General features: G+C 43.6%; 3 protein-coding genes and 1 long non-coding RNA gene across 4 annotated transcripts in view; all 4 read right to left on the bottom strand.

The window, feature by feature from the left end:
* Positions 1-18,961: 18,961 nt before the first annotated feature.
* On the bottom strand, positions 18,962-28,209 carry LOC134944244 (uncharacterized). Its single transcript, XM_063932827.1, has 6 exons — positions 28,118-28,209; positions 27,812-27,869; positions 26,666-26,830; positions 26,195-26,394; positions 23,306-23,409; positions 18,962-21,132 (listed from the first exon to the last, which is right to left on the bottom strand). Exons 1-6 carry the CDS (start codon positions 28,207-28,209, stop codon positions 20,981-20,983), a joined length of 771 nt encoding a protein of 256 aa, XP_063788897.1. The 3' UTR covers positions 18,962-20,980.
* Positions 28,210-28,535: 326 nt separating this feature from the next.
* Positions 28,536-56,140, bottom strand: LOC134944245 (uncharacterized). Its single transcript, XM_063932828.1, has 16 exons — positions 56,075-56,140; positions 54,929-55,128; positions 51,109-51,215; positions 50,664-50,782; positions 49,378-49,539; positions 49,006-49,214; positions 43,192-43,295; positions 42,083-42,198; positions 41,362-41,529; positions 41,048-41,256; positions 34,949-35,052; positions 34,701-34,819; positions 31,107-31,265; positions 30,753-30,961; positions 30,515-30,609; positions 28,536-28,762 (listed from the first exon to the last, which is right to left on the bottom strand). The coding sequence occupies exons 1-16, from the start codon at positions 56,138-56,140 to the stop codon at positions 28,536-28,538; spliced, it is 2,373 nt and encodes a 790-aa protein (XP_063788898.1).
* Positions 56,141-56,345: 205 nt separating this feature from the next.
* On the bottom strand, positions 56,346-58,761 carry LOC134943825 (uncharacterized). The gene is made up of 3 exons (XR_010181777.1): positions 58,664-58,761; positions 56,852-56,970; positions 56,346-56,468 (listed from the first exon to the last, which is right to left on the bottom strand). It is a non-coding gene; the product is annotated as an uncharacterized LOC134943825 (long non-coding RNA).
* Positions 58,762-70,178: 11,417 nt separating this feature from the next.
* Positions 70,179-72,089, bottom strand: part of LOC134944246 (uncharacterized) — an 8,756-nt gene continuing 6,845 nt past the window's right edge. Inside the window, exon 6 of the mRNA XM_063932829.1 lies at positions 70,179-70,302. Within this exon, the coding sequence (XP_063788899.1) occupies positions 70,179-70,302 (124 nt within the window). The remainder of the gene's footprint in view (positions 70,303-72,089) is intronic.

The raw sequence follows: 72,089 nt of genomic DNA on the forward strand, positions 1-72,089 counted from the left end.
TCTAGTGGTACTGCCGTATAAGTCCAGTGATACTGCCATATAAATCCAGTCTAGTGGTACTGCCGTATAAGTCCAGTCATACTACTGTATATGTCCAATGGTACCCCCGTATAAGTCCAGTGATACTGCCGTATAAATCCAATCCAGTCATACTGCCGTATATGTCCAGTGGTACTGCGGAATAAGTCCAGTGGTACTGCCATATAAATCCAATCCAGTGATATTTCCGTATATGTCCAGTGGTACTGCCGTATATGTCCAGTGGTACTGCCGTATAAGTCCAGTGATACTGCGATATATATCCAGTGGTACTGCCATATATATGTCCAGTGGTATTGCCATATAAGTCCAGTGGTATTGCTGTATATGTCCCAGTGGTACTGCCGTATAAGTCCAGTGGTACTGCCATGTAAATCCAGTCCAGTGGTACTGCCGTATAAATCCAGTTCAGTGGTACTGCCGTATAAGTCCAGTCCAGTGGTACTGCCGTATAAGTCCAGTGATAATGCCATATAAATCCAGTCCAGTGGTACTGCCGTATAAGTCCAGTGATACTGCCATATAAATCCAGTCTAGTGGTACTGCCGTATAAGTCCAGTCATACTACTGTATATGTCCATTGGTACCCCCGTATAACTCCAGTGATTCTGCCGTATAAATCCAATCCGGTCATACTGCCGTATATGTCCAGTGGTACTGCCGTATATGTCCAGTGGTACTGCGGAATAAGTCCAGTGGTACTGCCATATAAATCCAGTTCAGTGGTACTGCCGTAAAAATCCAGTCCAGTGGTACTGCCATATAAGTCCAGTGATACTGCCATATATGTCCAGTGGAACTGCCGTATATGTCCAGTGGTACTGCCGTATAAGTCCAGTGATACTGCCGTATAAATCCAATCCAGTAATACTGCCGTATATGTCCAGTTGTACTGCCATATATATGTCCAGTGGTACTGCCGTATAAGTCCAGTGATACTGCCGTATATGTCTAGTGGTACTGCCATACATGTCCAGTGGTACTGCCGTATATGTCCAGTGGTACTGCTGTATATGTCCAGTGGTACTGTCATATAAGTCCAGTGGTACTCCGTATAAATCCAGTCCAGTGGTACTGCTGTATAAGTCCAGTCCAGTGGTACTGCCGTATAAGTCCAGTCCAGTGGTACTGCGGTATAAGTCCAGTGGTACTGCTGTATAAGTCCAGTCCAGTGGTGCAGTCATTTTGTTATATTACTCCAGAAAAATAATAGAGAACAAAAATTTGGAGGATAAAATAGGGAAAGATCAAGAACCACTTTCTCCTACTGCTGCCGCTGCTGTTGTTTCTGCTGGGAGTCGATCGTAATCCCAGAGGGAAAGTCAAAAGACCACTTGTATTACTTCAACTAAGCAAATGACTGTCCAACAGTCCTTTGCGAGGAAGATTAAATATGACAGCAGTCATCCTGTTGCAAAGCGGAAAACTGAGGCCTTGACAGCTATGTTAGTGTTAGACGTGCGTCTGGTATCCGCCATTAGTGCAATGGGACTGCAGTGCCACTCCTAGATGGGCCAGGTGTTTGTGCCGCACATTTGTGTCGCTTAGCTTAGTCACACAGCTACCTCATTGCACCTCTTTTACTTCTTTGCATCATGTGCTGTTTGGGGACTAGTTTTTTTTAAGTGCCATCCTGTCTGCCACTGCAGTGCCACTCTTAGATTGGCCAGGTGTTTGTGCCGCACACTTGTGTCGCTTATCTTAGTCATACAGCTACCTCGGTGCAACTTTTGGGCCTAAAAACAATATTGTGAGGTGTGAGTTGTTCAGAATAGACTGGAAATGAATGTTATTGAGGTTAATAATACCGTAAGATCAAAATTATCCCCAAATTCTGTGATTTTAGCAATTTTTATGGGGGGGGTTCAAAAATCATCCAGATCCAAAACCAAAACCCGAAAGGGTGGTTTTGACACAACCTATCCAGATCCAAAACATGAGTGGGGATCAAGTTCCAAAACCAAAACACAAAACACGAAATGTTCCCGCCGCACATCTCTAGTATATTAGTATAGCCTCTCACATCAGTTACACAGAAATACAAATTCCTTCATATACCGTAATGTACTGATGTAAGATGATGATGATGATGATGATGGTGATGATAAATACAGTGTATGCACACAGCTTTGAGGAATTTGTCACTACTAAATACAATTGAAATAAGAGTGGGATTCTTTGTAGAGGTTTTTCTTCATTGGACAGTTACTGTGTAGGCCATTTCAAAATGAGATGATTTTACTATATTAAAGTTTTTATGTAACATACACTTTAGAATTATACCTCTATAGATTCCTACCCTCCTGTCTGTGGGGGATGTCATACAGTAGATGGAAATAATAAATTAAATAAGATTACATTTCTATGAAATACTGGGTTGTGAGCTGTCATGAAATTGATGTTGTCTCTCGATAAATGAGTATAGCTTCATTAGACCTGGGCAGTGTTGGACTGGGGCTTGAAGGGCCCACGGGGAAATGCAGTGATAGGTAGTGGTGTGCACCGGAAATTTTTCGGGTTTTGTGTTTTGGTTTTGTATTCGGTTCCGCGGCCGTGTTTTGGATTCGGACGCGTTTTGGCAAAACCTCCCTGAAAATTTTTTGTCGGATTCGGGTGTGTTTTGGATTCGGGTGTTTTTTTACAAAAAACCCTCAAAAACAGCTTAAATCATAGAATTTGGGGGTCATTTTGATCCCATAGTATTATTAACCTCAATAACCATAATTTCCACTCATTTTCAGTCTATTCTGAACACCTCACACCTCACAATATTATTTATAGTCCTAAAATTTGCACCGAGGTCGCTGGATGACTAAGCTAAGCGACCCAAGTGGCCGACACAAACACCTGGCCCATCTAGGAGTGGCACTGCAGTGTCAGACAGGATGGCACTTCAAAAAAATAGTCCCCAAACAGCACATGATGCAAAGAAAAAAAGAGGCGCAATGAGGTAACTATGTGACTAAGCTAAGCGACCCAAGTGGCCGACACAAACACCTGGCCCATCTAGGAGTGGCACTGCAGTGTCAGACAGGATGGCACTTCAAAAAAATAGTCCCCAAACAGCACATGATGCAAAGAAAAAAAGAGGCGCAATGAGGTAGCTGTGTGACTAAGCTAAGCGACCCAAGTGGCCGACACAAACACCTGGCCCATCTAGGAGTGGCACTGCAGTGTCAGACAGGATGGCAGATTTAAAAATAGTCCCCAAACAGCACATGATGCAAAGAAAAAAAGAGGTGCACCAAGGTCGCTGGATGGCTAAGCTAAGCGACACAAGTGGCCGACACAAACACCTGGCCCATCTAGGAGTGGCACTGCAGTGTCAGGCAGGATGGCACTTCAAAAAAATAGTCCCCAAACAGCACATGAAGCAAAGAAAAAAAGAGGCGCAATGAGGTAGCTGTGTGACTAAGCTAAGCGACCCAAGTGGCCGACACAAACACCTGGCCCAACTAGGAGTGGCACTGCAGTGTCAGGCAGGATGGCAGATTTAAAAAATAGTCCCCAAACAGCGCATGATGCAAAGAAAAAAAGAGGTGCACCAAGGTCGCTGGATGGCTAAGCTAAGCGACACAAGTGGCCGACACAAACACCTGGCCCATTTAGGAGTGGCACTGCAGTGTCAGGCAGGATGGCACTTCAAAAAAATAGTCCCCAAACAGCACACGAAGCAAAGAAAAAAAGAGGCGCATTGAGGTAGCTGTGTGACTAAGCTAAGCGACACAAGTGGCCGACACAAACACCTGGCCCATCTAGGAGTGGCACTGCAGTTTTCTAGCGAGAGGATGAGTGCTTCCATCCTCATGTGAAGCTGAACCACTAGCCATGAACATAGGCCAGGGCCTCAGTCGTTCCTTGCCACTCCGTGTAGTAAATGGCACATTGGCAAGCGTACGCTTCTCCTCAGACTTTTTTAATTTTGATTTTTGGGTCATTTTACTGAACTTTTGTGTTTTGGATTTTACATGCTCTCTACTATGACATTGGGCATCGGCCTTGGCAGACGACGTTGATGGCATTTCATCGTCTCGGCCATGACTAGTGGCAGCAGCTTCAGCACGAGGTGGAAGTGGATCTTGATCTTTCCCTATTTTACCCTCCACATTTTTGTTCTCCATTTTTTAATGTGTGGAATTATATGCCAGTATCAATAGCAATGGCCTACTACTATATATACTGCGCACAACTGAAATGCACCACAGGTATGGATGGATAGTATACTTGACGACACAGAGGTAGGTAGAGCAGTGGCCTACTGTACCGTACTGCTATATATTATATACTGGTGGTCAGCAAACTGTGCAAAACTTAAATGCACCACAGGTATGGATGGATAGTATACTTGACGACACAGAGGTAGGTAGAGCAGTGGCCTACTGTACCGTACTGCTATATATTATATATACTGGTGGTCAGCAAACTGTGCAAAACTGAAATGCACCACAGGTATGGATGGATAGTATACTTAACGACACAGAGGTAGGTAGAGCAGTGGCCTACTGTACCGTACTGCTATATATTATATACTGGTGGTCAGCAAACTGTGCAAAACTGAAATGCACCACAGGTATGGATGGATAGTATACTTGACAACACAGAGGTAGGTAGAGCAGTGGCCTACTGTACCGTACTGCTATATATTATATACTGGTGGTCAGCAAACTGTGCAAAACTGAAATGCACCACAGGTATGGATGTATAGTATACTTGACGACACAGAGGTATGTAGAGCAGTGGCCTACTGTACCGTACTGCTATATATTATATACTGGTGGTCAGCAAACTGTGCAAAACTGAAATGCACCACAGGTATGGATGTATAGTATACTTGACGACACAGAGGTATGTAGAGCAGTGGCCTACTGTACCGTACTGCTATATATTATATACTGGTGGTCAGCAAACTGTGCAAAACTGAAATGCACCACAGGTATGGATGGATAGTATACTTGACGACACAGAGGTAGGTAGAGCAGTGGCCTTCTGTACCGTACTCCTATATATTATATACTGGTGGTCAGCAAAATTATGCACTGTACTCCTACTATATACTACAATGCAGCACAGATATGGAGCGTTTTTCAGGCAGAGAACGTATAATACTGGTGGTCACTGGTCAGCAAAACTCTGCACTGTACTCCTCCTATATAATACTAGTGGTCCCCAGTCCCCACAATAAAGCAGTGTGAGCACAGATGCATACCTCCCAACTTTTGGCTTGCCGATAGCGGGGATCCGAAAAGGGGGCGTGGCCTCGCTCGGGTGGGCGTGGCCTCGCCAAACAGCCCGTTTTTTTTCCTTTTGGTGGCGTCCCAGCGCTCCCCCAGCAGCTGGGCAGCCCCCGCTCCCCTCCTAGCTCTGAATACATGCTGTGCGTGTGCGTATTCAGTGATCACCGAGCAGAGCAGCGCAGCGGGTGATCAAAGCCTCCCCCCAACTGCCCCCCCACCCGCGGGACACTGCTGCCCGCGGGTGGGACAGCGGGACAGGGTCCGAATAGCGGGACTGTCCCGCTGAAAGCGGGACAGTTACGAGGTATGCAGATATATGCAGCACACTGAGCACAGATATGGAGCGTTTTTCAGGCAGATAACGTATACTGGTGTTCACTGGTCAGCAAAACTCTGCACTGTACTCCTCCTATATAATACTGCTGGTCCCCAGTCCCCACAATAAAGCAGTGTGAGCACAGATATATGCAGCACACTGAGCACAGATATGGAGCGTTTTTCAGGCAGACAACGTATAATACTGGTGGTCACTGGTCAGCAAAACTCTGCACTTTACTCCTCCTATATAATATATTGGTGGTCCCCAGTCCCCACAATAAAGCAGTGTGAGCACAGATATATGCAGCACACTGAGCACAGATATGGAGCGTTTTTCAGGCAGAGAACGTATACTGGTGGTCACTGGTCAGCAAAACTCTGCACTGTACTCCTCCTATAATACTGCTGGTCACCAGAATAAAAATATGCAGCCCCCTGAAACAAAGTGAGAGGACGCCAGCCACGTCCTCTCACTATCATTTCCAATGCACGAGTGAAAAATGGCGGCGACGCGCGGCTCCTTATATAGAATCCGAATCTCGCGAGAATCCGACAGCGGGATGATGACGTTCGGGCGCGCTCGGGTTAACCGAGCCATACGGGAGAATCCGAGTATGCCTCGGACCCGTGTAAAATGGGTGAAGTTCGGGGGGGTTCGGATTCCGAGGAACCAAACCCGCTCATCTCTAGTGATAGGGGCCCAATTTTAGGGGTGTGTCGAGTTTCCAGAGGTGGTGTGGCCAGCCAACACAGAGGCTTGGTTAACCATTAGAGAGTGCATGGTCTGGGTCCTTTAATAAATATGTAAATTGCTAGTGCATATATGATATGGACCAGATTAATAACAAGAATGCACTGTAATCCTGTGCAGTATAAAATAACATACAGAGGTAGGGGTGAGCACCCAGGCAGTGGGGCTCACTAGGGGTTTTCCCTGTATCCCAGTGGGCAAGTTCACTTCTGGACATGGGTATGACTTTGGCGTGGACCTTTCTAAAATGAAGTGTTGGCAGGTGTGGTCAAAACAAATTACAGATGGAGCCCTCCTCATCTATCCCTTTAATAGGATTAATTGAGCCAGGCCAGTCGGACTTAATCCCCTGCTGCATAGTTCTCTCTGTATTGTATTGCATATGAGAACAGTAGATGAAAGGATTATGCTAATAAGCCTTGGTGCACCTAGGCGCAGCAGAGAAGCTCCATCTGTAGGTTAAAATGAATAATTGTAACTGCCAATAAATAATTCTAACAATTACAATGAAAGACTACTGCAAATCTTTTGGTTAATGTCTTCCAGAAATTAATTTATTGATGTATCTAGATTTGTAACATATTTAATTATCACAGGTATTTGCTATATCTAAAGGAGATATATCTGGGCTTTGCTAAAGTTTGCGGTTTTCATTAGAAATCTGCTGTCAGCATAGTTCTCTTTGGTGACAGTAATCTGGAGCTATTTAACAAGTTCTGAAAGTTAAGCTTGTCTCAGTTACCTAATGCCATCTTGCGCATTTTTTTTAAATATTGTTGAAAGGATTGCCACCGGCAGTGTGTATAGGACGGGTGCTCCACTGCACATAGGAGCAAGGGGTTCCTCCAGGGCCTGGAGTCCAGGCACCAATAACGCCTCTGCACATATAGCTTTCAGACATTGAAATATAACTGAATTCATTTTGTGGTCTGTATTGCCATAAACATAACTGGAGTTAAGTGAGACACAGACGCAGGGCTGCAACTGGCGGTGGTGGTGGGGTGTGTGGCCTAAGGGGTTACGTGCTCTATGCGCCAGATTTAAGGGGGCGCCAAAATTGGCATAACCTCTGCCCAGCTCCCTCTGCCAACTGCTCCCCTCCCCTGCCTGCCTGGATCGCCTCCCGTAGCTGTCTGGCATCAGCAGGGTCTGGCATCTGCATCAGTGACACAATGGGGGATATTCAATTGTTTGAAAAGTCAGTTGGGTGTCTGTTTTTTCCTATCTAATAGACAGGAAAAAACAGACACCAACCCGACTTTTCAAAAAATTGAATATCCCCCAATGTGTGGTAAGTATATTTTTAGTTTCATTTGCCATTCCAAACCTTCTCTCTCTCTCTCTCTCTCTCTCTCTCTCTCCTCTCTCACATCTCTCTCTTTCTCCCCCTGACCCCTCTCTCACATCTCTCTCTATACACTCTCTCCTATCTCTTTCCCTCCCTGCATCTCCTCTCTCTTTCTCCCCTTTCTCTCTCTCCTCTCTCCCATTTCTTTCCCTCTCTCTCCTTTCTCTCTCCTCTCTCTCCCTAACCCCTCTCTCTATCATCTTTCCCATCTGTCTCTGCCTCTCCTCTCTCTCTCTCTGTTCTGCACTTGAGCCAAAGGGCACTACTACTGTGTGGTGCAACATGTGTAAGTGCTACTACAGTGTGATATAATGTGCTACAGTGTAAAGGGCATTACTACTGTGTGGCATATTGTGAATAAGGGGCACTTTTGTGTGGCATAACGTGTATAAGGGGTACTACTGTGTGGTGCAACATGTATAAGTGGTACTGCTGTGTGATATAATGTGCTACAGTATAAAGGGCATTACTACTGTGTGGCATATTGTGAATAAGAGGCACTATTGTGTGGTATAATGTGTATAAGGGGTACTACTGTGTGGTGCAACATGTATAAGGGGTACTACTGTGAGACATAATGTGCTAGAAAGGGCATTACTACTGTGTGGCATATTGTAAATAAGAGGCACTATTGTGTGGAATAACATGTATAAAGGGTAGTACTGTGTGGTGTAGTGTGAATAAGAGACACTTCTGTATGGTGTAAAATTAATAAGGGGTACTACTGTGCAGTGTAATGTGAATAAGGTTGCACTACTGTGTGGCGTAATTTGATTTTGCATTGCCCCGGGTACCAAACATCCTAGTTTCAGCCCTGGTGTAGCTTGTAGTGTATTGATTAACTGGATGTATATACTGTTTATAAGAATTGTCTATATACTGGTCACAGTGCAAACCTTGACCCAGCACAGTTTGGCCCTCGAATAAGCGGGAGTTAAATGGGAAATGTAGTAGTATTCATTCCTTTATAAAACAAGTATGTGTTAGCAAAGTTAAGGTGGTGGTGGTGGTGGGGGTGCGTGAATGAAATTTGCACAGCTGTTGGCAGAGGTACAAAGCTCTGGGCATAGCAATCTCTGAGCTTGGCTTTATCTTCACCATACTGCTCTGTGTTTTTAATTCCATGCTCCAGAAATGACAATCTATCTGGCTGGGACATGAGTCAGTTCTTTCTGGTCTGTGGTTGGGGCAGGTGTAGAAAATTCTGAATGTTTGCATTAGGACTAATAAATACACTTTTACATTGATTCCACAAAAAATAATATATTACGCGCACACTCTTTCCGGCAAGCATTTGCGATCACACTGAAGCAGGGAATCTTGGTAAAGTACAAGTACAATGGGGCTAATTCAGACCTGAACTGCGCATGTGCCTCAGTGCGCATGTGCATGTCAGAGATATGATCGGCATCTCAGCCCAGCGATCGCCTCTGCCTGATTGACAGGCAGAGGCATTCGCTGGGCAGGAGGGGGCAGGCTGGCGGCGTTCGGACGCTGTTTTGGGGGCGTGGTCAGGGCAATGCAGGCGTGCTGGGACCGGGCGGGAGGCATACACAGCCACTGTAACCCAGGACGCAGCGAAAAGTCACCTACCAGCACAGCAGGTAGGGACTTACTTGCCGGGCTGCAATAGCATCGCCGCCGTGCGATGCTATCGCAGCCGTGCAGCGCGGGGAGGGCCAGACATGTGGGACGGACTAGCCCTGTGCTGGGCATCCCCCCCGGCATGTCAGGGTGGCTGATCATAGCTGTGCAAAATTTAGCACAGCTACGATCAGGTCTGAATTAGCCCCAATGTTTGTAAGTGAAACAAAAAGCAAGCAACTGGGCAAAACTATGTTGCACAGCAGGTGGGGCAGATGTAATACATGCAGAGAGATTTAGATCTGGGTGGAGTGTGTTCAAACTGAAATCTAAATTGCATTGTAAAAATAAAGTGGTCCAGTATTTGTGGGCAACGTGTAAAAGCAGACAGTATTTACCCTGCACAGAAAAAATATAACCCACCCAAATCTAAATCTCTGCACATGTTACATCTGCCCCACCTGCTGTGCAACATAGTTTTGCCCAGTTTTGCCCAGTCCCGTTTCCGGGAGTGTGCTAAAAAACGCAGGTGTGTCAGGTCAAAACGTAGGAGTGGCCGGGGAAACGGGGGAGTGGCTGGCTGAACGCAGGGCGTGTTTGTGAAGTCAAACCAGGAACTAAACAGACTGAGGTGATCGCAATCTAGGAGTAGGTCTGGAGCTACTCTGAAACTGCAGGAAAAGTTTTTCGAGCAAATCTGCTAAGTTTTCGTTCGCACTTCTGCTAAGCTAAGATACACTCCCAGAGGGCGGCGACTTAGCGGTTGCACTGCTGCTAAAAGCAGCTAGCGAGCGATCAACTCGGAATGAGGGCCTTTAATCTTTAAATGCCACATATTGACATTATTCAGAGGAGTATACGTGATGCCCCCTTTAGATGGATGTTCCTAAGTGATGTCGCTCAGTGATGTGGATTGCATAGAACTACTATTAGTTTGAGCTAGTGATAGGGTTTTGGGTCTAAACCTTTGAAGTATCCTCTCTGGTGCAACTCTGGAAAATATGATCTCGGAGGAAAATTTCCTTTGAGCAAATACTTTAGAGTGAATGTGGTTCTAGACCCTTGCATTCGGGATTTAACTTGGACTGGTATGTCCTTACTGTCCCAGTACTCTTCTAATTTACAGCAGTTATACATATATAGGGACAAGTGACAGTTGTATGTCTGCATAAATCCAGAGAGGAGGACTACGGGACTTTTGTACAGCTGAGCAAATAGGGATCATTGGGGCAGATGTATTAACCTGGAGAAGAGATAAAGAAGTGGAAGTGATAAGCGCAAGGTGATAAAGCACCAGCCAGTCATTACGGATTTGAAAAATGACAGGAGCTGAATGGCTGGTGCATTATCACCTTGCACTTATCACTGCTTTATACTTCTTTATCCCTTCTCCAGGCTTAATGCATCTGTCCATTGATCTCTACTACTAATGGGATGTGAGTATGCAGCAAGCACTGGTGTATACCTAGCCTTACTTTTATAATAAAGAAAGAAATTGACACACTGAGTAAAGTGAGTTATGTATATTTAAGCTGAGCAGCCTTATTCAGAGGTAGAGGCTAATAGCGTCATGACGACATCTCTGTACACAGCGGATCTGAGAAGATATGCCAAATATGGTAGGTCCTGGATACATTTATATAATACAGTTTGCACTGTAAGTATTAGGAATGGGTTTGGGGGGTGTGGGGTCCCCCGGTTAGTGTGGCCGGGCTGCTTGAAGGCATCATTATTGTAACAGTTAATCTAACACTGCTCATTACTTCTCACCTAATGTATGTAACACTTTTAGCACATACTGTAGCTGCTACTCCTTATTAATGTAACACCTTCGTACACTTTAACTGCTGCTTTTTACTAGTGTGATGCTTTGCCGCGCCCCCCTTGTCACACGCTGATATGCCAGGATGGTAAAATAGCTCAGTCTGTCCCTGCTTGGGTTGTGCTGACCCTGCACATCCCAAGCTAGGGAGCCATGGCCGTGGTAGGTGGGCCCATATTTTTGGCCAAAAATGATGCTAGTGAGCTCAATTTTACTTCGTGTTAAATTGCAGTTTATTATAATTGTTCTGATTACTAATGTTCTTAGTGTTTAGAGTGTGTATCTGCTATTTCTGTGTTCTACTGCAAGTCTCAGCATGGTAGTACCTCTTATTTTGTTTAGAATTAGGATGTGCAGCCCAGCGTCGTCGTACCCCATTTTTTCTATATTGTGTACCTGTGTACACTTGAGGGTGGAGAATCCTTAAGCTTGAGCTAGCGTCCCTCACACCTGTTCTTGGGTGGTTTAAATTAGCATAGGGTCCTTGCATTTGCAGGCTACATATTGCAATGGCACTATGAATGGTAAGTCCTGGATAAATTAATTTCTCTATCGTCCTAAGTGGATGCTGGGGTTCCTGAAAGGACCATGGGGAACAGCGGCTCCGCAGGAGACAGGGCACAAAAGTAAAGCTTTTACAGGTCAGGTGGTGTGTACTGGCTCCTCCCCCTATGACCCTCCTCCAGACTCCAGTTAGATTTTTGTGCCCGGCCGAGAAGGGTGCAATTCTAGGTGGCTCTCATAAAGAGCTGCTTAGAGAGTTTAGCTTAGGTTTTTTATTTTACAGTGATTCCTGCTGGCAACAGGATCACTGCAACGAGGGACAGAGGGGAGAAGAAGTGAACTCACCTGCGTGCAGGATGGATTGGCTTCTTGGCTACTGGACATGAAGCTCCAGAGGGACGATCACAGGTACAGCCTGGATGGTCACCGGAGCCACGCCGCCGGCCCCCTCACAGATGCTGAAGCAAGAAGAGGTCCAGAATCGGCGGCTGAAGACTCCTGCAGTCTTCTTAAGGTAGCGCACAGCACTGCAGCTGTGCGCCATTTTCCTCTCAGCACACTTCACACGGCAGTCACTGAGGGTGCAGGGCGCTGGGGGGGGAGCGCCCTGGGAGGCAAATGAAAACCTTTAAAAAGGCTAAAAATACCTCACATATAGCCCCAGAGGCTATATGGAGATATTTACCCCTGCCTAAATGTACTAAATAGCGGGAGACGAGCCCGCCGGAAAAGGGGCGGGGCCTATCTCCTCAGCACACGGCGCCATTTTCTGTCACAGCTCCGCTGGTCAGGAAGGCTCCCAGGTCTCTCCCCTGCACTGCACTACAGAAACAGGGTATAACAGAGAGGGGGGGCAAAATAAATGGCTATATATATATTAATATAAAAGCAGCTATAAGGGAGCACTTAATCATAAGGCTATCCCTGTCATATATAGCGCTTTTTGGTGTGTGCTGGCAGACTCTCCCTCTGTCTCCCCAAAGGGCTAGTGGGTCCTGTCTTCGTATAGAGCATTCCCTGTGTGTCTGCTGTGTGTCGGTACGTGTGTGTCGACATGTATGAGGACGTTATTGGTGTGGAGGCGGAGCAATTGCCAAATATGAGGATGTCACCTCCTAGGGGGTCGACACCAGAATGGATGCCTTTATTTGTGGAATTACGGGATAGCGTCAACTCGCTTAAGCAGTCGTTTGCCGACATGAGGCGGCCGGACACTCAATTAGTGCCTGTCCAGGCGCCTCAAACACCGTCAGGGGCTGTAAAACGCCCCTTGCCTCAGTCGGTCGACACAGACCCAGACACAGGCACTGATTCCGGTGGTGAAGGTGACGAATCAACCGTATTTTCCAGTAGGGCCACACGTTATATGATTTTGGCAATAAAGGAGATGTTACATTTAGCTGATACTACAGGTACCACTAAACAGGGTATTATGTGGGGTGTGAAAAAACTACCAGTAGTTTTTACCGAATCAGAAGAATTAAATGACGTGTGTGATGAAGCGTGGGGTGCCCCGATAAAAAACTGCTAATTTCAAAGAAGTTATTGGCTTTATACCCTTTCCCGCCAGAGGTTAGGGAGCGCTGGGAAACACCTCCTAGGGTGGACAAAGCGCTAACACGCTTATCAAAACAAGTGGCGTTACCCTCTCCTGAGACGGCCGCACTTAAAGATCCATCAGATAGGAGGATGGAAAATATCCAAAAAGGTATATACACACATGCAGGTGTTATACTACGACCAGCTATTGCGACTGCCTGGATGTGCAGTGCTGGGGTAGTTTGGTCAGAGTCCCTGATCGAAAATATTGATACCCTGGACAGGGACAATATTTTACTGTCGTTAGAACAAATAAAGGATGCATTTCTTTATATGCGTGATGCACAGAGAGATATCTGCACACTGGCATCACGGGTAAGTGCTATGTCCATTTCGGCCAGAAGAGCTTTATGGACACGACAGTGGACAGGCGATGCGTAGAGGAGTTATTTGGGGTCGGTCTATTGGATTTGGTGGCCACGGCTACGGCCGGGAAATCCACCTTTCTACCTCAAGTCACTCCCCAACAGAAAAAGGCACCGACCTTTCAACCGCAGCCCTTTCGTTCCTTTAAAAATAAGAGAGCAAAGGGCTATTCATATCTGCCACGAGGCAGAGGACGAGGGAAGAGACAGCAACAGGCAGCTCCTTCCCAGGAACAGAAGCCCTCCCCGGCTTCTACAAAAGCCTCAGCATGACGCTGGGGCTTCGCAAGCGGACTTGGGGGCGGTAGGCGGTCGTCTCAAGAATTACAGCGCGCAGTGGGCTCACTCGCAGGTAAATCCCTGGATCCTGCAGATAATATCTCAGGGGTACAGGTTGAAATTAGAGACAGAGCCACCTCGCCGTTTCCTGAAGTCTGCTTTACCAACGTCCCCCTCAGAAAGGGAGACGGTTTTGGAAGCCATTCACAAGCTGTATTCTCAGCAGGTGATAGTCAAGGTACCTCTTCTACAACAAGGGAAGGGGTATTATTCCACTCTTGTTGTGGTACCGAAGCCGGATGGCTCGGTAAGGCCTATTCTAAATCTGAAGTCCTTGAACCTGTACATAAAGAAGTTCAAGTTCAAGATGGAGTCACTCAGAGCAGTGATAGCGAACCTGGAAGAAGGGGACTTTATGGTATCCTTGGACATCAAGGATGCGTATCTCCACGTTCCAATTACCCCTCACGCCAGGGGTACCTCAGGTTCGTTGTACAAAACTGTCACTATCAGTTTCGGACGCTGCCGTTTGGTTTGTCCACGGCACCTCGGGTCTTTACAAAGGTAATGGCCGAGATAATATTTCTTCTTCGAAGAAAAGGCGTATTAATTATCCCATACTTGGACGATCTCCTAATAAGGGCAAGGTCCAGAGAACAGCTAGAGATGGGTTTAGCACTATCTCAAGAGGTGCTAAAGCAGCACGGATGGATTCTGAATATTCCAAAATCCCAATTAATGCCGACAACTCGTCTGCTGTGCCTGGGGATGATTCTGGACACAGTTCAGAAAAAGGTTTTTCTTCCCGAAGAAAAAGCCAAGGAGTTATCTGACCTGGTCAGGAACCTCCTAAAACCAGGAAAGGTGTCTGTACATCAATGCACAAGAGTCCTGGGAAAAAATGGTAGCTTCTTACGAAGCAATCCCTTTCGGCAGATTCCATGCAAAGGGATCTGTTGGACAAATGGTCAGGGTCGCATCTTCAGATGCACCTGCGGATAACCCTGTCGCCGAGGACAAGGGTATCCCTTCTGTGGTGGTTGCAGGAGGCTCATCTATTGGAGGGCCGCAGATTCGGCATGCAGGATTGGATCCTGGTGACCACGGATGCCAGCCTGAGAGGCTGGGGAGCAGTCACACAGGGAAGAAATTTCCAGGGAGTGTGGTCGAGCCTGAAAAAGTCTCTTCACATAAGCATTCTGGAACTAAGAGCAATCTACAATGCTCTAAGCCAGGCGGAACCTCTGCTTCAAGGAAGACCGGTGTTGATCCAGTCGGACAACATCACGGCAGTCGCCCATGTAAACAGACAGGGCGGCACAAGAAGCAGGAGGGCAATGGCAGAAGCTGCCAGGATCCTTCGCGGGGCGGAGAATCACGTGATAGCACTGTCAGCAGTATTCATCCCGGGCGTGGACAACTGGGAAGCAGACTTCCTCAGCAGACACGACCTTCACCCGGGAGAGTGGGTACTTCATCCAGAAGTTTTCCACATGCTATTAAACCGTTGGGTAAAACCAATGGTGGACATGATGGCGTCTCGCCTCAACAAAACACTGGACAGGTATTGCGCCAGGTCAAGAGATCCGCAGGCAATAGCTGTGGACGCGCTGGTAACACCTTGGGTGTACCAGTCGGTATATGTGTTTCCTCCTCTGCCTCTCATACCAAAGGTATTGAGGATTATACGGCAAAGAGGAGTAAGACTAGTGGCTCCGGATTGGCCAAGAAGGACTTGGTACCCGGAACTTCAAGAGATGGTCACGGACAATCCGTGGCCTCTACTTCTGAGAAGGGACCTGCTTCAGCAGGGTCCTTGTCTTTTTCAAGACTTACCGCGGCTGCGTTTGACGGCATGGCGTTTGAATGCCAGATCCTAAAAGGAAAAGGCATTCCAGAAGAAGTCATTCCTACCTTGATAAAGGCAAGGAAGGAAGTCACCGCGAAGCATTATCGCCGTATTTGGCGAAAATATGTTGCGTGGTGCGAGCAGCGGAGTGCTCCGATGGAGGAATTTCAACTGGGTCGTTTTCCTACATTTCCTACAATCAGGATTGTCTATGGGTCTCAAATTGGGATCTATTAAGGTTCAAATTTCGGCCCTATCAATATTCTTCCAAAAAGAATTGGCCTCAGTCCCTGAGGTCCAGATTTTTATCAAAGGAGTACTGCATATACAGCCTCCTGTGGTGCCTAAGGTGGCACCGTGGGATCTAAATGTAGTTTTAGATTTCCTCAAATCCAATTGGTTTGAACCACTAAAGAATGTGGATTTGAAATATCTCACATGGAAAGTGACTATGTTACTGGCCCTGGCTTCGGCCGGGAGAGTATCTGAACTGGCGGCTTTGTTTTATAAAAGCCCTTATTTAATTTTCCATTCGACATAGGGCAGAGCTGCGGACGCGTCCGCATTTTCTCCCTAAGGTGGTATCAGCGTTTCACCTGAACCAGCCTATTGTAGTGCCTGCGGCTACAGACGACTTGAAGGACTCCAAGTTGTTGGACGTTGTCAGAGCCTTAAAAATATACATTTAAAGGACGGCTGGAGTCAGAAAATCTGACTCGCTGTTTATACTGTATGCACCCAACAAGTTGGGTGCACCTGCTTCTAAGCAGTCGATTGCTCGTTGGATTTGTAACAAAATTCAACTTGTACATTCTGTGGCAGGCCTGCCACAGCCTAAATATGTTAAGGCCCATTCCGCAAGGAAGGTGGGCTCATCTTGGGCGGCTGCCCGAGGGGTCTCGGCATTACAACTCTGCCGAGCAGCTACGTGGTCAGGGGAGAACACGTTTGTAAATTTTTACAAATTTGATACCCTGGCAAAGGAGGACCTGGAGTTCTCTCATTCGGTGCTGCAGAGTCATCCGCACTCTCCCGCCCGTTTGGGAGCTTTGGTATAATCCCCATGGTCCTTTCAGGAACCCCAGCATCCACTTAGGACGATAGAGAAAATAAGAATTTACTTACCGATAATTCTATTTCTCGGAGTCCGTAGTGGATGCTGGGCGCCCATCCCAAGTGCGGATTATCTGCAATACTTGTACATAGTTATTGTTAACTAATTCGGGTTATTGTTTAGGAAGCCATCTTTCAGAGGCTCCTCTGTTATCATACTGTTAACTGGGTTTAGATCACAAGTTGTACGGTGTGATTGGTGTGGCTGGTATGAGTCTTACCCGGGATTCAAAATCCTCCCTTATTGTGTACGCTCGTCCGGGCACAGTACCTAACTGGAGTCTGGAGGAGGGTCATAGGGGGAGGAGCCAGTACACACCACCTGACCTGTAAAAGCTTTACTTTTGTGCCCTGTCTCCTGCGGAGCCGCTGTTCCCCATGGTCCTTTCAGGAACCCCAGCATCCACTACGGACTCCGAGAAATAGAATTATCGGTAAGTAAATTCTTATTATAATATGTCAGTTTTAGGAATGGGTTCGGGGCGAGGGGCCCTCCGAGTTAGTGTAGCCAGGCTGCTTTGAGGAATCATTGTTGTGACACTCAATCTATTAATTATTAGCACCGAAACTGCTTTTTTACTAATGCAACACATTTTTAACACCCTAATTATTACATCTCACCTACGTCACACTTTTAGCACATAGCTGCTACTTCATATTAATGTAACACCTTCTAACACTTAAACAGTTACTTCTTACTGGTGTAATGCGTTGGGGTGGTTGGGTTCTGCTAGCCCAGGGGGTCATTTGGAATGTTAGGGACCCATCAAATGAGGTCACCTGGCCGTGGTAGATGGGCCCATATTTTGTGGCAAAAATTATGCTAAGACCCTGAAGTTTACTCCATGTTTAATTGTAGGGATTTTTATAATTTTTCTGATTAGAAATGAACTTAGTGTTCACCTGCATTTTCTTTTTATTCTGTGTGGCACTACAAGTGTCTGCATGGTAGCACCTGTTATTACAGTATGTTTAGAATTAGGACGTGCAGTCCAGCTTCCTCCCCACCTCAAGATATGCTAATGCAGCAGCTGCTGTCTTGTTTACTGAGATACACACTGCCGTTGCTTCTGGAGAAAGATGTAGCATTGGATGCACAATGGTAACACCATCAGAGCTTTGAGCATCCTCATGGTTGCCCAGAATGTCCTTTGTGGCATTGCGTCCACCTCTGGCTCAACTCCGAGGTGAGCACTCCAAATCTTATTTGCTGTGGAAAGTTGACCATCTTTCTATTTGCCTGCATGATACATTCTTATAATTTATCAAGCACCCCTGTCAGTGTAGCTGTCTGTCCTGCCAGAGTCCTCACTTCTGTCTGCAGGCAGATGCATTCTATGTATTAGCCATAGCTTATTATGCACCATACCTATGGTACAATCCCCACATGCTCGTGTCCAGCTATCCCACACCATCTCTTTATCATTTTTATTTGCTAAACAGAAAAAAGAAAATGCAGATGCACTGCACACTCTGTAGTACTAAGCACTGCTAAACTGAATAATTATAATAAACTCTGCAATCTAACATAGAGAAAAATTGAGGTTCTTAGCTTAATTTTTGAGCAAATATATGGGTCCACCAACACCGGCCAGTTGACCTAATCTGGTGGGTCCCTAAAACTAAGGTTCAAATCCAGGGCACGGGACCCCCAAGTCAGCACGGGTCAACCGCCCAAGTCATCACACTGGTGAAAGGTTAAAGTGTCAGTAAGTGTTATATAAGTAACAACTCCAAATAAATAAAAAAATGAAAATAAAAAATTGTGAAAAATAAAAATTAAATTAAAAAAGCATTTGTTTCCTTCCACCGCCTGGACAGGGCTGACTCAGGAATGTGCCTGATTAAGAATGAGTTTGTGGTTTTAAAGTAAACTCTAATATTGTGTACTGTGGTTGTGCTGTGCTGTGATTCTGAGGTTATAAGCACCCGTCCCATACCAGGTTAGTTTTGTATATACCTTACACCAAATTATGACTCTGTACTCAGAGTTTAGTTTAACCAGTAGCAACCGGGTTAGTACAGTTGTACCTACCTTAACACAGAAATAGTAGCAAAGCCATACTATGCAAAAAAACACCATGAAAAATATACCAAGGCATTTTTTTCAATGAACATTTATTAAAAGCAAGTAGACAAGACACAAACAAGGCAAAGGTGAAAGGAAATGCTGGATGGGTATACAATTAATGCTGTACAGTAATTGGTTCATCTTCACAATTACACAAATGATAATATATAGTGATGCAACACTACATTTCCCCCCATATTGTTGTACATACATTATTACAGCTTATGGCTATTAATTACTTAACAAAACAGTATTTGGGCAATATATTAAAGTTTAACTCCAAGTTTCCAGTTACCCTTAATTGCACTGGTTAATTTATTTACATTGAGAAAATAGAAAACATTAGTGGAGTTGGGCCAAAACTAAAGTGACCACTTATAACCCTTTGGCCAGCCGTAGTAATAGATGTTACATGAGAGACAGCACGACAGTATATATGCATGAAGCACATGCATATAACCTCCATCTTTATTGGGAAGTAAGGAGTGACAGCAGAGAGTTACATTCAGCTGGAGGAAGAAAAGGAGTGGCAGGAAAAGTTGTACTCTAACAGGAGACTGCAATTGCTACTGATCAAACTAAACAACAGAGAAACAGCAGGGTGGAGCAGATTGGTCCAAAAACTTTTATTAACAGTGCCCCTATACAACCAATAGCTATGGATTTCCTTTGGAATGAGATCAAAGTGCCATTGCCTCAACAACAAAAATTTTACACACAATTAAATTTACATTACTTATACGAATCCCACAATCCCTGAACAGTCTGACTGCTTTTGTTTCTTAAATATGTAAAACCCTAATACAATGTCAACTCATTAGCTGCGAGCTGGGGAATTTAATGTAACAATATACTCCAAAGCAACAGTTCTTCATGTTGAACCCAAGAGAAAATTATTTATACTGGGATTGCGTCATCTTCTAATTAAACATCACTGGAACTAGATAGTTGAGCTGGGAAATTGAGTTAGTCATTATTGGAGAGAAGCCAGTTTTAATCCTGTGTAAATAATTCTAGTCTAAATGAACTCGTTTTGGTTGGTCAGAAGCGTCAAGTAAAATGGAGGGATGTGGGAGAGAGCAGGGTCTGAAGAAGACCCCAAGGGGTGCTAGGCTAGATACATGTTTGGACTCCCCTCCTCCCCATGCCATTTGTCACACAAAGACAAATAAAAATGAGTTACAGTCACCAAGGGAACTCAGCGTGTACTGGGCTCTAGGCTGGAGCCTAGGTTGCCTAATAGATGATCTGACTCTGCATGAGAGACGTATAATACATTACAGATGGAGCCTCACTCATCTAGCCTTCTCTGCTGCGCCTAGGTGCACCAAGGCTTATTAGCATAAGATTTTCATCTATTATTCTCAGCTGCAATACAATACAGAGAGAGCAATACAGCAGGGGATTAAGTCATTACAGCAAGGGATTAAGTCTGACTGCCCTGGCTCAATTAATCCTATTAAAGCGATAGATGAGCAGGGCTCCATCTGTATGTTAGCTTTCAATTTGTTGTGTTTTATAGGGCTGATGAAATAAATACCAAAGTGCCAGGAACATTCAACCAATTTATAAATGGGGATGTTAAAATATACAGTTGTGTTTATTTCCTTTCATAAATTAATCTGCAGCTGTGTTCTGCATACTTGCAGCATTATATAAAGTTGACACCTATAGTTGTTTACTCAAGATCATACGTTGGCTGCTTTTAATGCTATCTGCTATGCACTAAAAGTTCGAGAGATGTTGTCAAGCATAAAGTTTTAGCCAACATCCGGGAGGTAAGATGACTCTGCTATAAAGTTGGATCGGTGACAGTATATTTAGTAGTTGCAATCAGGTTTCATTAAATCTCTCCGAGAGGTGCGTTCTACAACTAGTAAAGGCAAAATCTCCTGTTTAAAACTTATTTTTAAAGCTACAGAATCGGTAACCCCAAACTGGCACTGTTTAATTCCCAACAAAGCAATAGAAAATCCAGGAATATAGGCATGAATTCCAGTACATCACAGAAGACCCTTACAGTATTGATGGGAAGGACATATGGAGTTAGAAGAGGGATGATACACAATCTTCCAGTTACTTTCATCTGTGTCCAAGTCTGGCCTTATTGCAGTTTGCAAAATGCTGTAAAACTTACTTTATTTAAAGATGGGTAATACATTGCGACAGCGTCAGCGGAGACGTTATAACAAAATTCTCCAAAGTTCTTCTGTGCATATTGAGGTGTATTGGAAATGCCAGCTGTACACGCGTCACCTGGGAATGGAAGGACATACCATGTTAGAAGAAAGCAGATTGACAGATTTCAGTCTTAGATAAGAACACCACAAAGGTCTCTCAAAATGTGCCCATTCCGGCCAAATGGTGGCAAAAACTAGCATTGAGTGCTGCTGGGACTCTTGCCTTTACAGATGGGGATGGGCACAGACAGATGGGCAGGAATTTCCTTTATTACAACTGATACTGTGCTGTTATTGCAAATAGTCCTCATTCTATGATTTCGGGAATGTATATAGTATTAGTTATACCCATTGCTAGCTTGTCTGGGGATACGGTTGCTGGCTAATGAGTTGCTACCTCTGCATTCCTCCCTAAAATGCCAGTAAGAAATATAGGGGATGCTACCTTGAAATTAACAACCACAAGGGGTGCTATTATTACGGATGTTGGGCTCTGGAAAGGTGTTTCCGCTGGCCGCTCTTGCGCTTCGATCTGGAGAGATCTCGCAAAGCCTCAGGTCCCCACAGGTGAGAAGAGGATGAGCTTGAGATGGTGTTACCCAGTGGCGATAGAAATGCTTACTAAATTGCGGTAAACCTCTGTCCCCATAGACCTGAGGGCACTGGAAAAATCTCTGAACTGTTTATAAATTGAGAAAAGTTGAGAAAAGCCCTTTCTCTGGTGAAAACACTGGATACAGGGCTTTCACAACATAATAAAGAGACTCTTTTAATTTATCAAAAGCAGGGCACTCTTGACCCTATGGGACGAATGTAAAGCCGTCCGAGTTGGCCAGAGGTGGGGGTTCCCCGCCGAACATTGGAAATGACTGCCGCTTAAAAAAAATGTCCAGGTTTGGCTGGGAACCCACACCTCCGCCCAACTTGGACTTCATTCCATCCGGCCATATGTATCAAGCACCTCCTTTGTCTACTTTGAATGTACCTGTGATGTTTTAATATTTAAGGGGGACATTTACTAAGAAGTGAGCCAGTCTAGAAGTTGCCCATGGCAACCAATCAGCACTGAAGTAACATCTATAATTTGCATACTATAAAATTATACAGAGCTGCTGATTGGTTGATGGAGCAGCTTCTCCACTGGCTCACATCTCCGCTCTTATCACTTCTTAGTACATGTCCCTCTAAGTGTATTTGTATGACTTTTATGTTTAATTTGTACAGTACTTTTGGATCTTGTGCTTGTACATTTGCTCCTACTAATTGCTGTTTAAATTGTGCTTGTGTGATTTGTGTGCTGTGTGTTGAGGATTTTGCAGACGGAATACAAATAGATGATGATGATATTTTTGTTGATCAGACAAAATACAAGGGAATATCTAATATAAACATTTCACTTTGAGCAAATCAATATGCTTCTGTGGGGTGATCCTAAAGTCTACCCAGCGCCAGCCCAACCATTATGCAGGGTAGGTGTCTGAGTAGAAACCCACAGTGAGGAGGGATCCTCTGTAGGGATGAGTCACAGTGCCGGACTGAGGAGCGACATTGGTAGGGGTAAGGATTTGTTGCCGGGCCGTGAGGTGCAGCTCACAGGGCGCCAATGCAGAGACAAAAGCAGCATTTTGAAGGTGGCACCGTCTGTGAGCCTATCGCAGCTAGTGGCCAATTACGCAGAGTGATTGTAAGCTTTGGTTTCTGCAGTTTGTCATATAGGGGTCAAATCATAGTTCTCATTGATGATAATTATGGGAACTCTGATCATCAATGAGAACCGATAGTTAGCCTTTTGCAGGAGATTTCACAGCAATCTTAGTACATAGCGGTGGTACATAAAATTATGCAGAAACTATAGTTGCTGAATCATTTTATGAAAAACCACCTTTATGTATAGGCCCCATAGTGCTTTAATATCTGTGATTGATATAGTTTATTACACTGAGGGGCACTAAAATGTATATTTGCTTACCATAAACATTAGTTTCGGGCTGGTCCTGAGTCTACCAGTGTTTGCCTTTCATAACAAGTCATGTGACATAATTTGCTCAATTATCAGGTTGTATTTTAAGAATGACATTATGCATATATTTATGTCTCATATATGTCACATATGTCTTATAAAGTAAGTTTGGGAACAATTCCTTTAGCAATTGTAAATATGTTCTCATCGAAAACAACACAGGTTATATTATATAATGTTAGTTTGCACAGTACAGTACATCAATTCAACAGAATGAAATTTTTTTTACCGTCTGAGTTGTATTGGTAAGTTAAGAATGCGTTCTCAAATGCTGCTACAGCAGTTTGCTTCTGGACTGAGAGACTCTGGAAAATATTATTCAAGGCGAGGACACTGCAAGATAAGAGGTGACATTTTAGTTATTGCCTACACACAGTGGAGCAGTCTTTAGCTTTGGTACTTAAAAACACCTCAAGAGTTCCAAATGGATTGATGGGCTGCTTAAGCTAAGCATTGGTTCAGCCAATAAAATGGTTGCTTACATTGTGAGTACTGCAGATGGTAGCAGCTACAGTAAATACCTCAGGAAATTATGACCTTTGCTGGTTGTCCTTTAGCCCTTACAGGGATTTGTTGGTCTATACGTCAGTAATATATACATATATATACATATTCAATGCTTATGCCTACCAATAGCCCAGATTTTTGGTGTGACTACCCCACCGACTCGGTTACAGGTGTAGTCGGGAGGATTGGTCATGGTTTGAATGAAGGATGGCCGGGACTTATTTTTCCCATTGCTTTTTCAAATGCTGGAAGGTCAGTATAGAGAGAATTGTATCTTTATTGTAATATTCTAAATACAAAGCCAATAATAATAAAGTATAGCCGTGTTCCTTGTTCAGTCAGAATTGTTCAGGGAATCATAGAAATACCATTAGTGTTTCCAGAAAGGTTGGAGGACACATTGGTTTTGGGCCGAACGGTTCGGTAAAATGCTGACCCCATGGCTACTTAAAAAGGCAGTAAAATAAAAAGTAAGGTAGAGATACAGCACATTTTTCCAAAACTAAAGAATTAATTGGGCAAAAGGTTCCAGTGCCCAATCTGAACAGATTATGCACAGAGTTTGCATATTAATGAGCTCTCTTGCTATAACGAAGTGGTCAATGATGAGATAATGATATTTCTTTTACGACTGACTTTAAAAAACAATGGGGGAGAGTTAAAAAAACAATGATTGAGAGAAATAAAGTACCAGCCAATTAGCTTCTGTCATTTAACAGTCTGTGTTTGAGAAATAACAGGAGCTGATTGGTTGGTGCAGTACTTTTCCTGCTCCACTGTCTCTCTAATGTTTTATACATCTCCCCCAATGTCACATGACTCTCCATTAAAGTTTTCAATATTTGTCTAGAAACCATTAAAATACTTTACAAAGTAGACTTTAAGTAACTAGCTTGAACATGGTGGAACCTGTTTGACCTTGCTTAATTTACATTTGTAGTTTTAGTCTAAGAATTTATGGCACCTTTGAAGCAATCTGCAGCATCTCTAATAGTGATTAGATTGGTACCTGTCTATATTATGATGCAGTGGGGTGCACTCTTTTGGGTGAGGCTCCAACTGGGCCCTTAAATTTGTTTTTAAGACATTTGTGGAGCTAGAACAATAGTACATTGACAAATGGTCACGTAGAACAATGGTGCACAGTCACTTAGTGACCCAGAACAATGGACATATGGAGTCCTAAGACAATGGTAAATTGATATTTGGGGTCCGAAAACAATGGTGCACTGTCACTTGGTGACCAAGAACAATGGATATTTGGAGTCCTAGGACTATAGTACACTGACATTTGGAGTCCTAGGACAATGGTACACTATAACTTGGGGACCCAAAACAATGATACTCTGATAAATGGGATCTTAGAACAATGATACAGTGACATTTTGGGTCTTCGAACAAGAATACATTGACATTTGGGTCCCAGAACAATACTACACTTACATATGGAGTCCCAGTATAATAGTATACTGACACTTGGAGTGGGGTCCTTAAAGTTTGCTACATTGACATTTTGGGTACAGTATCACTTGCAGACTCAGAACCACAGCAAACTGATATGTGCTAAGAAAATATATTTTATAATAGATGTAAAGGTTTTATTCTGTCCTATGGCTGCATATTAGATTTTACAGACTGAATTATCTCCTGGATCTAGAATCTGCTCAGGGCCGTCTTTTTATATGGGCTCAATGGGCAGTTGCCCAAGGGCCCCAGGAGTATAAGGGCCCTAGGCTGATAGCTGAGGGTCCACTTTTTTCACAGTTTTGAAAATCGGTACTGGGGAATCTGGGATATCCGACTTCAAAGCAGTGGTCCCTATCCAAGCCTTTCAGTTGCTCTTCCCAGGCAGATATCTCAGGTTCTGTCTGACATTTTCTGAGCATATACTCCAAAACCTGGTACTCTTCCCTTTCGGTGGACACTAGCAGCTTGTCTCTACTATGCCTAGAAGTAGAGATATCAGCCTTCCAGCAGCTGGTCCCTGCTCCAGCTCCACACACCTGGTATGCAGTTTTATATTTTCGTCGGTGGATTGCTATGGCTCCTGAACTCTGATCCCCAAGTCTCCAGTACGTTCCAAAAGGTGGGATTCTCTAGTTTTGTATCCCATTGATAGCTAAGAAATATATCTGCCCTTAAGCAAACTGCCCTCCCACTGGAAAATGATGAATATTAAGCCCACTCCACTATCCACCCCTCCCCTGCATATTAAACACCCCTTACCACCCTGGAAGTCATGTACCAAGGCCCCTTCATTCATCCCAATGCCTCTATCTACAGTTTAGTGTCCCCCCATCTCCCACCATCTGTGCAGTAAAGGAGTAATTATCAGAAATTTCTGCTCCAGGTCCTACATGCTGAGATGAAGATAGAACACCCCCTACTACTGCCCACGGGACATCAAAGCTGCCGCTGATAGCACCCCCCACCCCTACCGCTGGAGGATGGATAGGGACTCCAGTGTATTGCTTTGCCCAGGGGCCTACACTGCTGTTAAGACGGCCCTGAATCTGCTGCTGGAGTTTCAAGCTTCATTTGTTGAGACTCTAGGATCTATAACATTCTCTAATTCTCTGACATTCACTAATTGTGAAATTAGTTTACTCACATTATCTGATACCGTGAGCATGAAATGTCCTTTGGTATGTAATCCAAGATGGTAGAATTGATGCTGGGAAGGAGGAAGTCAATTCCTGTTATCCAGGACTGGAATTGTGTATCCGATAAGGCAGTGAATTGTTGGAACACAATTTGTGCAATGCTCAGTAACAAGCTCTCCTTCACTTTTGGTGACAACAAACTTGGATTCTAAAAAAAAGATATAAAAATTATAGTGTCAGAATGAGATTTATTGAAGAAAAAGTCACATACTGTATGTGTAGACCATCTTGGGAGTTCCTGAGAATTGTTATGTAAAAGTAAAGCAATTTATATGAAGTAATGGAGAGTCAAGACCCGTACATCAAATACTCCTCTAATTAGAAGTTGCTTCATCAAATAACGCATTTCTTTTTATATATATATATATATATATATATATATATATAATCTTAATCTTGTTAGTGTTTTATATTCTGACCTGTAATACACTGAGTCTCAGTGTGGATACGTAGCTGGAAAAACCATTTATGTCTCCGCTATAGCTGAACACCAGCGTGGTGACTGCTGTGGCATTAGAGACAATGTTAGAGCTTGTAGATGCACTGGCCAGCTGGGAACCGGTCAACAAGTTGGAAATTTCCGTCTAGAAAATAAACATTTAGGAGACATTAAATTTATTACAAATATCAGAAACAGTACAGCTATTGATCTGAACTATTGGTTGCACATTATTAATATTTCTTGTTATTAAATACTGTATAAACAGACAGTGGCATCAATATGAGGGTGCAGGTGGCTACTGGGTGTCACCCTCGGAGGGTGCTGGTTCCTCCACAGTGACATCCTCCCGCAGCACTTGGCTCCTATTACAGAGGAGGACCTGACAGTATTAGTCTCTGGGGCAATTCTAGCATCTCCGGGAATGCTAGGCAGTGGGCATGCCCCCCTGAGTGATGTAATCGGGAGTCCCATGATACCATGCCCCTTTATGTTAGGCCACACCCCTTTATGTTAGGCCACGCCCCAGGAGGGATATACTGTAGATTGTGCACCGGGTGTCACCAGACCCGGTGACGCCTCTCTATAGAGAGAACCACTTTCCCAGTGACTCATATTTTATATGTGTGTATTCCTCTTTGGATATCTTTCATTTTACACACACCTTACTGCAATTTAAAAAAAACACACTGGCCCTGATTTAATGATAGCCGCGTGTGCGCCTGGGGCTGCCTCTTTTGCTAATGCAGCATCCAATTTTTAAACAACTGAGACAACCACTTGCAGCATTCTAAACCAGTACATTTCCATCAATTTGTGCATTTAGACGCAATCCCTAAGATGCTCAATTTTCATCACCTGTGCATGTTGTAACAGCACTGGTCCATCATCGACATTGTCAACAGTTAATCACTGGCACACCATCGCATGCACCACTGACACTTGCACCACTCTGTGGAAGTGGCTGTGTGTCTGAAAATGCAGCCTGCTATCACTGACATGCTCACGACACATAATTCGCACAGGAGACAGTTTTTTTTTTGTTGATTTGAGGCCATCGCCCATGTCACCAACCACTGCTTTACCATTCGATTTCTGATACCACTGATCCAGTACGCAATAGTACCTTTCCGTGTACACTCAAGTAACGCGTGTACTGCGCGTGTTCCCTGAATACTTTGCATCTGCAGTAGCAAATAATCACTCTAATACGTGAATGCTAATCCTGATTCAGGTCCCACTGTTCTTGCTGCCCATGTTGCAAGGCACCGATGTTCGGTACTTTACGCATGTGTATGACACATACTGCACAGGTCCTGCATAGTCGGAAGCAGAACGGCTGCACATATCAAATGATTAACAGTCTGCAGCCACTTGGGCGCTGAGAAGGGATGGTGATGACAGGCATTTCCCCTGAACAGAAGTGTGTCACCTTGGTTTTATTGGAGCATCGAGGCCAAAGTCTCTGTCATCAGATGGAGATTTCCTGGCCTCTTTGTAGGAGCTGTGGCGGCTGGCTTGCATGACCCCATGGGTGACAAGTGAAGTTGTAATTAATGAGGGTGGGCGTCCAAAAGGTTAGCAGCAAGTCATGTAGGGACACTTTTAATCCCATCTGGATCTCAAGTCCATATATAGTCACTCAAAGGAAATGGACTTTTCAAAAACAAAAAGTGGGCAATCATTCACATTTAGGTACAACAGAATATTTACTGCAGTGAGCAAATGAGATTTTCTTACTGCTTACAACCGATAATGTTGCTTCTTTATATCCTCCCAAAACTGTATTGTTGTGGAAATATTTTACACATTTCTTAATGAGCTTCAGCACCTCTCCTGCCATATGACTCTCATGTCACTGATTGCTTGGCACTCTTTCTAATTGCCCAATGATTCTCAATCATTTCCACATCAGAGAAGGTTGTAACACAGATATAAAAGATATCAACACAACTCACCACTTTGATAGTTGGGTAAAGCAAGACAATGTCACTCCATGATGCGTAAGTAATGTACACACCAAAATATTGAAGTACCCATCCTCTAGAGCCCAGTCCGCCACCGGTGCAGGAAGAACCTAGACATAAATGTTATATTTTACACATAATGTTTGTCAAGAATTGTATTCTGCATATAAATCTACCAATCAAATACACACAAGAGCTATCATTTCATATAACTATAATGGAGTCTTGGGCGCCTGAAGGAAATGCCCTCCTCCCTGGCAATCCTTGTCTATTTCTGATCAGAGCTACCACTAGGAGAAGGACTGGCAGCTGCAAAATCACAGGAATCGCGCTCACAACAGGAGGGCGGCATCAGAAAATGATAGTCCAAAACCGCAGTTGGTTGGAGTACACACTGATCGCTTAAACGCATTTCAGACATGTATAGGTCCTTCTTCAGGTGTTTCCTCCCTCCAGGACTGCCAGACCGGGCTGCGATAAGCAAAGCCATAGAAGCAGTCCATAGAAGTCTGTGGTTTGCACATGCCCAGTCGCACCACAGTGTCTGTGCTAGTTCCGGCACCGGCCAGATCCATTGTGCAGGTGCCGGGACCCGAGGCAGGCTGTCTCCCCTCCTCTCCGGGCATGGGTGTAGCGGCACCCCCGCTACTAAAAGTAAGTAGGAGATGCCACTACTTGCTAGATACCTAAAGACTATTTGACAATTATCATTCTGAATCCAGACAACTGATCACTTATTAATGTGTATGTAGTAGAACTCTTGCTTTTGGAGGCAGCCTCTTGTACACAGACACTTGATGTTGTAATTACCGAACATTAACCATGAGGTAAGAGAAATGATACAATATAATCTAGACACCCACGTCACTGTGACTGTGTCACTTAGAAATATCTTCATATGGTACATATAGGGATATCCACCTTCGTTTTATGGACATATAAATTACCTACATTATCTTATTACTTTCATTATTATTTGAATATTGCCCTTTTATATACATATTTTTTTTCTTACTGTGTTTTTTGTTTATATTCATGTGCCTGTCTTTGAAAATAGGACAAAAATAAATGGGATTTTTACATTTTATACTTTGTGTAATGCAGTGATTACATAGAATCAATTGACCTTTATTAGCTAATGGTAGGAACTTTTATACCTGTGTCTATTCAGGGACAGAACTCTTTTCTCTTTAGTTTGCAATTCCTTTTTCAGAAGCATCTGAAGAAAGACCTACAGTATATAGGCCTTCTGGCGGCCCCCTGTGGTGCGCGTGATTCCCAGGATTGTGCAGCTGCCGGTCCTTATTTCCATCCAAGAGGACTCTGGGTAGGCAAGCCTGTATCCCATCACAGCCAGACTGGGGAGTTTTGTATATGTGTCCATTGGCGGCTGCAGAGGTGGGCCTGCAGCACAGTCCAAACTTCAAATAGGGGAGTCACGCCATCTGCCAGTGAGTCCCAGCCAGCGTTGTTTGGCAGCATTTGGAGTGGCAGTTGGTGTGGTTCCCTTATTTCAATTTTGGACTGTGCTGCAGCACTACCTCTGGCATCACCACTGCTTTGTATTAACCATTGTGAAATTGTGAGTGCATTTGTGTTATTGAATAACCTGTTTTCTGCACTATCACTTTGTTGGCTGTATTCTCCTTATCCCTGTGCTTTGAGCTATGGGGGATAGGGGAGCCATTCATCTCTTTCAGACTAATTCAAAGACAGGAGAAGAAAGTGGAGCTGCACTATAGATATCCGGTGTGGATCTCAGTGAGGAACATTTTGTTATTTGAAAATTGAAACACAAAGAAGATTACTCTAGTTGGAACATTACTAAATGCAAAACTATTTATTGAGCATTTCCACCTTACCTGTGCTTGATAGTTGATTATTTAGGACTGATTTTATAAAGCTGTATACGTCACTGGGATTCTCAGGATTTGCAGCCGCTGTTAAACCCCCCACACTGTTAAACACAGAAGCGATGTTAACGGTGAATCTGCTAACATGTGTACATGGAACAACCACCACTTAAAGACATTTGTGAGATCTGTAATATTGTTATGATACCAGAAGACGCTTTATACTGAATTAAAACGTTTATCTTACATAGCAGATAGGGAGTCACAGCTTATGTCGACTGGTAAGAAGCCCAGAGCTTTAGCATTGACTGAATTAACAAAAAATGTCAATCTTCCTTGAAACCAGCTGATGTAATCATTAACGGTGAATGATGAGAAGGCGGATGAGAGCTTGCAGAAGATTTCTCCCAAAAATAGGCTTTTAACCTGTGCATTGGTTATTCCCGTGATGCCATTCTGGAACAGAAAGGAAAAGATCATGCATTACTGAGTGTGGACATTACATGCTATATATATTTTTGGCATGCTAAAGAAATGGTTTTCATTCAAGGTTGAACATGAAAGTTGGTTTCAAAAACTGCTCTATGAATATAATGTTTACCTGGCTACAGGCGGCATTAAATGTGTCCAAAAAGGCGCCAATATTTTGGCTGTTTATTCCATCCAAGACTGTAGTGATCGTATTCTGGTCTGACAAGATAGCATTGTTTGCTATGTATGAGCCCAGCTGCTGGGCTGTGAGGGACTTGACTGAAGAAAGCTGCCAATCACAGAAAATGAAATCATCAAACAGTACATAGGGTAACACTGCACGGCACACATATGGTAACACTGCACGGCACACATATGGTAACACTGCATGACGCACATAGGGTAACACTGCACGACTCACATAGGGTAACACTGCATGACTCACATAGGGTAACACTGCACAGCTCTGGGTAACACTGCATGACTCACATAGGGTAACACTGCATGACTCATATAGGGTAACACTGCATGACTCACATAGGGTAACACTGCATGACTCACATAGGGTAACACTGCATGACTCACATAGGGTAACACTGCACAGCTCTGGGTAACACTGCATGACTCACATAGGGTAACACTGCATGACTCACATAGGGTAACACTGCATGACTCACATAGGGTAACACTGCATGACTCACATAGGGTAACACTGCACAGCTCTGGGTAACACTGCGTGACTCACATAGGGTAACACTGCACGACACACATAGGGTAACACTGCATGACTCACATAGGGTAACACTGCACAACTCACATAGGGTAACACTGCATGACTCACATAGGGTAACTCTGCACGACACACATAGGGTAACACTGCATGACTCACATAGGGTAACACTGCACAACTCACATAGGGTAACACTGCATGACTCACATAGGGTAACTCTGCACAGCTCTGGGTAACATTGCATGACTCACATAGGGTAACACTGCATGACTCACATAGGGTAACACTGCATGACTCACATAGGGTAACACTGCACAGCTCTGGGTAACACTGCGTGACTCACATAGGGTAACACTGCACGACACACATAGGGTAACACTGCATGACTCACATAGGGTAACACTGCACAACTCACATAGGGTAACACTGCATGACTCACATAGGGTAACTCTGCACGACACACATAGGGTAACACTGCATGACTCACATAGGGTAACACTGCACAACTCACATAGGGTAACACTGCATGACTCACATAGGGTAACTCTGCACAGCTCTGGGTAACATTGCATGACTCACATAGGGTAACACTGCACGACTCACATAGGGTAACACTGCATGACTCACATAGGTTAACACTGCATGACTCACATAGGTTAAAACTGCGCGACTCACATAGGGTAACACTATATGACTCACATAGGGTAACACTACATGACTCAAATAGGGTAACACTGCACGACACACATAGGGTAACACTGCGTGACTCACATAGGGTAATACTGCACGACTCACAAAAGGTAACACTGCATGACTCACATATGGTAAAACTGCACAGCTCTGGGTAACACTGCATGACTCACATAGGGTAACACTGCATGACTCACATAGGGTAACACTACATGACTCACACAGGGTAACACTGCACGACTCATATAGGGTAACACTGCTCGACTCACATAGGGTAACACTATATGACTCACATAGGGTAACACTATATGACTCACATAGGGTAACACTATATGACTCACAAAGGGTAATACTACATGACTCATATAGGGTAACACTGAATGACTCGCATAGGGGAACAATGCATGACTCACATAGGGTAACATTACATAACTCACACAGGGTAAAACTGCATGACTCACATAGGGTAACACTGCATGACTCACGTAGGGTAACACTACATGACTCACATAGGGTAACACTACATGACTCACATAGGGTAACACTATATGACTCACATAGGGTAACACTGCATGACTCACATAGGGTAACACTGCATGACTCACGTAGGGTAACACTACGTGACTCACATAGGGTAACACTGCATGACTCACATAGGGTAACACTGCATGACTCACATAGGGTAACACTGCACAGCTCTGGGTAACACTGCATGACTCACATAGGGTAACACTGCATGACTCATATAGGGTAACACTGCATGACTCACATAGGGTAACACTGCATGACTCACATAGGGTAACACTGCATGACTCACATAGGGTAACACTGCACAGCTCTGGGTAACACTGCGTGACTCACATAGGGTAACACTGCACGACACACATAGGGTAACACTGCATGACTCACATAGGGTAACACTGCACAACTCACATAGGGTAACACTGCATGACTCACATAGGGTAACTCTGCACGACACACATAGGGTAACACTGCATGACTCACATAGGGTAACACTGCACAACTCACATAGGGTAACACTGCATGACTCACATAGGGTAACTCTGCACAGCTCTGGGTAACATTGCATGACTCACATAGGGTAACACTGCACGACTCACATAGGGTAACACTGCATGACTCACATAGGTTAACACTGCATGACTCACATAGGTTAAAACTGCGCGACTCACATAGGGTAACACTATATGACTCACATAGGGTAACACTACATGACTCAAATAGGGTAACACTGCACGACACACATAGGGTAACACTGCATGACTCACATAGGGTAATACTGCACGACTCACAAAAGGTAACACTGCATGACTCACATATGGTAAAACTGTACAGCTCTGGGTAACACTGCATGACTCACATAGGGTAACACTGCATGACTCACATAGGGTAACACTGCATGACTCACACAGGGTAACACTGCACGACTCATATAGGGTAACACTGCTCGACTCACATAGGGTAACACTATATGACTCACATAGGGTAACACTATATGACTCACATAGGGTAACACTATATGACTCACAAAGGGTAATACTACATGACTCATATAGGGTAACACTGAATGACTCGCATAGGGGAACAATGCATGACTCACATAGGGTAACATTACATAACTCACATAGGGTAAAACTGCATGACTCACATAGGGTAACACTGCATGACTCACGTAGGGTAACACTACATGACTCACATAGGGTAACACTATATGACTCACATAGGGTAACACTGCATGACTCACATAGGGTAACACTGCATGACTCACATAGGGTAACACTGCATGACTCACATAGGGTAACACTACATAACTCACATAGGGTAACACTGCATGACTCACATAGGGTAATACTACATGACTCACATAGGGTAACACTGCATGCCTCACATAGGGTAACACTGCATGACTCACATAGGGTAACACTGCATGACCCACATAGGGTAACACTGCATGATTCACGTAGGGTAACACTACGTGACTCACATAGGGTAACACTGCATGACTCACATAGGGTAACACTGCATGACTCACATAGGGTAACACTACATAACTCACATAGGGTAACACTGCATGACTCACATAGGGTAATACTACATGACTCACATAGGGTAACACTGCATGCCTCACATAGGGTAACACTGCATGACTCACATAGGGTAACACTGCATAACCCACATAGGGTAACACGGCATGACTCACGTAGGGTAACACTCTCTCTATTTCATCAATCAGTTGCTATAGAATACACTCAGCAATACTTTTGTTAATACCAGTATACTTACAACTTGAAATCCGGAGTTTATCGCCAGTATGTCTCCAATGCTGGCATATGAACTGAATGCCCCCAGGTTGGCCTTAAGCCACATGCCACTGTCTCCTGTAATTGAGGGGCATGCTGATCCTGTAATAATTACAAATGGAAAATAAGATATAACAAAGAGCCCAAACCACCTACCATTCATACATGTATGTAATCACGATCACTAAGAAACAGGAGCATGAATCTGTGCATATATGTATACTGTCTTACCAGTGGCTATGCGCTGAGCTGTAAGGTATGACTTCGCTTTGTTAAAGATTGATTGTTGTATGTCTCCTGAGAGAGCGTTGTATTGACTTCCAAGGGCTGATATTCTGAATGTTCAGAATAGAGAAATAATTAAATTAGCAGGTGGCAGACATTTTTGTGCAGCATATAAATTACTTGAATTATACAAGTTAAATAACTATTAAAATACAATATTATTTTTAATCAATGGTATCACATAATATCAGGGCTGGAAGTGTGCCAGTATGAAATTATGTCATACCGGCACGTCACTTTGGTGGCCGGCTCTGGGATAGTGACAGTGTGACTGCTCTCGGCGCCAGTCAACAAGCGACTCTGGCATCTTTTTAAATTTGGTGCCTGTTACAAGCTAGTTGAAGCTAGGCATTAAGCAAGGGCATTTTGAATTTGCCGCCGACCATGAGCCAACCATAGCTCGCAGACCGACAGCCAATCAGGGAAGATCACTCCTGATTAGTTGCCGGTCTGTGAGCCGTGATTGGCTCACAGTCTACACCAAATTCAAAGTGCCGCTGAGGAGCAGAGAGGGAGGAAAGAAGACCTCCTGAAGAAAAGAAGATGGGCGACCATTGAAGAAGTCCTGTCAGAATATAGATAAGGAGGTGCCACAGTCCAGGACGGGCCAGCGGCAAAGTAAGAAGCTGAGGACTGTTCAGTGGAGGAAAGGAAACACTCTATTCAAAGCTCCCACTGCAGCCTCTCCCTGCGCCACAGTAGGTTGCTTTGTCCACCTTCACTTATTTAATCCTGCACATGCAGAATTTGAAAATAATTTCTAAAGAATTTTACACCTCTGGAAAATGGCCGCTTCCACCACAAAATGCCATTAGACAAAAAAAAAATGCAGCACTAACTGTGCTCGTCTCCTATAGAAAATATATATAATACTCGACGATGAGCATAAAAAAAATGAAACATTTTGTTATCTTTGGCAAAAGAACAATCCACATATAACATTATCAAGTGCTGAAGAGTAAAGTGTAAACACCAGCCATAGACACCTACCACCCCTCTGTGATACATTATGTATTAAAGGGGTAAAATCAGAGATTTCTACAGTCATACCATAACTTGTGTACTTTATTGCTGTCCCCAGTGAGTATGGGAACTGTGGCCTAACTATATTTATCAAGATGAAAAAGGGGAAATTGCTGCTCCTCGCCAGACAGGTAAGCATTGATGAATACCAGTGGTACATATATATACACTGCTCAAAAAAATAAAGGGAACACTAAAATAACACATCCTAGATCTGAATGAATGAAATATTCTTATTAAATACTTTGTTCTTTACATAGTTGAATGTGCTGACAACAAAATCACACAAAAATTATCAATGGAAATCAAATTTATTAACCCATGGAGGTCTGGATTTGGAGTCACACTCAAAATTAAAGTGGAAAAACACACTACAGGCTGATCCAACTTTGATGTAATGTCCTTAAAACAAGTCAAAATGAGGCTCAGTAGTGTGTGTGGCCTCCACGTGCCTGTATGACCTCCCTACAACACCTGGGCATGCTCCTGATGAGGTGGCGGATGGTCTCCTGAGGGATCTCCTCCCAGACCTGGACTAAAGCATCCGCCAACTCCTGGACAGTCTGTGTGCAACGTGGCGTTGGTGGATGGAGCGAGACATGATGTCCCAGATGTGTTCAATTGGATTCAGGTCTGGGGAAAGGGCAGGCCAGTCAATAGCATCAATGCCTTCATCTTGCAGGAACTGCTGACACACTCCAGCCACATGAGGTCTAGCATTGTCTTGCATTAGGATGAACCCAGTGCCAACCGCACCAGCATATGGTCTCACAAGGGGTCTGAGGATCTCATCTCTGTACCTAATGGCAGTCAGGCTACCTCTGGCGAGCACATGGAGGGCTGTGCGGCCCCCCAAAGAAATGCCACCCCACACCATTACTGACCCACTGCCAAACCGGTCATGCTGAAGGATGTTGCAGGCAGCAGAATGTTCTCCTTGGCGTCTCCAGACTCTGTCACGTCTGTCACATGTGCTCAGTGAGAACCTGCTTTCATCTGTGAAGAGCACAGGGTGCCAGTGGCGAATTTGCCAATCTTGGTGTTCTTTGGCAAATGCCAAACGTACTGCACGGTGTTGGGCTGTAAGCACAACCCCCACCTGTGGATGTCGGGCCCTCATACCACCCTCATGGAGTCTGTTTCTGATCGTTTGAGTAAACACATGCACATTTGTGGCTTGCTGGTGGTCATTTTGCAGGGGTCTGGCAGTGCTACTCCTGTTCCTCCTTGCACAAAGGCGGAGGTAGCGGTCCTGCTGCTGGGTTGTTGCCCTCCTACGGCCTCCTCCACGTCTCCTGATGTACTGGCCTGTCTCCTGGTAGCGCCTCCATGCTCTGGACACTACGCTGACAGACACAGCAAACCTTCTTGCCACAGCCGGCATTGATGTGCCATCCTGGATGAGCTGCACTACCTGAGCCACTTGTGTGGGTTGTAGGGAGGTCATACAGGCACATGGAGGCCACACACACTACTGAGCCTCATTTTGACTTGTTTTAAGGACATTACATCAAAGTTGGATCAGCCTGTAGTGTGTTTTTCCACTTTAATTTTGAGTGTGACTCCAAATCCAGACCTCCATGGGTTAATAAATTTGATTTCCATTGATAATTTTTGTGTGATTTTGTTGTCAGCACATTCAACTATGTAAAGAACAAAGTATTTAATAAGAATATTTCATTCATTCAGATCTAGGATGTGTTATTTTAATGTTCCCTTTATTTTTTTGAGCAGTGTATATATATATATATATATATATATATATATGTGTGAACGTGTACGGCGGCACTCAGATAAATAAAGACAAGACGACAGCCTGTTTTATATATGTCGTTATGAGAGGCAGTGAGACAAATACACTACCAATTGCAGATGGTCTGTTCTGCGTAAAGGGAGTAATTCCGAGTTGATCGCAGCAGGAACTTTGTTAGCAGTTGGGCAAAACCATGTGCAGTGCAGGGGGGGCAGATATAACATGTGCAGAGAGAGTTAGATTTGGGTGTGGTGTGTTCAATCTGCAATCTAAATTGCAGTGTAAAAATAAAGCAGCCAGTATTTACCCTGCACAGAAACAAAATAACCCACCCAAATCTAGCTCTCTCTGCACATGTTCTATCTGCCCCCCCCTGCAGTGCACATGGGCAGTGGCGTAACTACTGCCCCCGCAGTCCTCGCGGTGGCTTGGGGGCGAGGGGCAGCGGGGGCGCCACTGACTTAGAACAGATTGACATGCGGACGAGCGTCCGCATGTCAATCTGCGGTCTCCTCTCCCTCCCTGCTGTGTTGGAGGGACACGGAGCAAACATCGCGCGTCTCTCCTGTGTCCCTCCCTGGCTCTCCCCCGGCCGGTCTAAGGAAGTGCCGTTCGTGAGCTCTGATTGGCTCACGAACCGGCACTTCCTTTAGACCAGCGGGGGAGAGCCAGGGAGGGACACAGGAGAGACGCGCGATGTGCGCTCCGTGTCCCTCCAACACATGGGATGGGGGGGGAGAGAGCAGGCACTGGGGGCATATACCTGGCACTGTGGGGGGAAGATCTGGCACTTGGGGCATATACCTGGCACTGTGGGGGGCAGATCTGGCACTGTAGGGGGAAGATCTGGCACTGGGGGCATATACCTGGCACTGTGGGGGGAAGATCTGGCACTGGGGGCATATACCTGGCACTGTGGGGGGCAGATCTGGCACTGGAGGCATATACCTGGCACTGTGGGGGGCAGATATGGCACTGGGGGCATATACCTGGCACTGGGGGGAAGATCTGGCACTGGGGGCATATACCTGGCACTGTGGGGGGCAGATCTGGCACTGGGGGCATATACCTGGCACTGTGGGGGGAAGATCTGGCACTGGGGGCATATACCTGGCACTGTGGGGGAATATCTGGCACTGGGGGCATATACCTGGCACTGTGGGGGAATATTTGGCACTGGGGGGAGCAGGCACTGAGGGGGCATATGTGGCACTGTGGGGGAATATTTGGCACTGGGGGGAGCAGGCACTGAGGGGGCATATGTGGCACTGGGGGGGGTATATGTGGCACTGGGGGCATGTACCTGGCACTGTGGGGGAATATCTGGCACTAGGGGCATATACCTGGCACTGTGGGGGAATATCTGGCACTGGGGGCATATGTGGCACTGGGAGCATGGCCCTAGCAACAAGCACTACCCCCTAGCAATGAGCATGACACCCAGTGCATGAAACCCCTGGCAACGAGCATGACACCCTGAGCATGAAAACCCCTGGCACCGTGCATGGAACCAAGAGCATGAAACCCCTGGCAACGAGCAGGTAATTTAAAAGTAATTAGAAGCCTTACTGTAGAACTTAATGTGTAATGGGCATTACGGTGTGTGGCATAATGTATCACGGACATTGCGGTGTGTGTCATAATGTATCAGGCATTACGGTGTGTTGTATACTATATCACGGGCATTGTGGTATGTGGTATAATGTCTCAGGATCATTGTGGTGTGTGTCATACTGTGTCACAGACATTGTATGTGCTATAATGTATCAGGGGCATTGCAGTGTGTAGCATAATGTATAACGGGCATTGCGATTCCTGTCATAATGTGTCACAGGCATTACGGTGTGTGGCATAATGTGTCTGGGGCATTACAGTGTGTGCATATTGTGTCATGTGCATTATTGTGTGTGGAATAATGTCTAAGGGCCATTGCAGTATGTGGAATAATGTATACTGGGCATTACTATAAGGAGGAAAAATGACAAATAATGTAAGGGGCATGAATCAGGATTATTTTTCTTTCCTGTGGTGGCCAACGTCTGGGTGTGCAGGTTGCAAAACTGGGGTATAAGGTAGTCTTTTCCTGCAATGCCACGCCCTCCACGCAAAGCCACGCCCATTTCGACAAAGCCACACCCCCTTTTTTGCCAGCGCGCACCTGCGGCGCGCGCATTTTTCTACCTTTGCTAGTGCCAATGGTATGGGGGTGGGCGCCGAAGGATTTTTTGGCTTGGGGGAGAAAAATTTCTAGTTACGCCACTGCACATGGGCCCTCATTCCGAGTTGTTCGCTCGCTAGCTGCTTTTAGCAGCAGTGCACACGCTAGGCCGCCGCCCTCTGGGAGTGTATCTTAGCTTAGCAGAATAGCGAACGAAAGATTAGCAGAATTGCTAATAAATAATTCTTTGCAGTTTCTGAGGAGCTCCAGACCTACTCACAGATTGCGATCAGCTCAGTCCGTTTAGTTCCTGGTTTGACGCAACAAACACGCCCTGCGTTCGGCCAGCCACTCCCCCGTTTCTCCAGACACTCCCGCGTTTTTCCCTGACACGCCTGTGTTTTTTAGCACACTCCCGGAAAACGCTCAGTTACCACCCAGAAACGCCCCTTTCCTGTCAATCATTTACCGATCAGCAGAGCGACTGAAAAGCGCAGCAGAATCCACAGCAAATCTGCTAAGTTTTTAGTTAAATAACTAAGCGCATGCGCCCTGCGTGCCTTGCACATGCGCAATTAGCAACAAATCGCAGCATAGCGAAAATCGGCAACGAGCTAACAACTCGGAATGACCCCCATGGTTTTGTCCAACTGCTAGCAAAGTTCCTGCTGCGATCAACTCAGAATTACCCCCCAAGCCCTATAGTAGCCCACAGTACTTGACAGTCTCGGACTGGGGCATGAAGGGCCCACAGGGGGAATGCAGTGGTAGGGGCCCATGTGTAGAGGCTTGGCCAATCATTAGTGAATGGTCTGGGCTCCTTGATAAATATATATACAATAAATACTGATAGTACATGCATGATAAGGTACCAGATTAATAACAGCAATGCACTGCAGAAATACACCATAGTCCTGTGCAGTATAATGTAACATATGCATAATGTAATTCAAGTGCACAATCTGGATCTCTAGAGGAGGGAGTGGGCCCCCAGGCAGTGGGGCCCCCATGGGGTTTCCACTGTACCCCTGTGTTCCAGTCCAACCCTGGTCCTTGATACAAAGTACAGCACATGTATATATACAAATATTGTGTGTGTTCACTCTCTTACATGGTTTGGAAGGCATTGCAGTTAATGTTATTTGGTATCTGCTGAATTTGGGTGTCAGTGATGCTTGCCAAAAAGAGACTGAATTTGCCCTGCCAATAGTCCGTCCACTGGGCATTAGTAAATATAGTAAATTGGGTTGAGACCTTGGCATAGATGGCATTGAACAGAGAACTTTGGATGCTGAGGTTTGGCAAGGATATTTTGTTATTCTGTAGGAGAAAAAAACAAGACAAAACAATATAGATAACTGAGCATCTTATACTGTAGATCAGTGAAAACTTTGGTGACATTGCTGAACCTGGTGCGGCCCTTACCTGGTCCGCAGTGGTCTGGAAGCTGGACAGGAAGCTGTCTAACTGGGTGAATGAAAATCCAGACAGAGTCTGAATGAGGATTTGGGCTTTATCTTGGTTATTGAGTATATCTCCACTGAAGGTCAAAGTTGCTATTTGGTCTGGACTTAGGACACCAATAGCAGAGAGCTGCAAACAGAGAAAAGAGTACATGATTGATTGTTCTACGTGATGTGTCTTTTGGATAAAGTGATGATACATGTAAGTCGTCTTATTTAGAATGAGTAGTTTTGAATGCTAAAGGGCCTATTTATTAACATTATTTTTACTAAAATAATGTGAAAAAGGGTGTTTTCACACCCTTTTCACATGATTTTAGTATCACCTGAATGTATTAAAGGGCATTTGGAGCAGTTTTCATGAAAAACTGCTCCAAACCCTTTAATTCACTTTTTTTTTTTTAGTAATCCACATCGCATTCCCCATAATGGGAAATGCGATCTGACCACATTTACTAAAAAAAAAAAAAAAAAAAAAAAGGTGAAAAAAAAACCCCGCAGTGTGCCCTGTGATAATCTCGCCAGCTCAGGCTGCAGTGAGCCCTGATATCTAAGAAACTGCTGAGAATTTTGGTCTTGGTATTTTCAAAAAATTCAAATTCTAGGTAACAAAGTCCAAAACTGGTTAAATGGAGGTGCATGAAAAGTTCTGTATTTACCACTTGCATAGAAAATGAACTTACCCCATCGAAACTAGGTATGTAGCGCTGAATGTCGGCATAACTAACAAACACAGAGAATTTGCCGAAAAGTCTTTGAACTGCAGTGGTGCTATATTCACCGCTCACAGGGCAGACACCTGTATTTAGTAGATGTAGATAAATTGGTCAGCACAGGTTTATAATTATACATATATATAAGCCAAAAACAACAAGGATGGTGATATCAACTAGCACACTGATGTAAGGGATCATACCTACAAAAGCTAGTAGTGTCTGTGTAAATAGATAATTTGCTTTAAAACAATTTAATAAGCCTTTTAAACAGGCCAGTACTGACGGGAGAGATGTGTGCTGAGCGATCTTAATACAGACCGCTCAGCACACATCTCTCCCCCCGCTCAGCACAGCGCGATGTGTGCTGAGCGGGAGGGGGGCGCTCATTTCACACACGCGCGGAGCCGCACATCGCTATCGCTGGGGGGGCATACACACGACAGATCTGTGCTTAAAATCTAAACAATCAGATTGCTAAGATTGTAAACACGGATCTCTCCGTGTGTACCCCCATTTAAGGGGGTCTGAGTCTGACTGCAGCTGTACGCCCACTGCAGCCCATGTATGCCGGGTGTCCTTGCGTCTGTATGCAGATGGCCGTCCCACCCATTGTTTTTCAGTCTGCAACTGTCTTAATTAACATTGGGATCAGTCCCATCTCCCTCATCATGATATAAATGGACCATGAAGCCGTCCTACTAGCATACGACACTCCCACTAAACGGGCCAGTTCTGTGCGATCGCATGCTTTCCGCCCAGTTACAGCACCCAAATGACCAGTTGATGGAAAGATAGGTCTGTCAATGGACTTATCAGTCTGTCTGCACCTGCAATCTCCGACTGTGTGGTAATGCCTGGATTGGAGCATGCGCGCTGTGGCGACCGTTTTCTAAAGAGCTTGCACAGGTTGGAGATATACGCGAGGTCTGTCTGCCTTTCCTCTAGTGTCTGAATCAGGGATCAGACCCTAAGAATCTAAACTGCAATTCATTTTTGCTTTGTCGAGATTGTTTCACCAATACAGAGATGTTCTTTTTTACAGTATGTGTACAGTACAGTTGTCACATGACCCTTACCTGAGCTTGTGACGCGCGATTCAACATTATCATGTATGGCTTGATAAAGGCTGGCTTGGATGTCTTGGCTGAAGTCAACTAAAAGGTTGCCCACATTCTCTATACTGGATTGTAGTACAAAATATAAACAGGATTATAATATGGTGATATCTGTCAGGTTAACAACAAACTGCATATACCAATGCAGGCCTAGAGACAAATGCAATACTATATTGTATAGTAAAACCTCTGGATTAATGGTCTAAGGGGAACATTTACTAAGCAGTGATAAGAGTGGAGAAGTGAGCCAGTGGAGAAATTTCCCCATCAACCAATCAGCAGCTCTGTATCATTTTACAGTATGCAAATTATAGATGTTACTTCAGTGCTGATTGGTTGCCATGGGCAGCTTCTCCACTGGCTCACTTCTCTGCTCTTATCACCGCTTAGTAAATGCACCCCTTAATGTTATTCTCAAAATAACTGAGGTTTACAATTTTCAGACTGTGATAATATGTTATTCATTCTTTCAGTTTGTGGAAAGCAGACTTTTTTTTTTTTACTGTGGAGGTAGGGCATCTACATTTTGCATCATTTTCAAAAAAGTGCAGAGAGAAAGGAGTACTTTTGAGGAGTAGCATAGCCTAGGTGATTAGCTAACCGTCTCCTAGGTAACAATTCTCTGTTCAGATTGGAGGAATAACATGCATTACACAAATTACTGGGAAGATTCCTGGTGGGTAGACACCTGCCGTAGCAATAGCGAACCCAGACAGAGACTTCTTGGTACTGTAATGAGGTGAAATCCATGACTTCTGTGTTTGGGATATTTCATGCACTAACCTGAGGCAAGAGTTTCCTTTACTTTATGTTTTGTATCTAAAAATTTTAATTGTTGGGGTTCAAATTATAATTTTGCTTTTAAATTATAGATCATATTGTGCATATTGTGTGTTGACTGATTTGCAGAAGGATTGTAGTTCAATAGCCAATGCAAAAACAGTTGAGACAATGAATTGTAGCTTTCTAGTTTCTCGACCAGTGTATACAGACAGTGTCAGACTGGGGCGTGAAGGGCCCACCGGGGGAATGCAGTGATAGGGGCCCATGTTTAGGGGTGTGACTGATCTCCAGAGGGGGTGTGTCCAGTCCAGCTACCATATTGGTTTGCGCCTAACTAGTAGAGAGTGCATCGACTAGGCACCTTGATACATATATACATTAAATACTGCTAGTGCATGCATGATAGTGTACCAGAATGGCAATGTAGGAAATACACCATAGTCCTGTGCAGTATAAGGTAACATATTTATAATGTATATTGTTGTAAGGCAAGCTGAAGGCAAGCTCAAGATCAATTGTTGCTTAGCAGTCATACTGTAATCCATAGTTAGTAGAAAAAATTCTTCCTAAGGCGCTGCAAATTGGAGCAGCAGTAGACAGTATGGATAGGTCACCAACCTACAAAGACAATATAAAACAGAAAAATACAGTCTCACTTTCTGCGCTCCAAGTGTCCCCTTGTTTTTAAACGATCCTCATAGCGATGTCATATTGTTCATGAAAAAAAGACAGAAAAATATAATAGTGTAATCCTGTATGAGCATAAAAGTTCTTTCCACTGTGTTAAGGGAGAACTAGGTGATGAAGATGGTTTCAATTGTATATTTTAATAAAAGGAGGGTTCTTTTGGCCCTAATTGGCTTCCCCCTTTCTTTTTTAATTGCATACTCACCATATGAGTGATATTCATACTCAATATACGGTGTCACAGAGGAAACAAACCCTTACGGAAAAGAAACCTTTATGTGCTTTCTACCCTCCATTTTCAAGTAAGCATAAACGTAAGGATCTATTACCGTATCTTCACGGCATCACTTTGGGTGATCCTATAAGAAGGTGGACGGCTCATTTCTCTTTTGGGACCATCTTCATCACCTAGTTCTCCCTTAACACAGTGGAAAGAACTTTTATGCTCATACAGGATTACACTATTATATTTTTCTGTCTTTTTTTCATGAACAATATGACATTGCTGTGAGGATCGTTTAAAAACAAGGGGACACTTGGAGCGCAGAAAGTGAGACTGTATTTTTCTGTTTTATGTAATCCATAGTTGCCAATCTCCTGGTAGTCCAAACGGTAGTCGAGTGACCGGAACCAGAAGTGACATTGAGTGCGTGCACACGGGGATGGAGTGGCAAGGTGCTAGAGCCGTGAGCTGGGGAAGCCAGCAGCTGGCAACCAGGGCAAAGCCAGCGGCCAGGAGGGAGCCAGCAGCCGGGAAGAACCAGTGGCCGGAGGGAGCCAGCGGCCAGAGGGAGCCAGCAGCCGGTGGGGAAGGGAGACTGCAGCCGGGGAGAACAACTTCTGTGCACAGATCATTGGAGCAGGGTGCAGATAAGTATTAACTTTTCCTATTAGCTTTTCCCACTGTGTTGTAAAATTGATGGTCTTCCTTTGTCCATTACTGTATTTTATAGTTAATCCCCTGTTTTTGTACTAAATTTATCTTTATCCTATCTATTTATTTATATTTATTTATTTATATTTATATTTATTGTCTCTTATTCCTTTATTTTATTTATTTATTGTCCTTTATTGTTCCTTATATATTCCTTATATATTGATTGTCCCCATCTTTCTGATTTTCTGAAGGTAACAGGGACTTAGCACTAATTAAAAAATGGGGGTGGCTGAGATTGGGAATCTCACTCAGTGCGTGTCGTGCATGATGTATGCGCACCTGGCACAACAGTCCGAGTGTGTGTACATCTGTGCGAGATGTGAGTGTATTGCTGCCCTGGAAGCCCAGGTAACTGATCTAAAACAGACTGTTACACGACTGAGGAGCATTCACAATCTCGAGCAAAGTTTAGATAGAATGGTGGAGGAGTTGCAGGGGGGAACACTGATAGACGAGGATGATCAGGTAGACAGCTGGGTCAAGGTTAGAAGGAAGAAGAAGAGGGGGATGGGGAGACAGGACATCTTCGATCTGCCAAACCCCAATAAATTTGCAGATTGGACGAAGATTCTGGGGATAGCAGTGAGGAAATGACGGAACTGGAGGAGGCGGTTCCCTCTAGCAACCAGAGGAGCGCTCCCCCCGGTACAGATGGGAAAAAAGTTAGTGAGGTACCTAGTCAGATTGTGGTGGTAGGGGATTCTATTATCAGGAGGACAGACAGGGCAATCTGTTACCGGGACCGTGATCGCCGTACAGTCTGTTGTATTCCGGGTGCTCGGGTATGGCACATCGCGGACTGGGTAGATAGATTATTGGGAGGGGCTGGTAAAGACCTGGCGGTCTTGGTGCATGTTGGCACCAATAACAAAATTAGTGGTAGGTGGGATGTCCTTAAGAAAGACTATAAGGAATTAGGCAAGAAACTTAAGGCAAGGACATCAAGGGTAATATTCTCTGAAATATTACCAGTGCCACGCGCTACTTCAGGGAAGCAGAGGGAGATTAGGGAGGTAAATGTGTGGCTTACAGACTGGTGTAGGAAGGAGGGGTTTGTGTTCTTGGAACACTGAGTGGACTTCTCAGTCAGGAGCCATCTTTTTTGTCGCAATGGATTGCACCTGAATGAGGAGGGGGCTGCGGTGCTGGGAGACAGGATGGTTAGAAGGTTGGAGGAGCTTTTAAACTAGGAGCCTGGGGGTGAGGGTTTATCTAGAAGTTGCGGGTTAATCAGGGAGAACAGTAAGGATGGGGGTAGTGAACAATTTGGGGGTGGAGAAGGGGGGAGCGTAAGATCAGATGGCAAGGGTATTTGCATCGGTATTGACACTGGAAATACTGACACAGGTATTGCCCAAGACATTCACAATTTATTACCTAATGACGAATATGGCTCAGCAATATGGTATATAGAAAATAATGTGCATAACATAAGGGAGGATACTAACATCAGGGAGGGGGGGTTTAGAAAGTCTTAATAGGTCAAATAAAGATAGTAGTGAGGAAGGCTGTATTATGCATGATGGGGTGGAAAGGGAGGGTGGAGAAAAACAGTCAGTAAGGGTAATTCTAGAAAGGCACTTGTAAATATAGATAAGATACCATTAAAACAAACGGGCATGGGAGATGCTAAGCTAAGATGTATACTTGCGAACGCAAGAAGCCTATCGGGTAAAATGGGGGAATTGGAATGGCTTGTACCAAAGTCTCAGTATGATATTATAGGTATTACGGAAACATGGTGGGACGAATCTCACGACTGGGTGGAGAATTTGGAGGGATATTCTCTTTTCAGGAGGGACAGGGTTACCAAAAGGGGAGGAGGGGTATGTCTCTTTGTTAAACCATCTCTAAAACCAAAGTTAATAGAGGGTATTTTCGAGGGGGCAGGAGATAACGTTGAGTCACTATGGGTTGAGATTTCAAGTGGGGGCACAGAGGCAAAGAAACTAGTCATTGGCACGTGATACAAGCAACCGGATATTAGTGTACACGATGAGGAACAACTATTACACCAAACTAAAAAAGCTGCGGGAATGGGGGACATCCTAGTGTTAGGGTATTTTAACTATCCTGAGATAAATTGGAGTAGCGATTCATGTGTAAAAGCTAGGAGCAGCAGGTTCTTAAATACATTAAAGGAGCAATACTTGACTCAATTAGTCGAGGACCCAACTAGAGGTAAAACTATTCTGGACCTAGTTATTACCAATAATGTGGACATTATATCAAACACTAAAGTTGGGGAGAACTTGGGAAACAGTGACCACTATTTAAATCTTTGCGGATGATACTAAGCTGTGTAAGGTAATTAATTCATAGATGTGTAGTCTCTACAAAATGACTTATTTAAACTTGAAGCCTGGGCGTCTAAATGGGGAATGTGGTTCAATATAGAAAAATGCAAAATTATGCATTTTGGGACAAAAATCACACAAGCATTGTACACTCTAAAGGGGGAAATGATAGGGGTAACTGTGATGGAAAAAGATTTGAGGGTGCTCATAGATAATAGTCTTAATAACAGTAAACAATGTCAAAATGCTGCAAAAAAGGCAAGTAAAGTGCTTGCATGCATACAACGGGACATTGAGACAAGGGATGAGGATGTAATCCTGCCACTGTACATTGTACATTGTGTTAAATTTTGGGCACCATATTATAAAAAAGATATCAGGGAACTAGAAAGAGTTCAAAGGCGGGCTACTAAATTGATTAAAGGGCTAGAGACACTGGAGTACAAGGAAAGGCTTGCTAAGTTAAATATATATACACTAGAAAAGCGGCGACAAAGAGGTGACATTATTAATATCTTCAAATATGTAAAGGGTCATTGAAAGGAGTTAGCTGGGAATTTGTTTATTAAAAGAACTCTCTATAAGACACGTGGGCACTCGCTGAGGATAGAGGAGAGAAAATTCCGTACACAACGTAGGAAAGGGTTCTTCACGGTAAGGGCAATAAAGATTTGTAACTCCCTGCTGGAGAAGATAGTAATGGCAGACGCTGTAAATGCATTTAAAAACCGATTGGACAAATTTCTAACTGGAAAGGGTATCCAGGGTTATAGCATTTAACATAGTGACATTAATCTGGGAGTGGTAAGAATCCTTGTTGTCAATTGGTACTAAGCCATTACTTCAGCAGGTACATTATTATATGAACAGCTGATCACAAAATACAGGTTGAACCCAATGGGCATTTTGCCTCTTTTCAAACTCACTAACTATGTAACTATGTATAATTCAAGTGCTCAGTCTGGAACCTGATCCCAAGATAAGGAGGGTAGCCCACAGGCAGTAGGGCCCACCGGGGGTTTCCCCTGAACCCCAGTGGGCCAGTCCAACACAGGATACAGATTTACTTACATTATGGTGTAGCCAATACAATCAGCAGAGCCCAAGAGCTTGGATAATTGATCATTATTTATGTTGGAGAGGAAAGGCTGTAATCTGACAGAAAGGAGATCATTCCAGTCACTTGAGGAATATGTGGACAGTTTAGTCGCGATGACGGAAATGGAAGAAGACAGGTATTTAAGGCTGATTGTAGCGTCTTTGATCGTTCGTATATTCAGCTGCAAAACATAATAAACATGATGAGTAATAACTTAAAAGTTTTAGATCATCTGGCACAATTACATTTGCCAAAGGAGAAACATGACACGGATGGATAGATAATAGCAATTAACATACGCAGCATTGATTTCCTACAAGGTACGTTTCTAAGGGTCACTGTACCTTTTGGAGAGAGGAATAAAATGTATCAAGGAATGAGTACACGTCATCAATCCCAAACTGCTGCACTCTTCCAGCTATTTGACAAGCGACCTCTTCATTGTTGATATCCACTGCAGCCACGTTTGAAAGTTGGGTAGCGCTAAGAGTGTTTATGACGTCAGTCTGAAATAAAAGAAGATAACGAAGATAAAGAAGAACAACTTTTTCCAACCAGTTCATGATGAAAAGCAAGGGTGTAGCTACCATAGGTGCAGGGAGTGCAGCTCCTGTGGGGCCCAGAGCTGTAAGGGGCCACCTTACCTTTCACAGTTACATGTGTTATGTACAGGGTGTAGCAACCATAGGTGCAGGGAGTGCAGCTGCTATGGGGCCCATAGCCGAGAGGGACCACCTTCCCTGCCACAGTTACACGTGTTTCTGTTTTTTCCCCATTGGGTTGTACATGGGGACCCTTACACAGAGCTGGATTAAGGTCCCGGGAGGCCTGGGGCACTAAAGAGCAGGGGGCCCCCATGGACTAAAATATATATATATATATATCCACATCGCTCCAAGAATCCCTCCTCCTTCAGTTCAGCGTGCGGCGCGCCAATGACTGAGCCGCAGGCTTGCTGAGCCGGACAGCAATTGGACAGCTGAGCCGTCGCTCAGCTGCCCTGACTACAGCTGTTAGAGCACTCTTCTTAGAGCTGTAGTCAGCGCAGCTGAGCGACGGCTCAGCTGTCCAATTGCTGTCCGGCTCAGCAAGCCTGCGGCTCAGTCATTGGCGCGCCGCACGCTAAACTGAAGGAGGAGGAGGGACAGGGCAGCAGGGAGCCGGGGCTCGTGAGCGCAGCACCGCAGATTGGATTGAAGAGAGATCCGATCTGTGGTGTGGCAGGGGGCCCTTTTGGAAAGGGGGGCCCGGGGTACGTATCCCAGGGACCCCCCCCCCCCTTAATCCGGCTCTGCCCTTACAAACATTTGCCTTGGGGCCACCATATATCTATTTACGTCCCTGGACCTGTGCATTCTAATGTGGTACAAAATGAACAGGATGGCATTATAATGTTGCACAATATGAACTGGGGACACTGTATAATGTGAACTGGGGTTACTGTGTTACATAATGTGTATTCTAGTAGCATTGGGAGAGAGGCCCTTTAAAAATGTTGCTCTGGGGCCCACAAAGTTCTGGCTATGCCCCTGATGAAGAGCTGTCATTTGGATGGATTGCTGGATGGATGGATGGATGGGTAGGTATGGATGGAAAGTTGTATTTTAAAACACTCTTTATTGTCACTCACAGTCTGGAAGTTCAAATTCCACGTTGAGAACTCAGTAATATTTGCATAACCTGCAAAGCTCCCAAGATTGTTATCCAGCCAGGTTTGAGTTCTGTCGGTTCCTGACCCACAACGGACCCCTGCAACAGAGATTTTTTTAATATACTGTATACAGTATATTTTGTTTATACTGTATATTCGTTGTTGGTTTTGTCAATACAGCTTCCCAAGTGGGATCACGGAACGTGTTTTTGGGGTTCCCTGATTCTCAGATAGTCAGTTATTTTATTGGCAATCACCTGTTGTGAGGTTCCTGAACAGCGGCACGCAGCAGAAAAAATAATTAAGCATCGCCAAAATCTGTGCGGCAGAGTTTACATTATGTAAGATGCCATCTTAAGAAAATGAAAGGGCACAGTAGGATAGTACAGTAGGTAGCATATACCGACACTGTTACATAACTTACCAGTTTGACTGACTGTAGAGTCGAGCTGATGTTTTATGCATTTGTGGAATACCGCCTTCTTTGTATTCTCTGACATTAAACCAAAGGCGTTATTGAAGCCTTTCAAACTGTAAAACAAAAAAATGGTTCTGTATTGTCACTTGATGTAATATAAAAATGCCATAGGACTACGTCATGACTAATAAATAGAGAGCTACAGTATAACTATGAGCTTAGCCTTAATTGGTGCATACAACTCAAATAGGGTTAATATCCTTATGGACGGAATCCCAGCGCACAAGATACCACTGCTGGAATCCTGACACACAATGGAATCCCGACGTCGTAATTCCGAAAGGGGACAGTACACTGGCCCCCAGAATCCCAAACACGAGATCCCGGACATACAGACAGTGGACCGGGTACATACTACACCGGGGATGGGGAGGATTAGGTTGAGGCAACACCCAGGGACTTAGGGTTAGGGTACAGGGAGGGGAGGGTTAGGATTAGGGTGCGGGGAGAGGAGGTTAGGTTTAGGCAACATCTGGGGAGGTTAGGGTTAGGCTGCGGGGGTGGGGGTGGGGGGGTTGGGGTGGAGGCTTAGGGATTTTGGCTGCTGGGAGGGCACTATTGGTCTCCTGTCAGCATCCCGACAGCCGCCGTTTCATACCCAACCCCTCAAATAATATATTGCATTCCTTTTATAGGAGTGAGGCGAAGCATTAGTGTGATTATGTAAAATTGCATTATCATTTTTTTTTCTCATTCAGTGCACAGCTAGGTTAATGCATCAATGTAGAAATAAATCGAGCGCATCACTGAGCTCCGGTTGCTGTGATTCATTTGTGCGCTCCCCGTTTATATTATATTTACGTGATCTACACTTGGATGTGTTAGTATTCACTAAGGGGCTCTCTTGACTGCTCTCCTGGAATCTCTGGAGGAAAACGTGGACAACCCGATGATTTGTGCTGAATGATATCCCTGGTGGGGTTATGCTGCATGTTCTCAGCACCACGCCCACCAAAACCTCCCACTTAGGAGTCAATTTCATAAGAGGCACCATTAAAAAGGAGGTAAGTATGGTAAGGCAACATCTTGGCTATTATTAATAGGGCCTTTAATCACAGCTAAAGCGTAGACAATACTCGGCTTTGTCCCAACTTTTTTCAGAGCGCTAGATGTGTATTTTCATGTTATTACAGATCCATAAGGATCGACACAAATGCCACATATGAAAACCAACAAGTATACACATATCTACTTTCCCTGACTTCATGTGACAGCCCTGGATTTAAAGCTCTTCTGAATATTTTTGTTTAAGCAAATACAGTATCTCTATTTTTCACAATGTGCCCTATCTCCATTTCCCTCACACATACTGTACTGTACACACATGGGGTCATCCTTGTTTGAATGGGGAGAGCTTCATCTTTCAAACCATGTGCCCCCTCAACTGTGTGGAGTTTGTATATTTTCCCCGTACTTGCGTGGGTTTCCTCCGGGTACTCCGGTTTCCTCCCACAATCCAAAAATATACTGGTAGGTTAATTGGATCCCAACAAAAATTAACCCTAATGTGTGTGTGTGTGTGTGTGTGTGTGTGTGTGTGTGTGTGTGTGTGTGTACATGTGGTAGGGAATATAAATTGTAAGCTCCACTGGGGCAGGGACTGATGTGAATGGCCAAATATTCTCTGGAAAGCACTGCGGAATATGTGTGCGCTATGGGGGTAATTCCAAGTTGATCGCAGCAGGAAATTTTTTAGCAGTTGGGGAAAACCATGTGCACTGCAGGGGAGGCAGATTTAACATGTGCAGAGAAAGTTAGATTTGGGTGTGGTGTGTTCAATCTGCAATCTAATTTGCAGTGTAAAAATAAAGCAGCCAGTATTTACCCTGCACAGAAACAAAATAACCCACCCAAATCTAACTCTCTGTGCAAATGTTATATCTGCCCCCCCTGCAGTGCACATGGTTTTGCCCAATTGCTAACAAAATTCCTGCTGCGATCAACTCAGAATTACCCCCTATATAAATAACTGGTAATAAATGATATATATATATATATATATATGGAGGTGGTGTGGACCCAATAATGCGCTATATATAAGCTGCAACCTTATGACGTACTCCCTGTTAGGTAGGGTACAGATAATGGAATACAAGAATACAAAATGTCAAAGGGAGCTGTATAATCTAATTTTGTGAACTATTCTTCCAGATTATGACCACAGAGTGATAAAATAAAATAACACTTAGTTTATTTATATATTGTCTATGTACAATAAAATTTGGTGAACATAGATAATCACATAAAAATCAAATAGTGTACATATTTAAAATACAAATTCCAATTTTGTTGAAGACATGATATATCAATATGTTCCATCCAATGGTATTGTATACAGGATGTCTGATGGTACGATCTTGTTGTGAGAACATCAGACATCCTGTATACAATACCATTGGATGGAACATATTGATATATCATGTCTTCAACAAAATTGGAATTTGTATTTTAAATATGTACACTATTTGATTTTTATGTGATTATCTATGTTCACCAAATTTTATTGTACATAGACAATATATAAATAAACTAAGTGTTATTTTATTTTATCACTCTGTGGTCATAATCTGGAAGAATAGTTCACACAATTAGATTATACAGCTCCCTTTGACATTTTGTATTCTTGTATTTATATATATATATATATATATATATATATATATATAGTTAGGTAAATTGGTCACTAGCCACTGGATAGTACCCAAGTCAGATTTACACATAATATGTGAGCCCAAGGGCTCATGAGGGGCATAATACATAGGTGCAGCAGTATATACTGCTGGAAATTTGGTAAAATTTGATTAGAGATGTGACTTTTTACTCCAGAGTTTTGAGTATAAAAATGATTAGAATAATACAAAGAAGATATTTCTAATATATTCTTTGCATTTGCCATATGCTTTGAACGCTGGCGTATACTGGAGTATGACTGGAAAGGCTCTGCCTCACCTCACCGCACGTTTTATATATATATATATATATATATATATATACACGTAGTCATGGTCATATTATTGCGATGCGGCTTGTTGCATCATAGCATGTTGCATGCCGTGCCAGGCTGCGACTATTCGCACCCGGCGATCACATCATTAATTTCTCGCAGCACAGATGAGCATCTGCAAAAGGAGAGAGGTATTCCATGTTTGCGCTGGTTCACCACTTTTTGTGCCACCGCAGTTAATTTTTTATTTTTTTTATGTGGTAGGATGAGCAAAGAGACTAATGGTATTTTCTGAAAATATAATTTCTTATGAAAAAACAAGGTATGACTTGTGCTGGAACTCCATGAAAAAAATAATCGATATTAATGTCGGAATGGGACAAGTGCAAATGTACAAAAATGGCTTCAGCACACGAATAAGAAAACCTTCAACAGCGATGGGGGTTAGAGGTAATTTGGTTAATCAAACCTATATATATATATATATATATATATATATAGCAAAGACAAACGGGTGGCACTCCTCAGGACTTCAGAAATAACCAGAGCAGCAGACAGCTTAGTGTAACATCAACATTTTAGGCGCTCTTTATTAGCGCCTTTCGTCAGGCGCTAATAAAGAGCGCCTGAAACGTTGATGTTACACTACGCTGCATTCAGTCCCTCACAGGTCGTTGGGAGGGCACCCAGGTGCTACTGTCCTTATTGTGGAGTGCCGGTCAAAAATACGTTTCTTCTATATATATATATATATATATATATATATATATATACACACACCAAAAGACCAATTCTAATACTTGAATAGATTTAGTTACTCACACTTGGTGATAGGAGTCACATGACAGAGGAATTGGGAGAGTATCTAATTCAGGTTCATCTACAGCATACAGGATGTTCTTCAGTGTCACTTGTGTCAGCTCTTCCCAGTCGTTTGATGTATATGTATCAAAGTCATATTTGATTATATCAAAGGTCTTAGCGATGATCACATCAATTTCTGAGCTTTGTTGTAGTTGGTCCTAGAATAATTTAATTACTCAGTTTAGAAACTCTGTAATACTGTATAAATCATCTAAAGGGTCACTTTCTAATCATACATTTTAGCAACATAATATCATGCTCTGACACCGTCAGATTATGGGGCACAAGTTTAAAAAAAAGGAACGTATTGCTGTGGTTTTAACAAACAAAATATGTACGAGACATCTGAGTGATACTTAATAACTTGCCGATTTGCCATGTCTGACTCTCCAATTGTGTGGATGCATAAGCCAGTTTGCCGCAATTCTTGGTCAATAGGCTTCCCTATGCAAAGGCACTGGGAAGCTTTCTTAGGCAAAGCTGGCGAAAACGAGGTTATCCCCAAAGATAACAATATTGCTGCCATTGGTAACCCCTTTATTTATTGCACACGGAAGAAATAAGTCATACGGCCAGCCCTGGTTTCCACTGGAAATAGAGTTGTTTCCCATTTTATGTATATGTTCTTAAGTGTTTTACAGAATCTTTGATTTACATACTTATACTTCCCAAGTGGTGTTTATACAGTGATGATGTCATCTTTTAGTGTTCATCAGGAAGACTTGTGTATTGGAAGAATATCTGTACTTACACGGTCTCCTGCCTTTTCCTTATATATAAGGTCTACTGACTCATATATATGTATGTATATATATATATATATATATACTGTATATATAAAATCTTAAATTCTACTGCCTCTTTTCTTATATATAAAGTCTACTGCCTCTTTCTTATATATAAGGTCAACTACCTCTTCCCTATATATATGGTCTACAGCTTTATTCCTTATATATAAGGTCTACTTCTTCATGCTTATTATTATATATATGGTCTACAGCCTCCTCCTTATTTATTTGGTCTACTGCCTCCTCTTTATATATTTGGTCTACTGCCTCTTGCTTTTATTTGGCTATGGAACTCCATAGTATTCCTAAAATGTACTAGAGTCATTGCATTAGCCCATAAATACTGGATTTGATCATTATGGCTTTTCTCTAAGTTACCCATGTTACAGTATTGAGACTGCTTTTCTGCACACACTCTACATCTCCTGTTTGGCTGGCATTAGAGCCCCAGAAAATAAAGGATTGCATATTTTGTGTCCAGATTTTTGGGGTTATATTTTTATGAGTTTTCTAGATCTGCAGCCGTATGAGCCCAGATTCACAAAACCTACCGAAGCCACAGCATTTAACTGGACTAGGAAGTCTGTCACTTTCTCAGTGGTGTTTATGCTGGCAAACACGATGTTAATGATGGTCTCATCATTCAGGCCTCCATTACCAAGAACATAGTCAGCAACCTGGGTACCAGTCAAGGCCGGCAGTGCTTCATCCTAGTGGAAAGAGTAAATTATCAGTAACTCATCTGACTATGGTCAAGAAATGTAACAAAAACCCCCCCAAAAATGTATAGCATCCATACTGTATATAACAGGAATAGAGGTGTAAACGAATGAATGAAAAAATTAAATATTAATTTATAGAGAGAGAGGTAGAGATATGCCAGTTATGAATGTGGCATGCAGTTGAAAGCTAACACAGCACCAATCATCCAACATTTCAGATTTTTCACTTTCTTCAGGTTTCCTGAAGAAAGCTAATAAAGTAAGCAAACTGAAACATTGGATGACTTAATGCTGATTTAGTGTTCCACTTCTTTACGTTGCAAATCCTCGAGTGCCACCTGCACATACAGAAAATGGGAGATGGCCCTTACCACGTTGAAGTTGCTGTTTGCATCCTTGAGGTCAGCCAGTGAAGCCTCTTGAATGAAAGCTCCATAGTATGACTCGACCCAGGCACTGCTGGTTCCGGAGTCTGTCCCACAAGCAGATCCTTCAAAAATAAATTGTGAGAATTTACTGAAGTAGAACATCATGAAATGTCACATGAAGAGACGAGTGGTTGTAAACTACAGTTTTAGATTGTTCCTGAGTCCTTGTTACTGTCCTTTGAATTTTTCTAAATGTTACCACGTATGTCTGAGAGCATCTCTATAATATGAGGACATTTACAGTAATTGTATTTTATTTTTGTTTTGTTATCCTGAGTGATCACTACTTTGAATCCTGTAGCTGTAGGAACATTTTAATGGACCACTAATTAAGGGCCCCATGACTGACCTACTTGAGTATGCTACCCATGATGTGTGCCATGTGATCTGTAGTGGGAAAACTGGCAAGGATTCTATCACCTGAGAGCTGTGAGTTATCATTTGTGTTAGCTTTAGGGAGTAACATTGAGCGGACCAGGTAAACCCCTGTCCCGATTGAGGTATTGCAAATGTTGTAAGGTATGAAGAAGTTGTGGCTAAATGTCTCTAAGCAAATATTCTTTTTCCATTTCTCTGAACTCCAAAGAGCCATTGAGAGTCTTGGCAGCTGCTAATGACTGACATGACAACTATTATTTCTAAACATGAGCTGCTTAAAATGGATCTGTCCGACATAGTATTACACAGTAGAAAGTTTATTTTTTATTTTTTTGGGGGGAGGGGGCAGGTGGGGGTGGGGGCTTCAGATTACTAGACAATGTTGACAATATAGAGGGGTGAGGCAAAAACTGACCTCATTACTTCCTAGTGAATTTATAGCTATTGATTCTAGTTTCAAGTAGTTATCGTCGCTGTATGTACTGAGGTTTACGTATGTGCCCTATTAAGTGATTCTACACACTCCAGTGCAAACTACACAATTAGACCCAGATTTATCAAGCTTTGGAGAGTAACAAATAGCATGGTGATAACGTACCAACCAATCAGCTCCTAATTGTCATTTTTCAAACACAGCCTGTAATATGACAGTTCGGAGCTGACTGGATGGTACTCTATCACCAGTAGCGGATCTTGCTATGGGCACATGGGATTTTTGCCTGGGGCGCCGCCTTCCGGAGGGCACCGCGCCATGGCAAGATCCGCTACTGCTTGTCAGTGCCCCCGGTGCTGTGCGGCGCTGTGAAGGAAACTAGATGGGTAGACGCTACCCGTCTAGTTTCCCTCCGTGTAGAGGACCGTTGCTGTGCACCGCACTGCATTGTGGGACTAGCACATAGACGCTATGGGTCATAATTGACCTCTAGTGTCTATGCTGTGCGATAGGAGAGACGTCATGACGTCTCTCCCATAGATCCGAAGAGCAGCGCAGCGCGGCGGAGGTCAGCAGCAGTCAGGAATCAGGAGCAGGGATAGTAAGCATTAATTATTATTATTATTATTATTTTTTTAAGCGGCGCTACTCTACAGGGGGCACAAATAGGGGCACAACTCTACAGGGGGCACAAATGGGGCACAACTCTACAGGGGACGTAACTGACCACGCCCCTGTATGAAGCCACGCCCCTATTTTTGCCTGGGGTGCCACAAGGGCCAGAACCGGTCCTGTCTATCACCATGCTATTTATCACTCTCCAAGGCTTAATAAATCTGGGCCTTAATTTGAAATAGGTAATTGATGAATGCAGTGTGAACACTACTCCTATAGTTTGCATGCAGTACCATCACATTCACATTCTCCTTTTGATATCACTGTACCTGTTTCAGTCTTCACATTTTTATTGTAGCTTTTTATCTTTCCATACACAGTTGATTTTTGATCATCATCTAGTTTCTTAAATGCTTTGCTGAAACAACTGACCCTGTGTCGGGGACAGAACAACACCTTAAGTCACAATCTAGTAACACAACAGTTATACAGCTTTCGCAGTGAAGATGTTGCCCATAGCAGCCTATCAGGGAGATGATTGGTTCAATTTTACTGGAAACCAAACACACTGAACTTTGAGGCTCTGAGTCTAACCGAGTCCCGGCTCAAGTCAGCTCGCTAAGTATGGATCTCGGTTCTAAAAACCGAATCTCACGTGTTTTTGAGACCCTCCCTCATGATTTCAGGTGCTACTTTACACTGGAAATGACTGGAAATTTATATTATTTATGTTACTAGTACTGTAGGAACAAAAACAGGTCCAAATTACACGAGTTTAGCAGTTTTTATCAATTTTTAAGAAATTCAGATCCAAAACCAAAACCAAATCAATTGAGGGTGGTTTTGAAAATAAACAAACCAAAACATGATGGTGATTTAGAACCAAATTCAAAGCATGGGAGTCTGCACACATCTCTAACATAAACATTGATGAGCACAACTATGGGGGTCATTCCGAGTTGATCGCTAGCTGCCGTTGTTCTCAGTGCAGCGATCAGGCTAAAAATCGGCATTTCTGCGCATGCGTGTGCACTGCAATGCGTATGCGTGACGTACAGGTACAGAGACCTTTGTGGTTTTGCACAGGTTCTAGCGAAGCTTTCAGTTGCACGGCACAATGCAAGAAGATTGACAGGAAGGGGGCGTTTCTGGGTGTCAACTGACCATTTTCAGGGAGTGTTTGGAAAAACGCAGGCGTGTCGGAGAAAACGTAGGCATAGCTGGGCGAACGCTGAGTGGGTGTGTGACGTCAAAAGCCGTCCCTCCAACGTTAGAATCGACGCACATGAAGAGTAACTACAGGGCTGGTCTTGTTTTGCACAAAATGTTTTTGCAGGCGCTCTGCTGCACAGGCGTTCGCACTTCTGCAAAGCGAAAATACACTCCCCGGTGGGCGGTGACTATGCGTTTGCACGGCAACTAAAAACTGCTAGCGAGCGATCAACTCGGAATGACCCCCTATGGGCCTTATTCAGGTTTGTTAGCAAAAAAGTTAGCAACTGGGCAAAACCATGTGCACTGCAGGGGGGGCAGATATAACATGTGCAGAGAGAGTTAGATTTGGGTGGGGTGTGTTCAAACTGAAATCTAAACTGCTGTGTAAAAATAAAGCAGCCAGTATTTACCCTGCACAGAAACAATATAACCCACCCAAATCTAATTCTCTCTGCACGTTACATCTGCCCCATCTGCAGTGCACATGGTTTTGCCCAATTACTTACTTTTTTGGTTTGCTAACATATCTTCATTCAAGTCTGGTGAGTGCACCCTCCATTAGATTATTTTTGTTTGGAGCTGTTTGTCCCTATTTGGTTGGTTGCTACCCGAGCAAGTTTATGGCCATGGCGTGAGTGTGGACCTATTGGCTTATATGTATGTATGTACATGGTGATGTCGGCACAATGAATTTAATCCACCCTTATATTGCTAATATCTTTCTGCATAACGATTTGTCAGTATGAGGTGAGGTGGAAGTTGCTGTTAATGAATTTATGTCTTTCTTAAACACTACATTTCAAGTAAACCCACTGGAGGCAGCCATTGTATGTGCTACAATACTGTACAGACCATCAATTTGCAAGGAACAGGTAAAATCACTAACATTCTGAATGAATACTATACAGTATGTGGTTCTTGGTTCCTTGTTTTCTGATTGGAAGGATTATCTTGGCTGCTAGCTTAGCCCACGTTTAATCAGGAAAACTAGTTGACTAAAATTTTCACTTTATTTGTCTAATAAATCCAAGCAAGGAATCAATTTTACTATGTAACCAATATTTTCTTTATGATTCCTAAGGTGTATACACACTTAACGATTGTTAATGAGGTTTGCTGTCGCCTGTGCATGCAACTCAATTTTGTCTAGAACGTTTACGACGCTGTGCTCATCGTTCACTGTGTATGGAGCGAATGACACGAACAACTAAGTGTATTTAGCCTGGTGCCTGAAGGATGATCGTTCATTATTTGCAAATCATTTGCAAATTGTTCAGTGTGTATGCTCAATATCGATTACTCAGGGACACTCCTTCAGTTCAAGGGAAATCGTTAGCGACATACAGTAGTTCATTGAGGGAATCGTTAAGTGTGTATGCACATCTACTCTTCCCAAATTGCATGATATTAATTGACACTTCCCACTAAATGAAAGACAATCATCTATTTTTTATACATAGTTGATGAGTTTGTGCTGCTCCCTACGGGAGAGAACAGCCAGGTCAGCACAACACGGAGCAGTGTGGGGGGCGTGACAAGTAAAAGTAGGCCATACTGAAGGGGAAGGAGGGGTGTTTTCTGCAATCACATCAATGTGGCCACACCACCCACTATACAATGCCAAGAGTACCGGTATTGCACAGTGGAGAGCATGGCTATGATGATGCGATTCAGCGCGGATCGTGTCATCGCTGAGATAAGTGGTGGGAGAAGTCAGGTCCCGGGGGAGACTTGCCCACTTTTCTGGGCACCTGGGAGGGCAACCCAATTTTCGGCAGCCTCCCGGACATTTCGGGAGAATAGACAAGTATGGTTTTATATAATTTAGTTTCAAGTCTACACAAACTTACACAGAGCTTTGGGAGTTGCAGTCAATGTTGTTAGAAATAGATGTGATATCTGTGATTGTAATGCTTCCAGCGACAAGACTGAGGCTCTCTTCAAACCAAAACTTATAGTCTTCTTCAGTACGTAGATTTTTAGATACTATAGGCCAAATAACTTTGACCAACAACGACTCAACGTTGGCATCTGGCAGATTTTCTATATTGCTCTAAAAATGGGAAAGCAAAAGAGAGAAATATGTTAAAATGAAATGTCCTGAATCATCTATTATTTTTATTGACCATAAAGGGTAACTATGTGCATGCCTTGCAGACTATGGAAAACATGACTAAGTTGAATTTGAACTGTCATCAGTTAGTTATGTATATTACAAATGGAAAGGCTTACATGGAATACCTTGCTGGGGATGTGTGTGCAGTTTGATAATAACACACCAGCGGATACACTGTGTGTGCAGTTTGATTTTGTGTATGTAGTGCATGTTCAACCGCACTCATTGTTACACAGATTGGTCTTGATAGGTGCGAGCTTGTAGCGAGTAGGGATGCTGACAGATCACCGGTCGGTGATTGTCCATTCTATCCGGTTTGTGGCGCAATGACTGGAACAGACTGGAATAGTGGGAATTCGTCGCAGGTCTCTCTGAGCAAAGAAGAGGACAGCTGTCCTCTACTATGTTGCTCCCATACAGATGACACCGTGCATACACCGAAACCCTATCGGTGGCCGACTTGGTTAGGGAGTGACATTTCCCCAGAGGATCTATTTTGTTGGAGACTGCGTGGAAGCACACTCCACTTCTAAAATACCTAAGAAAACATAATTGCATATTATACAGAGCTTTTTCGGAACCTCTGTTCCGGCACCTTAACTTTGTTAAATGCAAGCATTCATTTTCTTGACTGAATTTTGGAGCAACAGTTTCATAACACAGCCGCATTTTGTATGCATTTATAAGTTGGTGAATTGTGTGTAATAAGTGACCTGTCACCGTAAGTAGTGATAGGAGCTTACGCTATCAGTAAACTTCTGGGTTCGGACCTGGCAGAGTACTGCGCAAACATGTGCAAGTGGCAGTTAATGGAGAGAGATCCTTCAGATCCCACTCCCAAACAATTTGCAGTAATGTAGCCCAAAGGCAACAATGGTTTTGTTCATTTAAAGATGGCATTAGTTATTGAGGACACGTTAACATTGTTCAAATTGAAATATATACCTTTTTCACTACAGCATTGAGCACAGATAGGAACATAGTGATTGTATGATTTAGAAACTCACCTCTCTGGCTACCCTGTTAATCTCAGTTATGAATGAAGTGACCTCCTTATAGTCACGTTTACCCAACTCCACCAGAATCTGGACTGATTGCAGTTCATCTGAGATTGCTGAGGTGTTTATGAAGAGGTTTCCCAGTTGTTCACTAGTTAATTCCTCCAGAACGTCATACTGGTGGAGAGAAGAATCAGGAGATAGCATTTTATACATGCATAATCTTACTTTCAGGATATTCACTAAGGTCCAGAATATTTAGTCTGGATACATTAGAAGTATGGACAACGTTGATGTATGTATACAGTAGAAGTATGGATACAGTAGAAGTATGGACACAGTTGATGTATGGATACAGTAGAATTGTGGACACAGTTGATATATGGATACGGTAGAAGTATGGATACAGTAGATGTATGGATACAGTAGAAGTATGGATATAGTAGATGTATGGATACAGCAAAAGTATGGATACAGTAGATGTATGGACACAGTTGTATGAATACAGTAGAATTGTGGACACAGTTGATATATGGATACAGTAGAAGTATGGATATATCAGAAGTATGGATACAGTAGATGTATAAATACAGTAAGTATATGGATATAGTAGAAGTATGGATACAGTAGATGTATGGATACAGCAGAAGTATGGATACAGGAGAAGCATGGATACAGTAGATGTATAAATTAAATACAGTAAATGTATGGATACAGTAAAAGTATGGATACAGTAGATGTATGGATACAGCAGAAGTATGGATACAGTAGAAGTGTAGACACAGTAGATGTATGGATACAGCAGAAGTATAGATACAGTAGATGTATGGATACAGTAGAAGTATGGACACAGTAGACATACCGCATTGAATTGGGAGTAGTACTCAGAAAATACATAGATTGTTGCAAAACTGGAGAAGTTAAAGTAAATGTTGCTGATGTAACTTCTACTGTCAGTATATAAGCTGCTGCAGACCTCTATGGGAACATGACAGAAGAAGATTATGTTATGTACTCTCATATTATACAGGATCGTTTTAGGTTTTAAGTAAAATAAGGAACCAATATCAGAAGCTATAATGTGTTACCTGTGGACCCCACAGTGTTCTTGTTTAGGTAAGCCAGGATCCTGTTATACGCAGAAGTGGCAACCTCCGTGGACAATGAATCATACACGCTGCTTACTATGCTGAATCTGTCGAGGAGGGAAAACATCAATAGTGTCATCATTTTGTGTTTTTACCCTCATTGCTTTGTACTGTACATTTTTAATACATTATCCTATTTAGGCATTTGTTGATGTTTTTCCACTTGGGGGGGGGGGGGGGGGGGGTTAGTATCAAGCCTTGGAGAGAGATAAAGTGAAGTAGTTTCCCAAAGCAATCCGCCAGCTTCTCACTGTCACAAGTGGGAATAGTACCTTCCAGTCAGCATGACGACTATTGGTATTTTAATTTTTGGGGATGCGGGGGGAGGTTATGTGACCCCAATTTTTATCACCAGGGGAAATAAACTGGACACTCGTAGTTATACCTTTTTAGTAGATTTCTCCTCCTGTGAGACTCATTATATATTCAAAAACATTTACATTGTGAAACCTATCGAGTTGAATGGTTTAAAAAGATCAGTAAGTGGAATTAAAGTAATTGTCGCCTAGGTGCACAGCTGGATATCGCAGTGGCACATCACAGGGAATTGAATTCCTCCGCAAGAGTCAGATGCCCCTGAGATGCAACACTATGGACTATGGCTCCGACTCTATGGAACTCACTTCCCCGCACAGTGCGAGAGGCCCCAACTATAGAATCCTTCAAAAGTAGACTCAAGACTTTTCTGTTTACTCAAGCATTTCCATAATGTCCATTTTAGTATCTTCATGCTTCTGTATTTTATGAAAATGTACTTCATTATTTTCTGTACTATATTATGCTATGTATCTGTTAAGCGCCTTGGGTCCTATTGGAGAAAGAGCGCTATATAAATAAAATTATTATTATTATTATTATAACATGTTGTAAGGCGACAGGGTTCTATAGACCATGATATCCTTAAGATACAGTGCTGGGTTCATACTTACATTGTTTCAAAGTTGTCACAGTTAATGTTGAGTGGAATTTTAGCCACAACTTCTTCACTTATACCAGGAAGGAAGTAATGGAAAGTTTGCTCAATATTGGATATCTGCACTTCCGTTAGTTGGTAAAGGGCGCCATTTTCTAGCAAACTTGTAAAGAGGAAAATCATGATTTCTTGCCTCACTTCAACCGACATGTTCTGGACGCTTTGCTGCAAAGGGAAAGTTTGTTACCCGGGATGCTGGTTTTAGCACACTCAAGGCATACCTAACAGTACATGTGTTAAGGATATCCATGCTTAGTCACAAATGGCTAAATCAAACTGGTACTAATTAAGGAGGTAATTCAGAGTTGATCGTAGCAGCAAATTTGTTAGCAGTTGGGCAAAACCATGTGCACTGCAGGTGTGGCAGATATAACATGTGCAGAGAGAGTTAGGTTTAGGTGGGTTATTTTGTTTCTGTGCAGGGTAAATACTAAATGCTTCATTTTTACACTGCAATTTAGATTTCAGTTTGTACACACCCCACCCAAATCTAACTCTCTCTGCACATGTTATATCTGTCCCCTCTGCAGTGCACATTGTTTTGCCCACCTGCTAACAAATTTGCTGCTACGATCAGGTCTGAATTAGGCCCCAAGTCACCTGTTATGTTATATGGATAGTCTTAAAACCTGGAGTGTTAAGGTGCCTTGAGCACCGAGTTTGAAAAACACTGCCCTAGGAGGAATTTAGAATTTTTTTAAACTCTTTTTTCCTCCCAAAAACCTGCAGACTATTGAAGACAGTGCTGCAAACTTTTAACTTTCTTAATGAATGTGAAAAATAGAACTGTTACCTGTTCGTAAGCACTGTTGAATTCACCCAAAAAACTGTAGATTTCGCTCACAGATACCACATTATCGGTCACCTTCAGAGATTCTAGCACTATTGCAGTCACCTCAACGTTGGTCAATGCATCTGAGGTAAGAAGATAGTCAACTTTCTGGGAGATACTGGTGGAGTTGATGACTGAAAGCTGGAAAATGAAATTTAAACATATTGTATTAGTCTTGTTGTAATGTGTGTATATTCTATTGATGTTTTGTGCTGCTTATAATCAGAAGTTGATTTATTTTTTTGCTACGTTGTGGTCCAGTGGTCTGCTAAGGAGCTATAGAAAGTAATCCAAGGTGTGTCTTATTGCAGTAACATTAACAGTCACTATTTTCCTACATGCCCGTTACAGTACAGTATATGCTAATTGTTCTTTAAGGCTTTAACCGGGTGCCAAAACGCTATCATTTCAAAGATGTAGTACATCATAAGCATGTTTGTGCCGTTTTCATAATGTATATAATAACCATTATTTGGGATCAGTAAGGGATCCCGGTGGTCGCTGCGCTTGCCACGCATCAGGCCCAGTGGCGACCTTTGGTCGCCACACTGTTATATTCCCCCTCGCAGAGCCGGCCCTAACCAATATGATGCCCTAGGCAAGATTTTGTCTGGTGCCCCCTAGCACTACCGCTAGTTCCGCCTCTGACCCTGCACCCCTATACCAGGACCATCACCTCCCACACATAGCAGTCCTTTTTTTTCCCTTCCCCCTGTAATTTAAATAAGAACAGTTCGCACATTCGGCGCAGCCCAAAAAGGTATGTGTTTTTGCTGGCAAGGGGCATGGCCACACAATAGTAACCCCAATTCACATTACGCCACACAGTACAGCAACTTTATTCACAATTTATAATGCGATAGTGTCCCTTATTCACATTACATCACACAGTCGTACCACTTTACCTTATATACGTTACTCCTCACAGAAGTACCCCTCATTCACATATCATCATACTGAATTGCTCCTTATTCACATTACACCACACCATATTGCTCTTCATTCACATTACACCACACCATATTGCTCCTTATTCACATTACACCACACCATATTGCTCTTTATTCACATTAGACCACACAGTAGTGCCCTTTCTATACGTTATGCCACACAGTAGAGCACCTTATACACATAATGCCACACATTGGTAATGCATTTATACACATAATTCCACACAGTAATGCCCCTTACATATATGACACACATTATTAATGTCCTTATAAACATAATGCGCCTTACACATTATGCCAACCCTTATTAATGCCCTTATACACATAATTTCCCTAACACATATGCCGCACATTATTAGTGCCCTTATACACATAATGACACACATAGTGCCCCTTACACATATGTTACAAATTATTAATGTCCTTATACACATAAAGACACATTTAGTTCCTGGCGTGAGTTAGCTGGCAGCTCTGCTAATGTCGGTGCCTATTTTTTATGAAAATGCATCTTATTTGCATTGCTATGTGGCTAGGATGCACAGGCAGCTTCTGCTGATTAAAATGATATACAGCATGCCTATATACTGTGTGAGACTGTGGTTGTACCTTCATACGAAATGATACACACAGAATATAGGCATGCCGCATATCATTTTAATCAGCAGAAGCTGCTTGTGCCCCTAGGCATACCAGATGCCCTAGGCAATTGCCTAGTTTGCCTATGCCTAGGGCCGGCTCTGCCCCCTTGGGTGGTGGCGTGGATCACCACCCAAGGGCGAATATTGGGCTTGTGTCTGTATTCCGACTGCCAGCATTTCACCGGGTGTCGGGATTCTGGTGTCGGTATCCTGACCGCCGGGATTCCGACCGCTGGGATGTTAACTGCATCCCCCATTATTTATACTGTATATCACCTGCATGCTCTGCATTGCTTTAAAGTTCTATTTTGCATTGTAATGCCTCTAACTTGGGAAATATGTTTTAAATTTTACTTATTGTTTGTATTTAATACTTTGCTGCTATATACAGCATGCTGAGGCATCACTAGGGGGGTGGGGTTCAGACCACACCAGGGTGTGACTCTCCATAGGGTGACACCACAATGCTGGCTCCTCCACAGTGATAGGGAGCAAGGGGTTGTGCTGTGACATTATTGGACAGCTCACCGAGGAGGAGCCAGCATTGCAAATAGACGAGTCTCTGGGGGCTGCCAAGCATCTCTGGGGATGCTGGGCACCTCCTCGAGTGATGTAAACGGGGTCGGGCCGCAAGGACCCTTTCCCTGCAAAGCCACGCCCTCTTTTAAGTTGCATGTGCCTTAAGAGCGAGAGGGTGGGGGTGAGGGGGTGGGTTGACTGACCCGACTGAAGCGTAATATAACGCTGGATTACCTCACCTACTCTTTGTGTAAGTATGAAAGCAAGGACAGTCTTAGTTATGTCACTCAAAAATGGACTCTACAGAGGATTGTACATACTGTATTTTTCTGTAAAGTTTAGCTGCACTATAATATTCCCTTTCTTTCTTCATGTTGATTGTCATTTTTGTTATAGCTTGTAACACTTGTTTATAATGCCTGCTTTATTACAGGTAGGTTTATCTTTCTTTAATTAAATGTATTGATTGAACTTACTGTATTACTGAGATTAAAGCTGGCCATACACAGAACAGGAACGATAATCACTCATAGAACATGATAAATTGTCTGGATCGTTTGGTTTGGTTATTAAACCTGTCCAATCCTCGCGACCTACCGTCTGCACTCTCCACACTGTGAATGGAGATCGCCTCCTAACAGCGGGGTTGGTTTTACAAGTACTGAAAAGAAAGTGTGAGAAGTGGATCTATGGAGAAGTTGCCCATCGTAACCAATCAGCTTCGAGGTAGCGTTCGTCACGTACATCCTATAAAATGATACGTAGCAGCTGATTGGTTTCCATGAGAAGCTTCTCCACTGGTCCCTCCTCCACTCTTTTCACTGTTACATCAACCCAGTTGGGCAGTGTGTAGAAGCAACTCTGATTACTGGGCCGTCGTACCTCCTTTCCTCTAGCCGCCAAGTTGTCAGCACTACTCATGCAGCTTGTGGCAGGCTTAAGAGTAATGTGCTGCCCTTTGGAAGATCGGAGGGCCACCCTTATAGACCTTGAAGCGTATCAGATGGCTCATGGCACTCTGCTATTTTTCTTGTACAGCTTGCAGATATATAAATAAATAAATAAATAAATAAATATGTAATTGGTCCCTTCCTATGATCACTAACCCTTTTCTTCAGATACCAGGAACACTGCAAGAAATGAAACCTGTCTCATGAGTTCCAGCAGTTTTCCGTACAGCTACAGTAAATAACCAATAAAGGATAATTTCACTTATAACTATAAATTAGGGCATCAGGAGGATTTGTCCTTCTGGTTCTGAGCACACAGCCAATGAAACCTTTGGCAAATGTTGTATTACTGACTTACCACATCGAAGCCGGTGTACACACTTTCCACCTCCACCAGGGTAGTGTACTGGAAGAAACCTCTGAATACAGTTTGCACCCACACTAAGGAGGACGTCACAGAAGAGCTCCTGCATCCTGAATAATAATAACGATAAAACAGTTACGAATCAACGACTGGCGGTATATTTACTGGCAGGCGGGTTATCAAAGTCAGCTGCTTTGACCTATAGACTTGAAACGGCAATTGAAATAAATTCTAAACTGCATCGCTTTGATAACCCACTGGTTAGTAAATATACCCAATGAGTGTTTTTTTTTTCTCTGCCTTAATGTATTTATTCTGCTTCTATACAAATGTCTATTTTACATACAATATAGTAGCATGTTTATTTTTAATCAAAGTCCACAGACTAGTGGGCATGACCAGCAACCTGAGTACCTACTGGCAGACAGGCTAACCATATCAGCAAAAGATGCCAGGGGTTTCCTTGGCTACTCTCGCAAAGTGGAGACAACTTCATACAATACATGCACAACGAATACTACGTGCAATGCCACCAAGAGGGGAGGGGGGTACTAACTACCCAGGCTCGGGCATGTTGGAGGGGGCCAGCGCGCGACCAGGTCCATGCCCCCACACCTGTCTTACCTGTCAGCCTGGCTGGAAGCAACCTCTGTACCCAGCCACCGCGATGGGTCCAGAGAGGCTGTTTTTAAAGGGAGTATGGGCACCTCTCCATTATTAGGCAGAATTTGCAGTCCTTGTTATTGCATGCTGACCGCCGCCCCCCCCCCCCCCTTGATTAAGCAGAAATTAAGTTTGCACCGCAATTTCTGTTTGATCACAGAAATTAGAGTTGCCTCCATCTTTCGGATTGCGACGGCTGAATGTGACACCATGCTGCTGCCGTGATCACACCCACGCCATGCCTCCCGTTTTCATGATGCCGCCAACGTTTCTCTGCCTCCTCCCCCACAATACTCCATCTTCACCTAAGAAATGGAGTGTTGCCATATCCCACCCCCCCCGCCCCGCGAACGCCTCTGCCTGATTGAAAGACAGAGGCCCTTGCATTCTCTGCGGGTGCCCGCATTCTCACTGTACATTTTGTGGTTGGATCGCTTATAGCGAACCAACCTGAATCAGCCACTATGTGCAGTTTCTATGCATATTTGGAACATTTACCATTTTGACCTAAGCTTCTGAGAATGCCAATAATCCATGCAGCAATATTATTCTTGGTAGCAAGAGACATGCCATTAATTCCTTGGTCCAGATATAACACACTGAAAAAGAAATAATATTATATTGATTATATTTAATATACAGTATAAACATTATTATTATTATTTATTGCTATCCACGGCCTTTGATCATTCCGCAAGAAATTTCCCATATAACACTAGAGCAGTGTTTCCCAATCTTGGGGCCTAATTCAGACCTGATCGCAGCAGCAACATTTTTCTCTACTGGGCAAAACCATGTGCCCTGCAGCCGGGGCAGATGTAACATGTGCAGAGAGAGTTAGATTTGGGTGGGGTGTGTTCAAACTGAAATCTAAATTGCAGTGTAAAAATAAAGCAGACAGTATTTACCCTGCACAGAAACAAAATAACCCAACCAAATCTAACTCTCTCTGCCCATGTTACATCTGCCCCACCTGCACTGCACATGGTTTTGCCCATTAGAGAAAGCTTTTGCTGCTGCGATCAGTTCTGAATTAGGCCCTTGGTCCTCTATGGCATACTAATAGTGTAGATTCTAGTGATAGCCATCAGTGGCAACTGCTGCCCCTGGGCTGCCGTGCCAACCTAAGACTGCAGAAAGGAGCCGGCCAGTACATATAAACATACATGTCAAGCTATATGTAATATATGTTCTGGCTCCCTTGCCCAGGGATCAGCAGCCGCCACAGCACGCATGGGACAGAGGCACAGAGTGCTCACATTATCTTCAATAAGCCCGCACCCAGACTCCTGTAAAAGTAGCCAATGGGAGTCTGGGGGCGGGCTTATTGAAGATAGGCTGAGCACTTTGTTCCTGTGTCCCGTTGGTGCTGGGGCTCCGGGTGAGGAAGCCAGCTGCCGCTGATAGCCTTGCTTGAGAACAGATGGTTAAATCAAAATAACTGACATACTAATGAAGTCTCCATTTTGATGAATGTTAAAATCTAATGGTTTTTACTGAAGGAACATCTGGTCTGAATTCTGATTTACCTACAATGAGTGATCCTTTCTGAGATTTTATGCATTCAGTCTCAGGATGAATGACTGCCACAACAGAGAAGAGAAAAAAAATCACAGATACTGTGAACTAAAAGGGAAGGATTTCGTGGAGACTATGGTGGCCAATCCCGGGACTAGGACTGGCGGGATCCTGGGATTTAGGCCTAAAGCTGTCCGGGATTCAATCCCGGGATTGGAGCTTCCAATCCCGGGTATTTCGGGATTAGCCAGCCACCTTTTTTTTCAATGCCAGGCAGTGTTGAGCCTCTGGCACAGGCTCAGACATTGGCCTGCTCCCTCCTCCCAGCTCCCCCTGCCCCGGGCTGTGCGCACTGCGAAATATGACATGATGTCAGAGGTCATACTGCGCAGCCTAATGTCAGCCGTATGCACCGGCTGGACTGCCCACACCTCAACGCATCGCAGTCCTCTGTAAATGGAACCACCCTCCCACCCACTTGAATGGAGAATGGTAAATTATGGTGGGGTGGGGGCTGAGTGGGTGGGTGGGACATTGACAACCCAATCCCGGGTATCCCGGAAATCCCGGGATTGACTGTTTTTCAATTCCAATCCCTGGGATTGAAAAAACGGCCAGGGATTGGCCTCCCTAGTGGAGAACTGATGGAAAAAATAATCTGAATGAAGAAAGAAGATATAGAGGGTAATGTCTCTTGAAGATCGCTATGGTTGTTGACTGTCAAGATTGCCAGAAAAGTGGTGAAATACAAGTGAGATAGACAATTCATTTCATCGGACATTGCATGGTCAGACAAAGAAAGCCTACAGAAATTAATTGCAGTTGAAAGGAATGGGAAATTGATCCATTAAGGTTTGTTTATTTTCAA

The sequence above is a fragment of the Pseudophryne corroboree genome, chromosome 7 (assembly GCF_028390025.1).
Source record: "Pseudophryne corroboree isolate aPseCor3 chromosome 7, aPseCor3.hap2, whole genome shotgun sequence".
Taxonomy (NCBI): domain Eukaryota; kingdom Metazoa; phylum Chordata; class Amphibia; order Anura; family Myobatrachidae; genus Pseudophryne; species Pseudophryne corroboree.

Coding starts and splice junctions, on each gene's coding strand:
- LOC134944245 (XM_063932828.1), bottom strand. CDS start 56,140: ATGGGTAACTTAGAGAAAAGCCATAATGATCAAATCCAGTATTTATGG. Junction 49,540..50,663: donor GGAATTTGAACTTCCAGACT/GTGAGTGACAAT, acceptor CTTTTATTTCAG/ACTGACGTCATAAACACTCT. Junction 28,763..30,514: donor TAATCAACTATCAAGCACAG/GTAAGGTGGAAA, acceptor ATTTATGTCTAG/GTTCTTCCTGCACCGGTGGC.
- LOC134944244 (XM_063932827.1), bottom strand. CDS start 28,209: ATGCAAGCCAGCCGCCACAGCTCCTACAAAGAGGCCAGGAAATCTCCA. Junction 26,831..27,811: donor ACTTGAGTGTACACGGAAAG/GTACTATTGCGT, acceptor TTTATTTTCTAG/ACGGAAATTTCCAACTTGTT. Junction 26,395..26,665: donor TGAGACTCAGTGTATTACAG/GTCAGAATATAA, acceptor TCTTTTTTTTAG/AATCCAAGTTTGTTGTCACC.